Below are 66601 nucleotides of genomic sequence, written 5' to 3'. Positions count from 1 at the left end.
GACTGGGCATCCAGTGTATGGCCTTGAATATACTTGCTTTTAAAAGGAGAATTCCGGTGATTTTTCACATAGACCTCTCTGTTTCTCGAGGTCACTGAGTACTGTCGGTACAAAAACAAAATTAAACAATTGGTTCTACCTAGCTCAAGTTGCTGCAGCCAACAGCTAGAGCAGCTACAGTGCTACACTCTGGGGTGCATGTTCATGAGCCCCCATGTTTATGCCCCCAGAATGTAGCACTGTAGCTGCCTGCCTAGCTGTTGGGAATCCTCCTTTAACAATGTGTTCACGTATGCACTATGGCTGTCATGCGTATCCCACATCTGTTTGGTGCGTCGGCCGTTCGTCGGTTTTGAGGCATGTACTCAAAAATTAACACAGTGCGTACGCGAGATGCATGTAATGCAATTCACATGAACGTTAGGGGCGATAGTATAGGGGTAGTATGTGACTGCTCATGAGAATGCAAGATTGTTTTAAAGAATGTAAATAAAGAAACTTTATTTACAACAACGGGTCTGAATTTTGTGGTCTGACCTCTAGTGAAGACCTCCAGTAACACGCGTAGTGACCTTGTAATGAAGCAAGGTTTTCTTCACAATGCCGCCGGTTGCGTACGTGAAGGTGTGTGAACGCTTGGTCAAAAAGTAAGTATATCCCAGGCCAATCGCTGATGTACAAGCAGAGCTACAGGAAGACAGGAATGATCTCCTACTGATAAGCAGACCAGCAAACCAAGGATGGACATCTGGGCCAATCTCACTTCATCACTCAGGGAATCGGGGGACGTCAGGGGATCACTGTGGACCGCAACTGGATTGGAACCATGGGATTTCATGAATTACTCACATTACTGATGTGAATTTTTATTTTGCGAATGTGTGAGTGTATATTATATTACACTATATATATTATATTACACTATTACACTCATTATACAGTATATATATATGTGTGTGTGTGTGTGTGTGTTTACCTGTAGTACTGGAGTGGGGGTGGAGTGTGTAGACTTCTCTTAAGCCTCAGGCTCCCTCTCCTTACTTTCTCCTCCATCTCTTCCCTCCTCTCATTTCCTCTCCTCCTCTCCTCTACCCCACTCTCTCCTTTCCTGCTCTCATTCCTTCTATCCCATCCCCCTCTCTCCCGTTCCTTTCCTCCTCTTCTCTCATGACTGCTGCTGACTGATATGCCTGTGTTTATTTCACAGCCCAACAAAGCATTTTTCCCAGGGTTCCTTGCAGTCAAGCATGCACACATTGTGTCTGTGTGTGTGTGTGTGTGTGTGTGTGTGTGCGTGTGTGTGTGTGTCACAAGCGTCAATCAAGCATGCAGGACAGTGTGTACTTTATGGTGATATCCAAACCAAACTCTCCATCGGTGATGTGAGAAGTTTGTCTCCAGTCCATACACATTAAGGCTAATCTGGACTTTGTAAAGAGTAAAGACATATGAAAACACACGCACGCACACACACACACACACACACACACACAAACACTCTCACACACAAAGGTGAAGGTTCTTTCTCACGTTAGAATAAAGGGAAAACGGGTCTAGGGGAAGACTGCATGCAGAGACAAATCAGGTTTCTCTTTCCAAAACATACACCCACACACACACCTAATCACACAATCACAACTAGATATAAACTCAAATCAGTTTTCCCTGCAGTACTGGGGAGGAAAGTACATGTCCTGAAACAAACTCCAGTGTGTGTGTGTGTGTGTGTGTGTGTGTGTTATGTATGCTCTGTCTTGGGTGTGTGTGGGGAGAGAAGCCTCTGGAAGATGGAGTGTAAATGTAATAGAATGACACTTAGCCCTCCTCTTTACAGCTTCCTGAGCTGTTTTCCATCTTCCTCTCCCTGCTTTTTCTCTATCACTCTCTCTTTCTCCCCCTCTATCTATCTATCTATGTCTTTCTCCCCTCTATCTCATTTCTGCTGTCGTTCTCTCCATTTATTGTTCTGTCCTTCTTCTCATGTTCTTTCTATTCCTTGCACTTTCTCTCTCTTCACCTCTCTTCATCCCTCTTTCTCCACGAATCTCTTATATTTTTGTATGTTTCTCTCATTCCTTTTTCTGTTTTCTCTATCAATCTTTTTTCCTCCCTTCCTCTCCCTTTGTCTATCTTTCTTTCCTTCCTTCCCTTTGTATCCCTTTTCCAATATTACTGTAATTATCTAATTTCTTCATTTCTCTCTCTCTCTTTCACTCTGTCCCTCTTTTCTCTCCCTCTCCTTCACTTCTTTGCCTAAATGAAGAAATATGCATTACCCAGCCAGCCCCCTGCCTGTGGGCCTCTGCATCCCTGATAGACACTCTGAGCTCCCAAACAACCCAAGGGCACTCATTTCTGATTCTGCATAGCTGACTTTGTTGAATGGAAAATGGCCTTTACATGTTGCAATGTTGCACAATCTCAATTCCTTAACCGGATCCCACATTTCTTTCCCATGTGGAATTGTAAGACGCATGGCAATGGGTCTGTATTATGTATAGTGTGAGACTAAACTAATATGAGTCTAACAGAGGTCCGTATGCAAATCACAATAATTACATATCCTGGCAATATCTGCTGATATCAGCACGTGTAACGACTGTCCAGTTAAATAAAAGCAGCATTTCTATGGTTCATAAGTGAAGTGTGACAAATCATAAAATACAAGGCTACTCCAACATCAACACTGTCCACCATTTTGTAGTGTCGGTCGCTGTAGTAGTACTGCATCGGCCTAGAAACAACTTCTAAAAATTAAAACAAACCGTAGTGTAGAAGGCGTCTTTAAGATGTAGACTTGCCTCTCATATTGTGATGTTATAGTCAACTGAGCCTTTCAACTTCACATAATCACTTAATGGATTTTTGTCTCAGGCTGCCTTAAGTATACATTTCTGTTTCAGGTCAGCAGTGCTTGACCCCTCTCTTCCTCACACTGAGAGCATAAGGGAATCACATAGTGGTCAGTGTTATAGTCCTTTATTATACGGCTCTTCACAATGCAAGTAGAATGCTCCATTGACTTGAATGGGATTTCCGAAAGTTCTAGCGGTCATTATTTCTTGGGAAAGGACCTCTGAAAACAAGAATGACCGCTGTCAATGGCAACGGAGTTTGGCGCTTTGGAATTTCATTCAAAAGTGAAAGCAGGCGGTTGATCAGCTGTTCTAAAGAATGTTTGATTCAAGTTCAGCGTGTGTTCGCGAACTATTTGTTTCTCAGCAAAAGCCCGCGATTTAAACGGTAACAAATAAGTGTAAAGAGACATATCATGGAGTTTTTTTTCGTTTTGGCAAGTAGCCGTATAATAAAGCGGGATAATGTATAGAGAACGGTGGTCATTATGGGAAAATAAGTCCCTTCAAAGTGAAACAAGACCCCTCGGCTGGCGTGGGGTCGGTTTCGCTCTGTCGGGACTTATTTTCCCCATAATGACCGGGTTCTATACATTATCCCTACTTATTATACGGCTCTTCACAATGCTAGTAGAGCGCTCCATTGACTTGAATGGGATTTCCCAAAGTTCTAGCGGTAAATAAATTCATGTAATTACCGCTGCAAAAAGAATGTTTGATTCAAGTTCAGCAGCGTGTGTTGAACTATTTGTTTCTCAACAATTGCCAAGATGAACGGTAACAAATAGGCTAGGTTATGTAGGCTAAAGTCATATCGTGGGGAGTTTATTATTTCGTTTTGGCAAGTAGCCGTATAATAAGCGGGATAATGTAGAACGCCGGTCATTACTGGGCACTCCGCTGTGCGTCGGGGTCCGGTTCGCCCTGTTGGGACATTTTTTCCCAGTAATGACCGGCGTTCTATACATTATCCCATACATAGTCCTGGATTCATATAACCGACCCACAGAAGTGGGCAGGGGTCTTTCCATCAGATCAGTTTTTGCCAAAAATCAACAACAGCACTACTGTGATACTTCCCAGAAGCTCCAGAGAAAACAAGGGCTCTTCTTGCCAAGTCTGTCCATATTGCATAATTAATAATTGGTGGACTGTCAGTCTCCTCTCTTTCCATTGTTCGTGGTTTGAGAAACACACAGATTGCAATGATGGTGTACGGGGTGTTTTATGTAAGCTTGTGTTCTGGGGGTATGAGTGTATGTATTGTATGTAGGCAAGTGTGGGTGAAAATATTTGTTTGTTTGTCTGTTTGTAAATATGTGTGCAACTGTGCATGAGAACACACAACTGAGTGTGTATGCGTGTCTGCATGTTTTATGATGAGCAAACAGTATAGATAATTTATGTTTGAGCGAGAGAAAGTGTGCGTTTGGGGTGAGCACACTTTCTGAGTGCATACATGTTTGTGAGTAATGTACTTATTTGTGTGTGTGTGTGTGTGTGCGTGCATGCTTTCCTGTGTACTTGTTGTGAATGTGTGTGAACAACTAGTGCCTCATTATGGGTGGTTGGAACATGCTGTTTGTGCCCCTGACCCAGTTGGAGTTGGAATAGACCCCCAACAAAAACTCTCCCCTCCTCTACCCTCTCCTGCTCCCAGTCAGCGTTTCCATGGTAACGTGGACGAGGCGAGAGGAGCGATCGGTGGGCATTGATTGTGCCACAGTGGCGGCGATTTAACCCTCCTTGATCCTGCCAGTCATGGCCCCAGGGATGAGTGGAGCCAAGGCCAGATTAGGGCCAGATCGGGGCCAGCAGGATGACCGAGAGAGCTGGGATCTGCCCCAACGCTTCTCCTTTAATGTGTTTTCATCTTGGGGAATGTAATGTGAAATGCATGTGGACGCCTGGTGTGCTTTGCATTTTTAACACGCCTGGTCTCCATTGCTTCATCAGGATGCTCCCCCAGCGCTGCATTCTAAAGCACTGCTCTTTTTCATTCCCTTTTCACTTCTTCACAGTGTGTGTGTGTGTGTGTGTGTGTGTGTGTGTGTGTGTGTGTGTGTGAGCATGTCTTATTTGCAGTGTGTCATTATATCTTGTCTGCATGTACTGTGTGTGTGTGTGTGTGTGTGTGTGTGTGTGTGTGTGTGTGTGTGTGTGTGTGTGTATGTGTGTGTGTGTGTGTCCTCTTGTCTTGTTTGCAGTGTGTCATTTTATCTTGTGTGTGTGTGTGTGTGTGTGTGTGTGTGTGTGTGTGTGTGTGTGTGTGTGTGTGTGTGTTTGTCCTCTTGTCTTGTTTGCTTGCACTAAGTGTCTCATTATGTGATTATATAGCGATCTCTTCTGTGTGTGATTTACATTGTGGCTTTGAATCACATCTTGGGCTGTGGAGGTCTATTCAGCGATGCTGTCTGGATACCAGGCAGCAGTGAGAGAAAGATATCAGAAATACTTTTGGGAAAACAGTTAGTGCTAGACCTCTATCGGGACATGTATCAAGTTTACCTGGTGCATTGCAGAGACAACGGAGCCAGTGATGACTAATGCGGTATCCGAAACACACACACACAGACAAAAACACACATACACACACACACACACACACATAAAGATGCACACACACACACACACACACAGAGGGAGAAAAAATAGAGGGCAGGCAGTTCAAGTAGCTCATTCACAGAGACAGAAAGAGAGAGAAAAAACATGAATGAGTCAGTGGAAAAAGAAAGAAGGAAAGAAAAAAAAAGCAGAAAAAAGGCTGAGACCCAAAACCAGCTTGCGGAGGCACGCGGCAATGGCACTCACGGCTGAGCTGCCCTATTCTGTGCTGACATACTGCCACATGTGGGCCAGATGCAGGCCAGATCTGGGCCAGGGAGGGGTCTATGCGGTCTTACACTGCTGTCATGTCGCTTCTGTAGGTCGCTCAGCAAGTCCAGACGTCCACATGTGCAGGCATGCATTAACACAAACACATAGACATAAGACAAACGCTATGCACATGGATACAGACACACAAAGACACAACGACGCAGTCAAACACATGTACACAGATTCTACGAATGCATAAACACGCTCAAGACACACACATGGATAAGCACGCATGCATGCACGCACACATCACACACACACTAACACACAAACACTGACACACACACACACACACACACACATACACACACATAAACAAACACACACACAGACGCGCGCGTGCATGCACACGTATCCGCGAGGTGACTCACAGAAGTGACTGTCCTCTGGGTCTCCTTTGAGGGTGAGTCATCCTCATTAATTCCCCGACCCTCAAGGAACATCTGCGCAGCTGTGCACGCTCATGTATACACACACACACACACACACACACACACACACACACACACACACACACACACACACACACGCACACACACACACACACACAAATAGAGAGAGAGATATGGATACGCACAGACAGACACACAGTAGATGCAGGCACATATATTCACATAGATGCACAGATACATGTGATATGTGCACGCACACAATCACACTTGTATGCACCGATGCAACACAGAAAGAGACACACACTTTCACAAAAAACGCAAATTCAGTCATATACTCTCGCTCTGTCTCCAGCTCAAACACAAAACAGGAACATATCCTTACACATTCACATTCACACACACACACACACAGACGCACACGCACATTTACATTCACATGCACACACACACACACACACACACACACACACACACACACACACACAACAAAACAAACATCCATATGCATCCATGCACAGACACACATGCACAGACGCACGCAGAACACACAAACACACACACACACACACACACACAGACACACACACACACACAGACACACACACACACACACACACACACACACACACACACAGATGGGAATCCCCCCTCTGCATGCACGTGTGGCTCCACTCTGGCTGTCAAACTCATGCATCACAAAAGACGGGAGAGCCAGACGCCTCCGCATGACTCATACCTCCCTTCTACCGCTCTCTCTCTCTCTCTCTCTCTCACTTGCTCTTTTTCACTCCTTTGCTCTCTCCTTCTCCCTCATTCCCTCTCTCCCTTTCCTTCTTTTCTCCATCCTCTTTTCCCCCTCCATCTCTCTCTCTCTCTCTCTCTCTTGCATTCACTTTTACTCTCTCTAACTCCTCTCTCCCTCCATCTGCCTCTCTATGATTCTCATCCTCTTTTTTTCTTTCCTGCTCTTTCCATCCTCCATTCTGAGAGTCTCACTGTCAGACAATGTCCCTCCTTCCCTCCCTCCCTCTCTTCCTTGATGTCTTTTTTTCTCTCTATCTAATTCTCTCTCTCTCCATCTCCTCTCCTGTAAGGGACTGTCTATACCCTCTCTCTCCCCCCTCCTGTTTCTCTCTCTCGCTCTCTCTCTCACTCTGAATCTAATTCCCTCTCTCCCATCTCATTTGCTGCCAGGCAGTATCTCTCCCTTCCCCACTCTCTCTCTTTCTCTCTGTCTTTATGGTTTTACTCTAAATGCCTTTCTTGCCTGATGCAAATGCAGGTATATGCTTTGAAAATGACTGAAGGGGCCCAATCAAACTAGTACACACAGACACGCACACGCACACGCACACACACACACGCACACGCACACGACACACACACACACACACACACAAAGAGATATATGGTTGTGTTTTTTGCCAGTAAGTGAACATGTGGCTAATTTGGCTATGCTGTGTGGCGGATCCCCTGTGTGTATGTGTGAGTGTGTGTGTATATGTGTGTGTGTGTCTGTCTGTCTGTGTGTGTGTGTGTGTGTGTGTGTGTGTGTGTGTGTGTCTGTCTGTCTGTCTGTCTGTGTGTGTGTGTGTGTGTGTGTGCGCGCCGTAATGTACTGTACACAGGCAGTGGACCCCCTCTCCCACTGCAGTAGCATAGTCATTTATTTATCCAGCCTAGAGAGCTGCCATCTTTCATGCATTACCAGCATATGCATCAAGCCTTCAGTCAATAAAACACCCACCATACCACACACACACACACACACACCACAGTACACAGATAGAGAGTAATGGGCTGAATTCACTGCTTCTGCAAGAGAACAAAAAAACGAGTACAAAAGATAGTTCACTGAGAGCAAACCAGTAGCTGTGTATGTAAACCTAGCTACCAACGACTTAAGAGATGTGCTAGCACCACACGCTAACACCACTGGCGCAAAGCAGAATCTGTGTACGTAAACCTTGCTACCAACGCCTTAAGAGATGTGCTAGCGCCACATGCTAAACACCCCTGAAGCAAACCAGTAGCTGTGTATGTAAACCTCACTATCAACGCCTTAAGAAATGTGCTAGCACCACACACTAACGCCCCTGTGGTTTAGCGTCTTTTCCAGTACACCGAACTCCCAATCCAAGGTGCTACAGGTTGCATGTTGGAGACAGGGTAGGTGCAGGTGCAGGTCTGGACAGTGTGAGGTCAACACAGCACAGGTTAGCCTACATGTGTGCGCTTGCATGTGATTGTATATAATATATTATATTATCACCAATGACCAATACATTTTTTACAACCAGTTAGTGAAGAGAAAGTGTATGTGTGTTTGTGTGTGTGTGTAGTAGATAACGTGGTGTAGAGCAGCGAGTGTCCATGTATGTTTATGTGTGTGTGCGTAGATCCCATCCACAGCCAGAGGTTAAGCAGCCTTCCTGGTCACCAGTGGATATTTTGCTGGTAGCCTGCACTGCATCATGGGATACATGTGAGGATGTCGCTTGAAGCCTCGTTTGAATCTTGTGAAAAACATGAGTCATGACCGGCCAGCCAACCACTTTGTGTGTATGTGTGTGTCTGTGAATGCTCGAGTGATTGTGTGTGGTCCTGTCACCTTATACTTGTTGTGTATGTGTGTGTGGGGGGGGGTGGCCCTGTTACCTCCTTCCTGTGTGTGCGTGTGTATAGTAGTATAGTATAGTATATTCTTTTGATCCCTTAAAGGACCAGTGTGTAGGAAATAATGGAAAATAAGAAAACACGATGAATTGAAGTAATGGCTTATTTGACAACATTACTATAACCCGTAAAAAAAAGAGTTACGGGCCGGAATCTCTTGGAATTTTCGTTTATGTTTTGAACGATTAATTCTAGAATAGCGTATGGGGCTAGCGCGTCCTCCTATTTGGGTTGCCAAATTAGCAAAGGCCAACAAGTAGCATACGAGAGGCAGGCAAATTTCCAAAATTAAAACAAGAAACCAATTAAGTGGACATCGGAGGAGCTTCCTGTGACATCTTCGTCAAACCAGAGACGGTTCTAAAGGATCTTTGGTCAAACAAAAAATATCTGACGCAGAGCTGGCCATATTTCTCCACGACAGGAAGCCTAGGCTAAACTTCATCTGCATCGCTAACTGCGTCGCGGTCAGGGGGCCCTTTTTTGATATTGTGCACAGGGGGCCATAATTGTTTAATCCGTCCCTGGGAGCAGTGAGCGGTTAGGTGCCTTGCTCAAGGGCACTTCAGCCGCGGCCCACTGGTTGGGGCTCGAACCGGCAACCCTCCGGTTACAAGTCCAGAGTGCTAACCAGTGGGCCACGGCTGCCCCTCAAATTGGGAACGAGAGGGAGAGAGGGTGGAAGTTTCCAGCTGGCTTGTCATTGTTGGTAATTGATTTCACCTTTTTAATATGAGAAACTTTTAAAAGGAAATCATGAGAATAACAAAAACAACGCGAGGAGATTGCGGAGTTATCCGGTTCACACTAGGCTACTGACCATTTATAAAATGTGAGGGCACTTTGACATAGGCTGCAGGCACTGTGATTTGGACTGTGATACAATATGAAGAGTGGTCTTTGCCTTTGTGTAATGGAATTGGCATTTTTTGATTAGGCCCAGCCTTCTGAAACACCATTCCAATGGATCGGTTCCAGATGGATGAGTGGAGCTAGGTGGAACGAAATTCATCTGGCGAGAGTCAGGTTAACTGTTCATTTGCTCTTCAAGAAAGTGGAACGATACCCTGACATGTGGGGGGGTATGGGCATGGGCAGAGAAAGCGACATGACCACAGTCAGGTTCATGTGCCCCTGCGTTGACCCGTCTTCTGTTCCATCCAGGGGTCATTTTCCCATCTCATACCCTCTATGTCTCACACACACACACACACACACACACACACACACACACACACACACACGCAGACACACACACACTCAGACACACACACACACACACACACACACTCAGACACACACACACACACACACACACACACACACCCATGTACGGTTAGACAGCTTGGATGTGTGGAGATTTCATGAATTCACATTCACAGCTTGCAATGACTCAAGACTGCCATGCCAGATGGGGAGGTGACCGTCATCACACACACACACAGACACACACATACGAGAGGGAAGTGACAGTCTGGACTGAGCTGTCACATCTATCACACACACACACACACACACACACACACAAAGTTCTCACAGGTAAGTCCTGTCAATTTACACTCATGCACACCATCTTATCATTCTTGGTTTATAGAACTTTATTTATTCTTGGAGGTTAGTCTTCATTTTCAGTGAAGCCAAAGTAACAATGAAACAAAAAAAGATATAGTATAATGACTTTGGTAAAAAGTATAGGCCTAAAATAAAACAAAATAAAATAAACAATAAGATAACCTTCATAACTTTATAGAGGAGGAAGGGAAAAATAAAATACATAAAATATTAATAAAATAATAGCAATATACCATACCATCTAATTTGCAGGTAAAGACATACAGGCACACAGGTAAATACAGTACAAACACACACACACACACACACACACACACACACACACACACACACTTGCTTTCCATGTTAGGCAGATTTCACATAGACACTCTTTTTTTCACTAGCCTGGCCTCTGCCTCGCCTACGCATTTCCACTCGATTTCTTTTTCCCTACAGTACTCCGTCTGAATAGGTTGATTCGCCCTCGCTTACTTCGTAGTTGGGCAGCCGAACCAACCAGCAAACAGAGGGCGCCCCTGAGAGCGACATGCTTACACAGGCATGGTATTTCATTACTACGCCCCGGGCCCCGAAGCAGACCGCTTGGAATACATCAACGAGGGAGCTTAAAAGGGCTTATGAAATCTTTGAGCAAATGTGAATAAAAGGCGTAAATAAGGTTGGTGTGAGTTATTTTAGCTCTTTCTAGTTTAGCCTATTAACAGGAGTGTCACGAACAAAGTCACAGTCAAATAGGATGTTATATCGTCAGCTAAACTTAAGTCATTCCTTAATTTTGTCACTTGAAATACGAAAATACGAGGCTACATGGTCGCGTCAAAATCGTTATTTTCGACATAACATGAAACTTTGATCGAAGCATCATCAATGTCTCTACACATGAACTCAAGCATTGAGAACATTGTTCGTGTACACATAGTTTACTAAAAAGAAAGATTTTGGACAACTCACTCCTTGTAAGGCAGCGAGCAGAAAAAACAAGTGAGTTGTTCTTTTAGTAAACTCTGTGTAGCCTACACCAACCTTTCTTTTAGTAAACTCTGTGTACACCAACAATGTTCTCAATGCTCAAGTTCATGTGTAGAGACACTGATGATACTTCAATCAAAGTTTCATGTTGTGTCGAGCCTTCTTAGTGTTAGCAATTTTGACGCGATTGTATCAAAAAAGTAGTGGCCCTATAGGATTCCCATTCGAAAGGTCATTTCACCCGAAAACGACAACGCATACAAGCTTAAAAGTGGCGCTTTGGACGTACTTATGCATTTATATGAAAGTTTGACTTGGGTACATTCAAAAAACCCCATGTGATGCATTTTGGCGAGAGTTACGCAGATGAAACGTGTGATTGTTTGCTGATCAGATGCACGCTTGCTTGTTATGGGCGTGATGCAGAGAAACTTCTTTGTATGACGAAACGCCGGTTGTTATGATTGGTTCAAAGCGGTTCAAAGGAACTCCAATGATTTTAAACCTCAAACTGTGCCCTACCACCCGGAAATAAACGTACGCCTATGGATCTAGGCCAGACTCTCTGCGAAGTCAAAGAGTCTGGTTTCCAGGCTACTTTTTCACCTCAAGGCGTTCATTTTGTTGAGACACCTGTGTTTATATGAGTGAGGCACAAGCAAATATAAAAAAATAAAATAAAAAAATGTGAGGCTCCTCACAATGCAAGTTACTCATAGTGAAAAAAGAAGAAAAACAACTTTTGAAGTTATGCTTTTTTCAGCAATGGGACTTAGCTAAAACTTAGCAGCTTGGCTATTTAGCTATACTGTATAATGCCGTAACACAGTAAAATTTCCACCTTTCCTTGAAGTCATGCTTTGGAATAGAAGTGATGAGCCTCACATCTACTGTACAGCCTCACCTCACAAAAAAGCGCCTTCGCTGGTCATGGCCACAAAGACAGAACTGGTAATCAAATGAAATGACGCAGATGACAAGACATACTTACACACTTACACACACACAGAAATGACTTCAGCACAAACACACACACGCACACACACACACACACACACAGAAATGACTACAGCACAAAGAAACACACACACACACACACACACACACACACTGTGATGACTACAGCACAGCTAATTCAGCTCAGGCCACTTACACAAGCCGGCTGGAATTTGACGACGTTACGCAAGAGGCCCAAAAACAGACCAAGAGATCCCGCCCAAGCTACTGCAATACCACCTCCATCTGCAGCACCTCTGTCTGGGTGAATTTATGTATGTGTGTGTGTGTTTATATGAGGTTGTGTGTGTGGTTGTGTGTGTGTGTGTGTGTGTGTGTGTGTGTGTGTGTGTGTGTGTGTTTCATGTGAGCAGACTCCTGCTGTACTTAATTCAGTCTCTTCTGGGCACGTGGGGAAAAAATAGAAAAACTCATGACCACATAAGGAGATGTTTCCCAGAAAGCTCAAAAAGGGGGAGAGTGGGAGAGAGGAAGGAGAAAGAGTGTGAGAGAGAGAGAGAGAGAGAGAGAGAGAGAGAGAGAGAGAGAGGGGGAGAGAGAGAGAGAGAGAGAGAGAGAGAGAGAGAGAGAGAGAGAGAGAGAGTGGTGGGGGTGCAACACCTGCCAGTGTGTTTGTATTTGTGTGTGTGCAGGGGAGATATATCGAGAGACTGTGAGTGTGTGTGTGTGTTTGTGTGTGCATGAGATAGTATGTTTGTGACTATGTGTGAGAGGATTGCTTGACCTTGACATGTAGTACATTTGGATGGGAAAATCTCTCCTCTACGGCTCCCATCCATATTCCAGCAGGAGGCATCTACCTGCACTCACACATATGAAAGGCTACTTTCATTTTCCAACAGAATGCTATGAATGACAGAACAGAAGTTTTAAAATAAAAGCGATAGCTCATTTATTTTCTACCACGTTCGCCTGAAATGCATGTTTTTCCCTTTGGGATTTCAGGAAATCAGTTGACAGATATCTGTCGTAGCGACGTAGAACTTTTTTTTTTCCTGGGGGGAGGAGAGAGAGCCAGAGATGGAGAGAGTGAGAGTGATGGAAGTAATGGGAAGGGGAGTGAGAGAAGGAGAGAGGGATGGAGAGAGAAAGAGGGCTGGATGCTCATCTGGGGACTCCAATGGGATCTGGCTGGCCTCCAGTGCTTCCCTCCACAAACCAGGCATGAAATTCTTGTGGCCAACAGCAAAATTAGTGTGTGTGTGTGTGTGCACATGCGGTTGGGTGTGTGTATAACAGTATATGTTTTGTTTAATTTTTGTACTTATGTGTGTGTGCGTGCGTGCGTGCGTGCGTGCGTGCGTGTGTGTGTGTGTGTGTGTGTGTGTCAAAGTGCCAAGAGGAAGTTCCAACAAGTTGTTGGGAGGATTTGAAAAAGAAGTTTAGAAACTAATAAAAGGGATCCATAAATAATAGGACAAAATGGAGAGGAGAGAAGAAGGCGAGAGGGGGATAGGAAAGGAGAGGAGAGGGGGATAGGATAGGAGGAGAGGAGAGGGGGATAGGAGAGGAGAGAGGAGAGTGGGAGAGGAGAGGAGAGAGGAGAGGGGGAGAGGAGAGAGGAGAGGAGAAGAGAGGGGGAAAGGAAAGGGGGAGAGGAGAGGGGGATACTGTAGGAGAGAGAAGAGAGGAGAGGGGGAGAAGAGAGGAGAGGAAATGAGAGGGGGATAGGGGAGAGGAAAGGAGAGAGGAGAGGGGGAGAGGAGGATAAGGAGAAGGGGATAGGGAGAGAGGAGAGGAGATGGGGAGAGGAAAGGGGGAGAGAGGAGAGCAAGGCTGCCTGGGCTACAGAAAATTCAGGAGCCAAGACATTTGATTTGAAATAGATTTTTTTATGAACTTAATGAGAAACAAAGATGAGTATGAGGTGGGTCCAACTCAATTATTATCTGTTGTGCAAGAGTGAAATGTACTGAGCGCTGTTGTTAGAATCTCACGTGTGAAGAAGTGTGAATCTCACGGTCATCATCACAAGAGGAAACTGCATTCTTAGCTGATGAGACACCTGCAAACAGGTGCAGCTCTGAAGGTAAACCTGCAGCCAGAAACCAGTAACCAGACAGAACACCTAACAGTACGTGACCATTATTGTGGCGTGAATACTCTTGCAGACGCCTAGGTAAAATCATTTAAAAATAAAGAATAATTAATAAGCAAAAGAACAAAGGCAAAAGTAGTAAAAAAGTAATAAAAGACAAGGTAGAATAATTTTCAAGGCAGATTCAGAATTTGTAACTCAGGGCAGTTAGCAGAAAGCATCTGAGAACAGTTTGGTCTTAAGTCTAGATTTAAAACTGGCTACAATTGAGGCCTTTTTTATGTCAAAAAATGTCCGAAAGTTGGTTTCAGAGCTGAGCCGCATTGCAGCAAAAAGCTGCTTGACCATGTTTAGTTCTAACAGTAGGTTTTACTAAAGGATTTTCACCTGGGACCTGAGAGGACTAGAAGGTGTGTACTGCTGAAGCATGTCTGATAGGTATTTAGGTCCTGTTCCATTTACTGATTTATAATGGATCCAATTTATAATTGGAGTAATGTGGTCAGTTCTTTTAGTTTTTGTAAAAAGCTGATTTAGTTATCGCTTTCATGTGGCTGTTGAAATTTAGATCACTGTCAATTAATACACCAAGATTTTGAACAGTATCCTTTGCCTTCAACCCTTTTGTGTCAAGGAGAGTGGCAACCCTCTTTCCACTGTTTTATCAAATTTTATTACTTCAGTTTTTTCTTTGTTCAGCTGAAAACATTTTTGAGACATCTAGGTGTTTATTTGTTCGATACACTGACACATAGATTCAAGGGGACCATAGTCGTTTGGTGACAGAGCAAGTAAATTTGTGTGTCATCTGCATAGCTATGATATGAAATCAAATTATTTTGGATGATTTGTCCAAGTGGGAGCATTTAGAGGTTGAATAATAGTGGCCCTAAGATCGAACCCTAGGGAACACCACAGGTCAAGGACGTTGGTGTTGAGGCACAGTTTCCGATGGCAACAAAGAAGCTCCTTTCTTGTAGATATGATTTTAGCCAGTTGATAACTATGCCTGTAAATCCAACCCAGTGTTATAGTCTGTGTAGTAAAATATTGTAATCAACAGTGTCAAATGGTGCACTAATGTCCCGTAGCACTAGGACTGATGTTTTAGCTTAAACTGTGTTGAGGCGTATGTCATTGAAAACATTAATGAGAGCTGTTTCAGTGCTGTGATTTGCCCGAAAACCAGACTGATAGTAATCAAAATACCCATTTGATGTTAGGAAGGTGGTTAGTTGATTAAAGACAATAATTTTGCCAATAAAAGGTAGATTGGATATGGGCCTGTAATTGTTTAGCACGGAGGCATCCAGGTTATTTTTCTTGAGAAGTGGCTTTACAACAGCTGTTTTTTAGTGACTTTGGAAAAGTGCCAGACAACAGTGATACATTTACAATTTGAAGGACATCTGCCGCTATAAGGTGAAAAACAGTTTTGAAGAAATTGGTAGGCAGTGGTAGAGTGGTAGAGTGTCACAAGACACATGTGGAAGAGCTGAGATTCTGCAAACCGTTATTTCCAAGTGTTTCAGCCAGTCTACATGTATCAAGCTGAACTCTGACATCAAGTTAAGTTTCCCTCTGTTTATAGCTGGAAGTTCCGGTTGTTGAATTAGTAATTGAGCAGATATGTTGAGTCTGATTTTGTCAATTTTACCTTTGAAAAAAGATGATAACTCATTGGTCATTGCATTTATTAGTTGAGAGAGGTTCAGGCGCTAATTGTGAGGGGGAATTTGTTAACTTATCAACAGTTAAAATTAGAATATGAGTGTTATTTGAATTTCTACTGATAATGTTATAGAAAAGAAAGACTGTCTTGCTTTGCATATTTCAGAGTTATATGTGCGGAGCATCTCTTTATGGATTTCATAGTGGATCTGAAGTTTGTATTTACGCCATTTTCTTTCAGTCTTCCTACACTCTCTTTTTAGGAGTTTAACCGCTGGATTTTGCCTCCATGGTGCTTTCTGTTTGTCCTAAACGTATGGTGTAACATTTTATCTTGTCTAATTACACAATGCCTACGTGGAGGTAGCCTATACTTAAGACGTAAATTAATACTGTTAACCAATGTAAGGAATTGTAATATATTTTATTGAAACACCTACAAATATCACTGACATTTTCCTCCAAGCACCTTCTGTCTTGGTTCAAGTCGCTAACAAGGTCTTTTTGATAGGGTGCAGAGGTGAGCTTGTTCTAAACTTAATGGCTTCGCAACTATATAGCTTAATATATTTTCATTAAACCAAGACGATTATCAGGTGGAACAAATATTTCTGACAGGTTAATGTTCCGGACCGGTAGACTAGAGCAAAGGAGAGAACTTGTTTATCGAAGATGTATACTTTCATTGGCTAACCACCTCGCGTTAACCGCTCTCATTTGCATAAAGTTCAGCAGAGCCCAACTTCTCGACGCACCACTTCTGCTCGAATGGCCACACCACCAGGTGTGCAGGAGGTGCATTGCGGATGCGTTAACTACGCCTTGCTGCTCTCCATAGGAAATCAATGGGCTATGTACGGCGTGGTGGGTTTTGCCGTGATAATGGACACATACCGTAAGGCAGCAGCATTTTCCCACCTGACTTAGATTCTGTGTTTCTGTAGTTTGATGTGTTTCTGTGTTTCCGTGCTGTATGCTTGGACAACACAGCTTTGTGTTAAAAGGATCATATTCGGTCAGTTGCAAGTGACAGTGACATAGAACTGAACTGACCTGAGGAGAGGAGAGGAGAGAGGAGTGGGGGAGCTGGAAGGTATGAGAGGAGAAAAGAGAGGGATGACGTGTCTCATTTCAGAGGTAGCATCCTTCAAAGAACACAATCTACGGCACTCTGAAGGTATGACCTTCCGTGACTGTGAGAGCAGGATCGAGACAAACAACCTGTTGTTGAATGACATCGTTTAGTCCTCTTTAGAGTTGCTTGTTTCACCATTTTGGCTCGAAGATGAGTGAAGAGTGGAAAAGAGGAGCAAAGAGGGATGGGGAAGAGAGGAGAGGAGTGAGGGAAAGAAAGAGATGCAGAAAGAGAGGAAAAGGGGAAAAGAGATAAGAGTGAGGGGAGAAGAGGGGCAGTTGAAGAAAAGGAAAAGAGGGAAAGAGTGTGTGAGTGTGTGTGAAATCCACAATCAAAACAATGAAATCCACATTTGTCAAACTAAACACATGTAGACATCACAGTCCAGAGACCATATCTTAAAAATGACTTCCCATCCTGCCCTCCCTCACACAGCTGAAGGAGAAGGACAGAGACAATGAAGATAGAAAGAGGAGGAAGGAAAGAAGAAAGACAGAAAGAGAGAGTGGGAGAGAGAGAGTGGGAGAGAGAGAGAGAGAAAAAAATACAAGGAGGGAGGTAGGTGTGCTGTGTGGGCCCTCTGGTTTTCGGTCGGGCTCAGGAATGTGCTGACAGATATCCGTTGGGCTGCGCTCCTAAATGAGCCCTCCAGCATCCGGTCCCTCTAGAGACTCCAACAGCACCGCCACAGGTCCTGAGAGACCGCCTTAGGCGCCCTCTGCATCGGCCTGAGCTAAACTACAGCACTCTACTGAAACACTGTGTCCTCCCATCCTTACATACCATCAGGAGAGTAACAAGAAAGATTCTCTTGCGTGTTTTTAATATCTGAGTGTCTTTTGTGCTCCATCTTGTACTTCGCATGCATGAGAAACACAAAGGCACCTGTGAGATAAAACTAAAACTACAAATTATTTTTGTATCTACACCCTTCTCAAATTACACGGCCAAAATGTAGATTTTAGCCTTTAATAATTATAATAATTTCAGAAACAAGATATTTTTCACTGGAAACACTACTTGTAGGTCCTTGTCTGTTTGATTATATGTGTCAAAGACAGCGTTGAGATGAATCTTGTGTTGAATCATTGAATGTTGAACCTTCTGCCTCTAGAAGGAACTCAAGGACAACTCCTCTTCCTAAGCCTGGTGTTCTGTATAGGATCATGTTACGTAGAGCAGAGCAGAGGTAATGTCATGTTCGTTCAATTAAAACATTCACCACAGGAAGTGCTCTTGGGGAGGGAAAAAAAGGTTTTACTGGAAAATCACTCACTCTCTGTCTCCCCCTCTCTCTTACTCTCTCTCTTCTCTCTCTCTCTCTCTCTCTCTCTCTTCCTGCCTTTCTCTCCTTCACTCAAACACCTACCCACAGACTCTCCAACAGTGCTCTCTGTGAGAGGAAGAGCTGCAGTGCTGACTGTCTTATGGCTGAATGGGTAAAGTGCTTCGTGCCGACTTTCTGAACGACTCATCCCAAGTTGAAATAAAAAAAACAAATACATGCACAAACAAACAAACCAACACAAAGGCAAGGTGCACAGCAGTAGACTGTCACTGAACCCAGAGTGGTGGAGATATTCATACTGGATTTCAATTCAGCAGCATACCTATTACTCTGAAGTGGTTCCGGTCTTGTTCTGGTGTGACTGTGTAAATGTAAAATGTAAATCAGGTTTATAGGCCAAGTATACTTGCATATCCAAGGAATTTGGTCTCTGCATTTATCCCATCCGTGAATTAGTGAACACACAGAGCACACAGTGAACAAATGGTGAGGTGAAACAAACAATGAGCACACACTAACCCAGAGCAGTGATCTGCCTTGCTACAGTGGTGCTCGGGGAGCAGTGAGGGTTAGGTGCCTTGCTCAAGCGCACTTCAGCCGTGGATGTGGGCATGGGAAAGCAGTGCTCAACCATTTCCCCTGCCCACATTCTTCCTACTGGTCAGGAATTGAACCAGCAACCCTTCGGTTTCAAGCCCGAAGCCCTAACCAGTAGGCCACGGCTGCCCCAAAACACCACCTAAAACACGCCAAAACCAATCACGGAGTGAGCTAACTTTGTGGACTAGACCCTTGAGCTTTGCATGACTTGAGAAGAAACACATTATAAAAAGTGCTGCACCATGTGTGGATTAGCTCTAGTAGAAACTGCGAGATTTGAGAATGGATAAAGAGAGTCCACCAGTCATGGATTGTGAAGAAATGGTTAGACTTGAGAGAGAGAAAGAGAGAGAGAGAGAGAGAGAGAGAGAGAAAGAGATAGTTGTGCACGACTTGGATTGTGTTCAAATGGTTGAACTTGTCACGAGAGGGAGAGAGAGAGAGAGAGAATAAAATATTTATTTTCTTGATAGTTTTCATGTTGTATTATATACAGTTCATATCACTTTGGCTGTACAGACAAACCAATAAAGCTCATTGAATTGTTATTTGAGAGAGAGAGAGAAAGAGAGAGAGAGAGAGAGAGAGAGAGAAAGAGAGAGAGAGAGAGAGTTCTGCACAAGTCATGGGTTGTATGGCGACACTTGAGGAGAGAGAGACTAAAGGGCGTGGATCTACTCGTCTGGAACCGGCAAGGCCTGCGTCACTTTCTATTCATCCTTTCCATCGCATGTTCAGATGGTGTGGCCTTCGGGGACAAATGGCCTATTAATAACCATTATGATGGCCCACAGCCGACCTTGGGAGGGTCTTTACGGTGCCAAGAGCTTGTGTTTCACTACAGAAATACCTCAAGGTCGACTGAAGGGCGATGGCTGCACAGGTGGAAATAGATCCCTCTGTGTGTGTGTATGTGGTGTGTGTGTCTGTGTGTGTGTGTGTGTGTGTGTGTGTGTGTGTGTGTGTGTTTATCTACTTGTGTCCGTGTTTATGAATGCTATTTGGAAGAGAGAATGATTCAGTGTTTTTGATCCAGCTCATCGGCAACATTCAAACCCATTACTGTACGTACACACACACACACACATACGGACACAGCCTTCCCTGGATGGCTATTCTGAGCTGTTCTCAGAGGGACACTTAATAACATGTCTCAGTCAGGACGCTCTGCTCTTCTTTTCTCTCCTCTTCACGTCCTCTCCTCTCTTCACTTCCTCTCCTCTCTTCACTTCCTCTCCTCTCTTCACTTCCTCTCCTCTCTTCACTTCCTCTCCTCTCTTCACCTCCTCTCCTCTCTTCACTTCCTCTCCTCTCTTCACTTCCTCTCCTCTCCTCTTCACCTCCTCTCCCCTCTTTTCCTCTCCTCTCTTCACTTCCTTTCCTCTCTTCTCTTCACTTCCTCTCCTCTCTTCACTTCCTCTCCCCTCCTTTCCTCTCCTCACCTCCTCTCCTCTCTTTACCTTCTTTCCTCTCCTCTCTTCACCTCCTCTCCTCTCCTCACCTCCTCTCCCCTCCCTTTCTCTTCTCTTCTCATCTCGTCCATCGGAGCAAAAGATGAAACGGGCCAGACGAAGGGTCACCTGCCCCAGGGGCCATCTCTGTTGCTCTCTCCTCTTGTGTGTGTGTGTGTGTGTGTGTGTGTGTGTGTGTGTGTATGCATATGTGTGTGTGTATACATGTGCTATGTCCCCTAGCGCCACCAAAGCATTCTCTGGCCTTCATTTGTCTGTGTGTGTGTGTGTGTATGTCTGTGTGTGTGTGTGTATACATGTGCTATGTCCCCTAGCGCCACCAAAGCATTCTCTGGCCTTCATTTGTCTGTGTGTGTCTGTGTGTCTGTGTGTGTGTGTGTTTGTGTGTGTGTGCATGCACGCATGTGTAGGTGTCCCCAAGCTGCACCAAAGCACTCTCTTCTCCTCTCCTCATGTGTGTGTGTGCATGTGCATTTGGGTGTGTATTTGTGTGTGTGTGCATATGGGAGTGTGTGCATTTATTTCCACTAAGCGGCACCGGATCTTTCACTAAACACCATTTACTTGCACTTTGACGCAAGCCAACAGAGGCGTATTGTGGCTCTGCCTTTCACCCCTACTACCACCCCCTCCATCCCCCCTCGCCTCATCCCCTCTGGCTTGCCTTGCTTCTGAAACCCACCATGTCCATAGTTAATGTGCAGTGAAGCGTCCCAATGACAGTACAGCGCCCTGAGAGCAGAGAGGAGTGATAGGCTGCCTTTGTGCCCCAGCTATGTGTGTGTGTGTGTGTGTGTGTGTGTGTGTGTGTGTGTGTGTGTGTGTGTGTGTGTGTGTGTGTGTGTGTGTGTGTGTGTGGGTGAGTCATCACACTCTGTAACTGTACACGTCAGACACTGCTGCTGTTGCTGCTGCTACTGCAGTTTTCAAAGACAGGTTTTATGAGGAGCCCTGCAGTTTCTCTCTTCAAAGGAACCTGGGACAGCAAGAGCCAAAGTGAAACCAGTCACTGAGTTAATTTCCTATACGCAAGACACTTCAGCATTAATAGTTTACTTCAGACATAAATATGATATTCAAAGGGCTAAAAGAGAGGAGAGATACAGTAGAAGAGTTATGCAAGAAGGTGCATAAATATATACAGTATATGGAAGTGCTGAGTGTGAAATCTGTTTGTCAACTGTGTTTTTTTCTAAACAGGCCAACTCACTGTAGTCTCAGAGACAAGCTGTAAAAGCATGGCATCAGTGCAGCAAAGTGTGTATGTGTGTGTGTGTGTGTGCGTATGTGTGGTCCCACCTGAGAGCACATGAGTGACAGTGAGCTGCAGGATGAAGGAGTGTGGCTGCTCTGTGCAGGACTAAAGCTGCGTAGACACAGCCAGTGACTCACTCATTGCTGATGGTCCATCACTTGTCACCAGGGTTGTAGTGGAGGCTAAACACAAGTAAACACAGTTTATCCACCTCTACATTAACACTTAAGGAACCATTTAATACCACTGGTATTGTTATGAACATTGCCCAATAACCTCCACCATCATCAAACATGTTCTGAATGCCTTTTTTAAAAATCCGATAACACATGGCCCAGTCCACCCCACTGTGATCACAGAATTCATAGTTTACCCACCTCTTATTTTACTACTACACCACTGCTTGTCACCCTAAAATTTGAGATTTATAGTTTATCTTTGTCGTGTGACATATTTCTCCAACGTTTATTTAGCCTGTAATGGCCACCCTCTGCAGTGGCCAAAACATTGACTGCAGCATTTGCGCAATTCAGACTCCTTGCTCTCAGACTCTCATTCACACATCCATTCAGTTTGGATGAAAAAAAGCATCTGCCAAATACCATAAACACAAACATTAACATCCAGACACACACTCTGATTCTCGCATCCTCAGTCACTTGCACACACTCTTTCATGCACCTACATTATGTAAGGGATAATGTATAGAATGCCGGGACACATTTTCCTTGACATAACATACCTAGAGATTGGGATGGTTTTATTTCAGTTAGCCTAGCTGGTTTGATCTGCATTGAGAGATGATATTATGGAAAGTACCCCATGCCAATCGTGAGATGGTAAAGGGTATGTGATGATGTGGGGTTATTTTAATTCCAAAGGCCAAAGGAACTTATTTATAACTCAGGATTTATAGTACCCTGGATCCATGAAATAACTGGCCTTTAAAAATAAAAATCTGCCTGCCCCTATGGGAATTCAACATTGGTTTAACATAGGGGTATGAATACTTATGCACCCTGTATTTTAATGAAGAACATTTATTTATTTACGGTACAGTATTCATTTACAAAGAAAATTGGTGTCCTTAAAGGTTGGATATTTCCTCATTTTTTTAATTAATGCATTAAGATCCATTTCCAAAAGATATTTTTTTTATTCCTCTTTTTAGTCAACTTTAGCATGGGGCTGAAGACTTTTTAAAATAGTTAAAATAGTTAAATATATAGATATATAGACTTTACTTTATTTCTGCATTGTTGCACTGTTGGACTTACTCATTTGCACTATCACCATGACACTCATTCACACAGAGCACCTTACCTTACCTGACTATGCAGAGAGAATCACAGGCTCAGTCCCTGCCTCAGTCATTGCAAGCACCTCTGATTGATTAATCACTACTAGGCTATGTGGATACTGTTTTTAGAATTGATTTAGATTAAGTGTTAGTATAATTTGTATTTTAGTATATTTAGCATATTCTTTATCTTCTACTGTCCTTATTGCTTAGTTGTGTTTTTATATTATATACTTTAATTACTCTTTCTGCTGTTAAAGAATGTGTTTGTGTTGTCTGTATGCTGCTGAGACCTTGAATTTCCCCTGGGGATCAATAAAGTATCTATCTATCTATCTATCTATCTATCTATCTTTTTATAGGCATTGTAATTCAGCCAAACATATACTCAGTGCTGTCGCCATCTTTAAAAGTAGCATCAAAAATGTAGCCATTTCTTCCTGCATTTTCACAAACAAGCCAGATTCTGGGACTTTAGCTTCAAAGGCTACAGTAGGTCATTTTAATGGAATCTTATGAGAGAATTGACTACCGTGCCCTATTATACATGCATAAATTCATGTCGTCAGAGAACAAATCGCATTGTATGGATTGTGGATGGATTGTGGATGGATAAAGTGGACTGGTGATACATGTCACCCAAGCGAAACCTAGTTTGCTGTTATGTTTTTGCAGTTGGAAAACTGCTAAGATTGCTAAGATCTACCCCTTAAGAAAATCTCTGCTCTGAACTGTCAAACAAAGGCAAAAAGCAGAGTCATCTTGTTCTACCCAAGACATACAAGTCATTTCCTCCAACCAAGACATTTCAGCTTAGACGTCACGTCTGACACCGATCTGGCCTTCTTTTGGCATGAGCCAGGGCCGTATCCAAGCCATGTGCTGATATTTATAAGATCTCAGAGTCCAATCTTTCATATTTAGCCCAAGTGTTTCTCATTAGAAGGCAGTGGAATTGAAGCTCTTCAGCCAGTGAGCAGGAGTCCAGACAAAGCCCAGGGTCTAACTTTTCTAACACAATCTGCTTAGTGTGAGGTCACTGAAAGTGAACTCAACTGAAAAAACGAAACAGATTATTAGCTACGCGGACATAAACACTTTCACTGAGGCTGTTCAGACTGTTTTCATTTCATTGTGTGTGTATGTGTCTCTCTCTCTGTGTGTATGTGTGTGTGTGTGTGTATGTATGTGGGTGTGAGTGTGTCTGTCTGTGCGTGTGAGCATGGCATGCATTAATGGCTGAAATTAATCTCAGTCAAAGGGTTTGACCCAAAATGCATGCTTGTGTGTATGTCTGTGTTTATGCATTTTTGTGGCTATTGCGCATATGTGCACATGTATGTATTTTCTATACAGTAAGCTATGTGTGTATTTTTGTGTAGCAGGCATTCATGTGTGTGTGTATGTGTGAGTGTATTTTAGACTGGTTGAACTGTGGATGTTTAATGTGTGTGTGTGCATTTGGATTGCTTTAATTCAGTGTGGTTGTGTGTGTGTGTGTGTGTGTGTATGTTTGAGTTTGTGCATGCCCAACCATTTGAAATGTTTTATTTGTTTTTTTGCTCAGTGTGGTTGTGTGTGCTTGAATGTCCATATTTATGTGTGTATGTGTCTGTGTGTCAGTAAGTGTGTGTGTGTGTGCACTGTAGACTGTGACCTTTGACTGTATGCTATGTTGTGAAAAAGGGCTTGTGCATGGATACATGGGCGTGTGCATGTGTAAACCTATGTTTTTGCATGCATGAGCACATCTCTGTATGTGTGTGTGTGTCTGAATGAGTGTGTGTGTGTGTGTGTGTGTGAATGTGAATGTGTGTGTGTGTGTGTGTGTGTGTATGTATGTGTGCACTGGGGTCCACTGTGGTGCAGACATGCAGACACCATGGCACAGCTCCAGTGGTGAGCTGAAAACCACAGCCTCCGGTCCTCCAGTGCACCATGAGTCACAGGAAACACCACTCTCCCTCTCTCTCCCTCTGTTTCCCCCTCTTTTTCTCCTGCTCTCGCTCTCTCTCTTTCATTCTCCCTCTCCCTATGCATTTCTCTCATTCTCCCTCTCTCTCACTCATGCTTCCATTCTCCCCCCCTCTCTCAGTCTCCCCTTTGCTCTCAGTATCCCCCTCTCTCTCATTTTCTTTCTCTGTCCTTATTCCACATACACTCTCTCTAATGCACTCTCTCTCTCTCTCATTGTTGCTCTCACTCTCTCGCTTTCTCTCTCTCTTGTCCGCACTTGCAGAAGTCATTAAGGGAAACGCGAGGCGTATGGATTTCCTCCTGTCAATAAAACCAGAGACTTGGCAGACTAGTGTAGAAGCAGCAACAACAGCAGTGTTGCCCCGACTGTAGAGGTAGCCTCAGTTCAGACATGCATGCAAGCAGGGGAAGAGTCCAAATCAGCCCAAGGAGACCCATAGGAGCAGTCAGTTCACAAGCTGACTGCCCTTACAGTAGATGGATGAATGCTGCGTGGGAGACACCAACCTTATTCAGGTCACCGGAGGGAGAGTGAAAAATAATTTGCTAAATAATCAAAAAAAGAGAGAAATGTTTTTTTCTTAACTTATGTGGCCTGGTTCTCTAAAGCATCCTGGATTAGGAGAGTGAAAAACAATTCAATACTAAAAAATAGGCCAAGAAAGAGGGGGAAAGTTACTTTGGTGTTTTTTTACATATTTTTTTACATATATTTTTACAGGATAGATGTTGACAGGCTGCATACAGTGAAGTGGGCCTAGTCCTGAACCGACTCTTCAATGGTAAGGATAAGTTGGTCTGGATCTGGTGTGAGTTGGTCTGGATCTGGTTTGAGAGTGCCTGACTTGTAGCTGTTGGACATGTTTATGTTTACAGAAGAGTGATGAACCTGTGAACCACTGCCCTCCATCCTCCAAACTGTAATTTCCGGCAGTATGTGCATGCAAAAAAAAAACCCACAAACATCCGGTATACACATCAATATCAGCCTACACAAACCAAATATCCATCTCATGTGGTGTCACAAACAGGTCACAAAACCAGCTCCACACTCAGATGGAGATGAGCCTCTTTAAGCATGATCTGACACAGCAGATTTGACTGCAGACAAACACATTCCGAAATATGGAAGAATTTATTATAAATGCCGGGACTTGATTTACAGTTTTTCTCAATCGCTTTGGTGCATATCTCGAATCATACATTTGCGCAACAGTTAAATGCATTTCTCAAAGCAATTAGTGCAAACTGCACTGCATAGTGGATAACTTGCAAAAGCACATATCTTGTTCAAAATGCTTAGTTTATGCCACAAAAGCAAATATTTATGCCATTGAAACGGTCAGTGCAATCAAAATGGCAAGTCATGATGCCATTGGTTATGTCAAGAAAGTCAAACTGTTGTTGTCAATATGACAGTTTACTCATATGTATTTTCTAACGAACAATGCAGCACTGTTTTCTATTTCCAAACTACAAAGTTACACATTATTGTGTGAGGTGGGGGTTGATGGCAAAAACATGGATATGTTTCAAAGTGTTTCTGTTGACAGACATTGTGACTATATAAAGAAAAAAGATAATAATGCTTTTACAACATTGTGCTACTGAAAAATGACCAATATAACATAAAACACCCCTTGGTCAGAGCTGTGCACCACTAGTTTTATACATCTTGCTGTTCCTGTCTGTCAGGTCACATATTTATATGCTAAACAAACTATGACAACTAATTATAACAGCCATAGTCACAAGCGATAAAATAAGGCCAATTTGTTTTATGGGGTAGGTCTATTCAGCAGGGAACCAGTATAGTGCATTTTGACCAACATGCCATTAGCCATTGAAATGGCTATGCCACTGAAAAAAAACAGAATTTTTTACAAAATCAATTGCTTGGATGTGCTATTTGTTCAAGATGGGAAGAAACTGCTTCAGTAATGTGCACAAGTGATAAGATGATACGGAGTTTGAACAAACAATTTTGAGAATTGTCATTTTGATCTTAGAAATGAAAGTAACTGAGAAAACTGTAACAAGAATATCTTATTGTATGAGGGACAGACAATGCTATAGCCTATATCTGCTGTGCCATATCCTTGTGTTTGAAAGACAGACAAGAAGAATTTATGACAAGGTTGAAAATACAGATTATGTGCTGTGTCTTTTTTCAAACTACAGAGCAGAGAGAGAAAGGAGGCCCATGGGAGAGGCTTCTGTCTGTTTCTAGGTTCCTCTCTCCTGGCTTTCTTATGAATGAATGTCTGTGGGAGTGTCCCAGGAGGATTTGCATCATTTGTGTAAAGTACTGCCATCATGTGGTAGCTGAAGGTATGACAGAAAGATTTCCTGGAATTCTCAGGCTTATGTTCTAGGCAGGGGCGCTGCTAGAAAAATGTGGGCCCTCTGACAGACAATAATTCTGTAATATATAGTATTATCGGAGGGGCACTCTGGGGGCCCCCTGTCAGTGCTGGGCCCTTACAATAGTCCTAACCCCTAATCATCTAATTGCAACAGAATTTATTTTCATATTTCACATTTTTATATTTCAATTGGTGATCTAAACACCATAGTAAAAGTCCATGAAAATCCAGTTGGTGGAAATATGTTAAAATGAGAGTTGTTTTATGCATTTTCCTTGTGTGTGCGCGCACATGTGTCTTTGTGTGTGTGTGTGTGTGTGTGTGTGCACAATGTATGCATAGTATTCATGTATGTGTATGTGTATGTGTGTGTGTAGTATGTGTGTGTGTTTCTGGTCAACATAATAACTGGCAACTGCAGGTCTGGTAGGTCAAACACCATATTTACATACATACTTTGAATTTCCCCTTGGGGATCAAAAAGGATCTATCTATCTATCTTTACCATATGATCTAGTGTTGATGATCAACACAATCTGTAAAGACAACACAGGAATTATTCTAAAACAAATGGATGTTAAAAATAAGATTTTTGTTGATGCTATGTTTTTGTTGGTGCATGATTCACAATACAAAAAATAGCCTAATAGCCAATCAGAGTGACAGCTTAGATTTTTATGACTGTCTAACATATAGTAATACTAACTTATAGTCCAGGCAAAGTCTGACCCAAAACTAATTGCAACAGAGAATTTATTTTCACATTTTTATATTTCAATTGGTGATCTAAACACCAAAGTAAACGTCCATGAAAATCCAGTTGGTGGAAATATGTTAAAATGAGGGTTGTTTTATGCAAGCAAATACCAGCAAAACTGTCATTAGAATGTTGTAGAATAAAGCATTGTAGAATAATCTAGAGAATATCGGGACCCTATCCAGAGCCATAATGACTGGTGTTCTATACATTATCCCTTAGCCTACTTAACTTAATTTTAGAATATTGCATTGTTGAGGAACATTCTTTTATTTTCAAAGAGTTAGTGAATTATTACTCGCCATTTGCAAAAAAGCAAAGAGATATGTAGGCCTAAGATAATTTTAAATGATAAGCCAAACGTCTCTTTTTCTTATCAAAAAAAAAAACATTACTGCACTTGGCTATGGGCCTGAATGAATGAATCAAACTGTGCACAAACTGTTAAGTTGTAAGTCATTATTTGTCAAATGTGATAAGCCTACCGTGAACCCCGTTAACAACGCAACCGGCACAGTCTTAAATCCAATATGGATGCAAATTAGGAAGGGAAGGAACGCTGGGTGCAATTTTTACAGGAAATACTTTCGTCGCGGACTCCTGCATTTGTAAAGGGCTGCCATTTTACGGAACTTACGGTAAGAATATGACCTAACAGTGTTCTGCAAAGTTGATGCATCGTCTCACCTAGCCTGGTCGTTGTTTTGTTGAGATGAATCAAATAATTGGTGAAAGGAAAGATTTATAACATTTGTGTTAACCATCAAGCTAATGTTAACGTTATCCTTTGTCGTCTAGCTTACATGAGCTAGCTGGGTCGCTTTAGCAAATCCAAAACAATTACCGACAGAACAAATATTGTACAGAGGCTAGTACTGAAACTAGACATGCTGAATGTTGTATAGACGTCGATAATCATGCTAATTTGACAGTTACCTTCAATATGAACCAGATAACGATTCATTTATCTTTAGTAGATTGCTAAGTCAGATAACGACTAAGCATTCTGATATCATGGACTTGCAATGAACACTGTCGGTGATTCCACTTTCAAAATAGCTCAGGGCAACTCAGTAGTTCTAACGCAGAACGTTACCATTACAAAGGTTTCCACTAAACTCAACACAACATTCTACACTTGTCCATTCTCTGTGTTTTAAAGGACGATTAAACCCAATGGGATTAGTTTAGTTGACGTAGCTAAGTGTAATAAACATAATTTCTTAACCAATACGTTAGGACAACCTTCAATTCACATGCCTTCAGCGTACACTGCGGTGAGTAGTCTGTTGACATGCAGATTTGCAAGGAATTTGGTTCCAACTGTTGGTGTCACATAACATAACAATAACACAACAATAGACACACAAACAATATAACCGGCAATACAAGTATACTATATTATATTATATTCAGGCACAATTTAAACTTAACAGATTATAGTAGGCAGTAAGATACTTTACTAGTGTAACCCAATGTTGACAGTATCATGTAAATGGGTTTTGTGAGTAATACAGTGAGTGCCACAACACAACTGAGTGTCATGTCCTGTTTTGTTGTTCCCCAACAGGAGCGGCAGAACCATGAGCCATGAGAAGGTACAGATCATATCTCTGTCCCACCACCAGACTCTCCTGGAGGAGATGCATCAGCTGAGAAACTTGGGCCACCTGTGTGACATAACTGTGCAGGTGGACCACAAGGGTGATATGAGGGAGTTTGAGGCCCACCAAGTGGTGCTAGCCGCATCAAGTGGCTACTTTAAAAGCATCCTCGTGGCAGAGGAATCTGTCAAAAAAGCGCTGTTGTGTGACGTGCCCACTGCCGTTTTCGATGCTTTCCTGCAGTACGTGTACACAGGTCAAATCGAGGTGGAGAGGCCAATGATACACAACATTTTTAAAATGGCAGAGTTATTAGAGTGTGTTGACCTCGTTGATGCGTGCAAGGCAGTGAGTGGCCTTACAGTGGCTAATGATACAGAGAGACTGCACCCAGATGACTTGACTGAACCAAAATCTTATGAGACTACTTCTCCAACGACTCGAGGTAGAAAGTCAACCCAAAGCAAACAAGCAACGAGCAAATCGAGCAAAGATCCCCCGGTCTCCACAGGGCTGGAGAAGACGCACACAGAAGAGGAGAAAGAACGATGACGAGGACGCAGGAAAGAAGAGTAAGGATGCAGGGGAGAAGACTAAGGACACAAGGAAGAAGAGTAAGGATGCAGGGAAGGACACAAGGAAGAAGAGTAAGGATGCAGGGGAGAAGAGTAAGGATGCAGGGAAGGACACAAGGAAGAAGAGTAAGGAGAGTAAGGATGCAGGGAGAGTAAGGATGCAGGGAATAAGAGTAAGGGGCAGGGAAGGGGAGAGGGCAAGGGGGGGGCTTGGGGAGGAGACTGAGCAACAGGCTCACCAGCCTTGGGGGAGAGTCTGGCAAGGAGTCCAAGGCAGGAGAGTGTCCCAACAGGCTCACCCAAAGCCAACGAGGGGTCAAGTAGTCCACTGCCCAGGTCCCAGGAGAGAGCACCCAAAGCCAGCAGGGGTACTGGACACTGCCCAGGTTGGGTCCGAGAGCACAGAATTAACAGCAGCCCTACTGGACACTGCCCAGGTTGGGACTGAGAGCACAGAATTAACAGCAGCCATACTGGACACTGCCCAGGTTGGGACAGAGAGTACTGAATTAACAGTAGCCCTACTGGGCATTGAACAGAATGACACTGCCCAGGTTGGGGCCTGAGAGCACAGAATTAACATCAGCCCTACTGGACACTGCCCAGGTTGGGGATGAGAGCACAGAATTAACAGCAGCCCTACTGGGCATTGAACAGAACGACAAAAGGTTGGGTTGGTCAGACAGTAACAGCAGCCCTATTGGCCATTTTAGGGAACGACACTGCCCAGGTTGGGAATGAGAGCACAGAATTAACAGCAGCCCTACTGGACATTGAACAGAGTGAAAAAGGTAGGTTGGTAAGACAGTGACAGCGGCGACTCCTCCTCGTTATTGTCCTCATGGTCCTTCTCTCCTCCAAATGCTGCCCCCGAGACAACTCTCAGAAGGACAAGGCGGGTGTCTCCCGCGGAGAAATATATCTGCGAAGACGTGCAATCGGTCCTTCCTGTACGAGAAGAGCTACCTGAAGCACCTGTCGAAGACCCACGGCGAGCGGGCCGAGGTGACGTACCGCTGCGGCACGTGCCAGCACGTCTTTGCCAACCGCAGCAACCTCAAGATCCACGAGCAGCACGTGCACAGCGAGGAGCGTTGCTACCTGTGCGACGCCTGTGGCAAGGGGTTCAAGCGCAGGAAGGACGTGCGGCGGCACCAGAAGCAGGTGCACGAGGGCGGCAGCCAGCGCCACATGTGTCCCACGTGCGGCAAGGCGCTGAGCTCGCGCACGGCCCTCAAGCTGCACGAGCGCACGCACACCGGCTACAAGCCCTTCGAGTGCGGCGAGTGCAACGCCAAGTTCTCACAGAGCTCCGCACTCAAGACGCACAAGAGGTGTGTGCCCACGCACATACACACACACACACACACACACCAGCTGTGGACTGCACACAACCATTGGAGACAGAGTCTGCACAGTCTGGAATCATAGCTTGTATAGTAAACAGAAAATTGGCCAGGACCAACTTGGTTTGACCAGATTTGGTTAAATCTTAACCATTTTTTTCCTCCAGTGGCTTCCCGATTGACCGTGTATGGGCTGTCCATTGTTTCATGGTCATTGGTATGGACTGTGCTTCACACAGCTAAAGGTTATTTATTCACGTTGGTGTTTTTCTCTCATGCTGTGTCTGTGATGTGCCTGAACAGGATCCACACTGGAGAGAAGCCATTTGCCTGCGACGAATGTGACGCCAAATTCACCCAGAACCACATGTTGCTTTACCACAAGCGCTGCCACACAGGTACAAACAACATACACTGGCTTGCCACAAGCACTGCCACACAGGTACAAACAACATACACTGCCACACAGGCTTGCCACAAGTCATTATAGACATATTACACATGCAAGCTTTCCATATGCGGTATTATATGGGTGCAGTGCACATGTAATGCTTACTGGCATACCACAAGTTCTTCTACATAATGCATACTGTCTTGCCATAAGCGCTGCCACACAGTTATGCACATGGTGACACACACTGGCTTCACCACAGTTGAAGTCCATCCAGACAAGGGGTGGTGTGCTGTAAATCATGAGACTTGTCTTAAAACAATGCAAATAAAAAAAAAAATACTTCCACTTTTTTCAATTCAAGAAAAACATTCAATGGGCACGTTCTTTGTTCCCAATCTACCTCTATTAAGATAACATATGGAATGTTAAAACGGAAGCCTTGTTGGATCAACTATGATGCTGATAATGGAACTCTCTTGAAACAGACATCAGTGGTCAACTTTACATGATGATCAAATCAGAACACTCATCAGAACTGTGACTGCCTGACAAAATAGCTCTAAAAGTTGTATCATCACCTCCACACAGTTAACACATGCTGGCTTACCACAATAGATTAGATTAGATTCAACTTTTGTCATTGTGCAGAGTACAAGTACAAAGACAACAAAATGCAATTTGCGTCTAACCAGAAGTGCAAATAGCAGAGAAGTGCAATGTGATATACAAAGTATAGACAGGTGGAGCATAGACAGGAGAGGATATATAGTGCAGTGTAGACAGTAGTATACGTTGGTTTACAGTAATATAACTTAAATATAAATATGTGCAGTGTATTAACAGTAACCTTAAATATGGCTATGTAGTATAAGGCCAATCCCACACTGGGATTCGGTTGTTAAGTCCAACATTGCAGGCCCAACAGCTTTTGGTCAAAAATTTGTTTACTAGCACAGCCAGACGTTTTTGCAACTTGTAAACCTTGTCAGTCACCATCACCTCCGTTTTATTGTGGGTAAAACAAAATCAGTTAACTTTAACAGAGTAATTACTGTACCTGTGCAGCCAGATGATACAATCAAGGGTTATGTGCAGGCTTCTGCGAAAAATAGGATTTTATTAGGTTCAGGCAACAAGTGAGTTGTAGGATGACAATTTCCTTAAAGGCTGCACTGAATAGCCGAAAAAATAATTTATTTTACTGTCTATGGAGAAAACCGAGCCTTTCTGAAAAAAAAAATGTATTAGCCTATTATTGCATCATCACTCAATAACCGAATGTAGAGAGCACATACTGGCTAATGCTAAATGTTATTACTTGGGTATATCCACACACACACACACACACATTCACTTACCATAAGCACTATTAATATGCAGTTATAGTAAGCACATGCATAGTGGAGTCTGATCTGGCCAGTGACAGGGTAATGTGTTGGTTGAAACCATTTGGGCTTTGACAGGGTGTTGTGTGTTTGTGTGTACAGGTGAGAGGCCCTTTATGTGTGAGATCTGTGGGAAGAACTTTGCTTCTAAGAAGTACCTGAAGCACCACACCATGCTTCATTCAGGCTACAAACCGCACAAGTGCGAGATCTGTGAAAGACCCTTCGCCCAGATGAACTCCTTACACCAGCACATGAAAACACACACAGGTAATGCACAAAAAAAAACACACACACACACACACACACACACACATACCATGATGGTCTTTGCCCAGAGGAGCTCCCTATGGCAGTACACACTCACATTGCTCATAAACATCACTCATGGATGTTTGTATTGTTACACACACACACACACACACACAATCATGGGGTAAGATGTTCACACTTACACTCAACACATGTTGTGTGATCATATAAACTGACCTTCTGTGGTCACCTATTGTGTATGTATTTGTTGACCTTCTGGCTTCATATTAAAAGTGACAAACATGGGTAAGATACTATAGAACCTTACTGTTTGGTTAGCTCTCATGAATCATTGATATGTGTGTGTGTGTGTGTGTGTATATCCGGTCCTGTGTGTGTGTTTTCGTTTTCAGGAGAGCGTCCATACCAATGCACGGAATGCGATAAGAATTTCACGCAGCTGAAGCTACCAGAGACACCAGCGCATCCACACGGGAGAGAAGCCGTACATGTGCACACTCTGCAACCGCACCTTCACCGACAAGTCCACCATGCGTCGGCACGCCCTGGTGAGAGGCTCACGCACGCTTAGCCCACAAGGCAACTCCGTTATATCACAGTTGTGTCAAATGTAAACGAAAACTGAATGTGATCATCTGCAAATCGTGTAAACCCATATTTCATTGAACAATTGAACATAGACAATATATCAAATGTTGAACTGAGACTGACTGAGAATTATACTATTTAATGAAAAATATAAGCTCATTTTGAATTTTATACCAGCAACACATCTCAGAATAGTTTTCAGGAAAGGCCTTCAACTTTTTTTCTGACTCCCCTTTTTCTGACTGCTTTTCCTGAGACCTGACTCCTTTTCATCTGATGTCTGAGACATGACTGTATAATTCCGTAAACTTGACAGCGGTTTTCCTGAGACCTGATGCCTTTTCATCTGATGTCGGACACCTGAGTCTGACAGCTGAGGATGTCCTAAAATGTACACCGTACCTGGCGTCATTTTACGAACCAGAAGTTTTCCATTGACGTAGCGCATTTTAAAAGTAGCCTAGCCCTATACACAATCTGTGTACACAGAACTTCCTCTCCCCTTACTTCCCCCGAAATACATGAATTATATTCTATAGTGACACCCTATGACCGTCCCAGGTATTAACTAGGAGGCAGAAAAAGACACTCACTCGGTTGATGAAACTAGACATAGTCAGTCATCCGCTTCAAAGACACGCTACCGTAAGGCTAATAATAGCTGTGTCCTCACACTATTGCACATGACAATTTACTTAAAAAGGTGATTTTCTCCTTTTCTGGCGTATCGTGACAGGAGAACCATGCCAACTTTGGGTGCGGTTATCTTAGCGATACTTTTTGCAATACCCTCGATATACATATCGTTGGAAATCTTAGTTAATGGTCGTTCATGTGAGCACAATAACTTAATTTTGTACATTTTATTAAAGCGACTCGTTTTGCCTTGCAGGGTCACAAATAAAAGTGAGCCAGTTAAAATGTAAAATGTAAGAACTATCATGTAGTCTGCAGAAATCTGTAGAATGCATTAATCTGTACGATGTTAAATGTATGGTCGAGTTTAACACATGGCCTTTTTTGCCTGTCCTCCTCAGACTCACGACAAGGAGACGCCATGGAGGAACTTCCTGAAGGTGCTGAAGGACAACGTGGAAGACCCAAGCGTCAAGAAGCCCCGGGTGCCTGTCGTGAAGAGGATGAAGAGCACCCCCACAGAGGAGCCCCCCACCACGCCAGGTCGCCGCAAGACCAGGTCCCAGAACACCGTGATGGCGGAGACCGTGACGGTGCCCGCACTGGACCGTCCGGGGACAGTCACGGTCGCGTCGCCGACCCTGGAGGCGGCGTTGTTAGCCGGGGAGATCCAGTGTGTGACGGTGGGGGAGACGGACCTGACGGAGGAGGCTGCGGGCGACGGCTCGGGCTCTAGCATCCAATTGGACGTGACGGGGGACATCAGGGAGGGTGAGACCACGGGAAACATGGAGGCCATGGAGGTGACAACGTGCGTCATCTCTGAGTAGCCATGGAGACAGACAGACAGGAGACAGTTCTGCATCACTGCACCAAACCATCAAGGGAACTCTCCTCTCTCTCTCTGGCAATCCATGTTGAACTAAATCTCTTGAACTACTGCTTGTGTCGAATAACAGTTTCAATCAAATTACATAGACAGCATACACAGTTGTTCTGAAATAGATCACATTCTGTTTGCAGCCTTAATAACATACACACAAAGTGACATGTTGCCAAGGAAACAGTATAATGGGATTTGCCTTGACCAGACAAGACCAAACTGAACTTCATGTTCTTTTCCCAGCCTTAACCATACATTTACCACAGTATATGATCCTTACAAAGTAACATCATATCAGTATAATACTATTATTTTTACACACACACACACATATATATATATATATATATATATATATATATATATATATGTTTGTCTTTGTAAAAACATGTTTTGCTTCACAAAGGTTTGCACTTATGACCTGATGTACAGTTATATATATTCAATCTTTTTACCTCCATGGAAACTAAAATATGACAAATGATATGAAATTTGTGTTTTTTTCTTCCATACACATTAGCAATCACAAAAGAAGCGCTTTATGATGCATAGACAGGTGGTTCTCAACTAGTATGCCATGAGGCAAGGTGAGGTGTGTCGTAGAATTTTGAGAAACCCAATGCATTTTTATATAGGCTCACGAAATATATATTTTAAATATGATAAATAATCCCGTTTCTTAATTAAAACGGTTTTAGGTGGCCATAAAGAGCCATTACGCAGCTCAGTCAACATCATGTGAGCATTATGCCTATTGCTGTGGTCTCAGCTTTTCAACACTGTATAGAAAACATATGAGCATCCAGTGTTTCCCACAGAATTGAATTCTATTTGTGGTCTTAGGTTTGCAGAATTAACTTGAATGCAACAGTTTTTAACAAATAAGCGCAGCTAACCAGCTTTAAGCACAATTTAGTACAACCTGGAATATCATTGTGTGGTGGTCAATGTTTATATTGTGGTAGGCCGCCACAAATAAGTCAATGTATGGGAAACACTGAGCATCTAAGTGAACATCAGAGTTATAGCCTATAATGATGTGTGTGCCATTCTTCATGATCAGTAACCATAAGTCGGTGTTTGATATTTGGTGAGCCTTGAGAACCTCTGAGAGTAGTCACAGATTTGAGACTAATGACTTTTCAGACTTATGCAGCTAACTAGTCGTCAGAGGTTAGGGGTTATGTGTATGGACACAAAAGCAACCTGTTTTTTAAACACTACTGTTCAGTTGTTTAGGTAACTACCACTATTCTACTAGATTTATCTATAACAGCCTTTGATACTGTTAACCATGACATTCTCCTTTCTACACTATCTGAACTTAGAATATCTGGGAAAGCTCTTGACTGGTTTGAATCTTACCTTAAAGGGTCTTCTTTTAGCGTGTCTTGGCAGGGACAGGTATCAAAGTCTCATGACCTCACCACAGGTGTGCCTCAGGGATCAGTATTAGGGCCCCTGCTTTTCTCTATTTGCACCACTTCCTTTGGTGAGACCATTCGTTCCCATGGATTTGACTATCATTGCGATGTGGATGACCCTCAACTTTACCTATCTTTCTCACCTGGGGACTCTAGCGTTTCCCATCGGATTTCTGCATGCCTTAAGGATATTTCAATCTGGATGAAAGATCGCCACCTTCAGGTTAATCTCACAAAAACTGATCTTTTGGTGTTTCCAGCTAAAACAGCTATTCCCAAAAGATTAACATCCAGTTTGACTCATCTTCACTGACCCCAACTAGATCGACCCCGTTATTGATGACCGACTTAACTTCCCTGAGCATGTATTCTCAATTGCAAAATCATGTCGGTTTATCCTTTATAACATTAGGAAGATCAGACCTAATGGACACATGTAACTCATCTCCTAGTTACTCTCCACTGGCTACTGGCCAGAATTACATTTAAATCTCTCACTTTGGCCTATAGGACACTGGATCTGCTCTCTGCTATATTAATTCAATGATCCAAGATATATATCCCCAACTGCCCACTGCGGTCTTTTGATGAGCGTCTGTTGATGAGTGTGCTGCTGCCATCTGGCTTGCGTTTTAAAACTCCTTTTAAAACTCTATTGCTTTTAAACAGAGGTACAAAAAATCCTTCATCCCCTTTTCTATCCAAGTACTGAATGCACACAACAGGAAAAGATAGATTTGTCCATTTAGTGACCCCCATATTCACTTCCTCCTCTTATATCTAACTTACTTAATTAAGTTTTATCTTGGTTTTACTGACTTTTTAGGCATTGTCAGACCTATTTATCACAACTAAATTATTATTTTGTGCATATCTGTCTGTTGTGTTGTGTCTTGTTGTGTGGTATGTGATCCTGTCAGCAATCAAATTGCCCATTTGGGACAAAAAAAAAAACAAAAACTTGAATTTGAACTTATGTTGACCAGCCATAAATGCTAGGTCGAATTCAAGACTCTTTTCCTCAGAGGTTCCTTGGTGGGATGAGTTGCCCAGTGCTCTCAGTTCCTGTGATAGTTTTGGGTCTTTCAAGAAGGGTCTAAAGGCATATCTGTTCAACATGCACTTAGTTTATTAAGCATTTCTTATGCGTTATGGTTTGTATATTATAGTATTTATTTTCATTAGGCTATTGATTGCAATGACGTTGTTTATTATTGCTAATTTCCTTAATATACTCTTACCAACATTTTAAATTGTTTACTGTTAAATTTAACTTCGTATTGTTGCTATTTGTATGTCGCTTTGGACAAAAGCATCTGCTAAATGCCATAACCATGACTGTTTTTGGGGCCCAGAGGTGTGTCAGTTGTGACCTCTTAAGTTGGCATGCGAGTTCTCAATAGTGTTTTAAGCCCCCACCATTGACTTCAAGGCAGCGCTGCGAGCGTCGACTTCAAGGCACCTAACCCTTGCCTATCCCTAGTGCCTTCCATGCAGTGCTGCCTGGAAGACGACGTTGGGGGCTTAAAACACCAAGTCACCATGTGCTCGTAGAGGGACGGATAAATCAATATCTGCTTTGCAATGACCTTAAAGTGACAGTGGTGTGTGCAGTTAAAAGACACATTCAATCAAACGTAGTTAAGTTTCAGATATGTATTTATTTCTGTACATTAGTACATAACACATGACTATGACTAATAAAGAGGCGTACTACTTTTCAACAGAAACCTTGATAAGCATGTAGCTGGTCTCCAGTGATGAGGACACAATGAACAGAAAAATAAAAACCTCTGGTATGTCTCACAATATGTAAACCACACAAGACTGGACACAAAACGACATGCTCTGACTGGAAATGAGCAGAGGGAGAGGGGACTACGCTATCAGAGACCTGGGGGGTATTCCAAGTACGTGGTTTAAAGGCAAACCTGGGTAAGTTAACTCAGAGTAAGTGGTAAACCACCTACAACAAGAGCCCTATGGCATTGTTTTGTAAGGAGAATGAAGCCATACAGCATATCTATAAGGAGGTTTACCCCTTACTCTGAGTTAACTTAACTGAGTTTGCCTCCAAACCATATACTTGGAATACCCCCCTGAAGTGTGCATATATAACAACAATACACTAATACACAAGAGCACACTGACACAGGAAGCACATACACATAAACATCTCAGTCTTTAACCATGGGGACTTCTGTCAGATTCAAGAAAAAGTATTTTTTTTTTTTTTTTTTTATATAACCCTTATAAGATATAGAAACATTTTTAGAAGGTGAAACAAATCATGTCATGTAATGTAATACTGAGATCTGTACAAAAGATGATATTAGCATCAATAACCGAAATATTTTAAAATTACTTCTTTTTTGCTCTGTTTTATGACCACTAAACCAAGTCTGAGGGATTCACTCTTTCTTTGGTGGGCTTTAGTGAGTGGTATAAACGACCATGTTGGTGGCAGAGTGTGATGTGTAGACGTGTGTGCAGAAATCTCGCTTGGCTTCCGAAATAAGAAATTACAGGTTTGTCATTGTTTGTCCCTTTTTCATTCCTTTCTTATTAAATAATTTCAGATTTTCTTTTTCACAGACTATGGAAAACACACTTTAGATGAGATGACATGGCTAAGGTGCAATATGTAGTTTTTTGTTGTCAATTTCAAAAAACGATTCTAGATCTAAAATGGAATATCCAAATGAAAACCTTGGTGGGTAAGTGACTTAATCTGAGCTAGTTCACCCAAGTTGGCCACTAAACCACGCAAGCATCAAGCCAAATGAGAAAGCATGACAATATTGCAACTAATTTTTAGTGTTTGCTTAAAACTATATACAAAGCCAGATTTTGTATTTTAAGAACTAAAACAATGCACATTACACCTTTAAAACAAAAAAATAAAAACAAACTACGGGGTAAATGAGATGAGCGTGAAGTGTATAAACCCTGTCGTCATGCTCTGGAGAGAAACACTGTACAGAAAAGTAAAGTCATGCAGCGTTCATCATCCCTGAACGAGTATCCATCAGTGGCCGGTAAGGAGCCACAGAGCCCACTCCAGTCATGACCCGACCCCGAATCAGATCTGGACCAATTCCATATTGAAATACACACTGACTGGGACCTGAAAGGGAGAGGAATATAGAGATGGTGCTTGGAAGTAACTGAGAGAATGGAAGTAAATGGCATTTAGGAATTATAATCTGGATAATATGGATGTTTAGCGTGGCTTTGACTACCGGCCCGGCTGTGGCGCTCGACTCAAGGGATGCTGAGCACGGACAGATTACAATCATAATCTACGTTGCCATTTCTATTTGGTAAAACGGAATAAATGTATCGCTTCAAAGCTCAAGTAAGTTCTACATCATTCTCTTCATGAGTTGCAGCATTCATAACTGGCTTATACTGAATATGGGACTGAACCAAGACTGGCATTGCACAAAAATAATAATAGGTCATAAAAAATAAAAAATGGCAGGGAGTGTGTTAAAGGAAGTTGGGTGTGGGGGGCGGGGGAGTGGTGGTTGAGGGTTGGGGTGATTGCTGATGGAAGTAGGGAGGTGGTGTGTGTGTGTGTGTGTGTGGTCATGCTGTGAGTTGTTCTCCCAGTGCTGTGTCTTAACGGAGATCGCCCTCGTCTCCCTGGATGGTCTTCTTGATGCGGAGCAGCATGGTGGTCTGCCACTGGTCCAGACGGGAGATTGAGTCAAACTCTTTCACCTGCACACACACACAGAAGCAGACTCAAGTCAACAACAGATTTGCAGGTAATTCTCACACACTCTACTGCCACCATGACACACACACACACAGGTAGAATCTGCATTAAATAAATGCAAAACAGTCTAAGAGCATACAGACACATCGACACATTGTATAATTGTGTATTAAAAATCTCTCTGAAGCTAATGATGGCGTTTGACTGGGCATTTAGGCTATTATTGCTAAAGATATTTGAGAGACAAAGAGACTCACGGCTTCTGTGAAGGCTTCACTGTTCTGCTCCTCATGAGCGTCCAAAAGTTTCTATGGGAGACATTAGATTACAGTTAGCAACAGGCCTTCACACCATTCAGACAAGAGGTCTTCAAGATCTTCATTCAGACAAACACACATACACATCAAGAAAATAGCACTGATCACTTAACATGCGTGCTTACAATTACATTCTCTCACACACACACACACACACACAGCTCATAAGCCCTCAACAATTGGTACCGACCTTGAGAAGTTTGCACTCTCTTGAGTCTGAGAAAGCGGGAAACATCTCCTCATACTTCTCCACGGCCAACTATCGAGGACAAAACAAATCAAAACGCATTCTAAAGCTCAAGCATCTCAGTCAGACTAACTCAGCAAATAAACACAGCTGTGCTGTTTCTGGCTACTATGCCATGATCTATGGACCCTTTCAACAATCAAAACAAAAACAATGCTTGAACGTTCTATTTGGGCCCCAATCTACTTCCTCTGCATTAAGATAACATATGGAATGTTAAAAAGGAAGTCTTGTGGGGCCAACTATGATGCTGATAATGGAACTCTCTTGAAAGGGTCCATATTCCCAGGAAATCTGTGCCAGTCTGGCTGCTCAACTATACAGTAGCTGTTAATAGAAAGTCCTCTGAATAGGTTAAATTCTTGGATGTAACTAATCGAGGTGTTACGGGCAGTTCACACCAAGAACGATACCTATAACGATAACAGCAAAAAAGGATGGCTGGAGCTAATATGAATGTCAACGACCACACAAAAAAACAATATCCGATCAATAACGATATCCTCTGGGATCACTTTCAGAGTGATTTTGAGAACAATAAAAAGCTGACGGCCAATCAGAATCCACCAAACTTTAGACATCACATTCATCAACACGAGGAGACACTTTCCTTATCGTAGGTCAGTGTGGACGCTCGTGTCCTTATATCCTTGATAGTTACAGTTATCTTTAGAGTTATCCTTCCTGCTGTGAACGGCCCTTAAAACTTTCACAAGGTATCCATGAAATGTAGCTACTCAACTGTTCAACCCACTGAATAAGGCCAATCCCATAAAAAAAAACGTGACTTTCATGATAAGCTGCTGCTGACCTTTGCGTTGAGCTCATCCACGATGAAATGGCACAGGGAGGCCTTGAAGAAGTACTCTTTGGCGCTGTATTTCAATAAGGGGTTGTCCATAGTGTTGGACCCCACCTATAACACATGCCATAACACAAACCAATCACATCAAAACAAATCACATCACATCAGGGAGGAGGATGAAAGCTACAGAGACTGAGAGGATTAAGACTGAGAAGGTCAAAGGTCACAGACAGATAAACACAATACACTATTGTACACTTCTGATCCCTATGGATCTATAATATCTATTCAGAGATGTACACATCACGTATTGAAAGTCCATGTATTACAACATTCCTCGTTGATTTATAATGAGTAGCGAAACCACGACTGTGGCCATTTCTCAAAAATAACACAAAATCAATGTTATGGAAATGCAGTGCCTCTTCATAGATATGGTATAGTGTTAATTTCGTCAGACGAGACAAGAGGAAATATGTTCGTCAACGACCTTTTTTTTCATGACTAAGACGAGACGATGACGAGACGGTAGTAATGTCCTGAAACACTGACTAAGACTATCTTAAGATGAATTATTGTTGACGAAAAAAGACGAGACTAAAATGTTTTGCATGAAATAAGAACTAAGATAAAATCTCTCTTCATTTTCGTCTACAAAATGAGAAGACAGAATATCTAGCTGTTATGTTTTCAAAATATTCGAATGAGTTCATACGCTAACAGCTTTCCTGTAGGCTAGTCACGTGCTGTTGCGGCAACCCTGTGGCTGCAAACACGAAACTACATGGAACAAGAACACTGGAGATTTCTGCCAGAGTTACCAACTAACTACCTAAGCTTTATGCCACAATGCTACATACCCAGAAGTTGAAGCTTCTCTCATACAAATTAACATCCACCAGAATGTCCATCCCGAAAATGTTCATCATGTAATGTCAACTATTTAACTAGTTAGACTGATGATGCAAAGTTTGCTAGCAAGTAAGCTAATATGGAAAGTTAAGCTAGCAAGTTAGCTATGGCTAAGATGGAGAGTCTGTTTGGGGAATGTGTTGTTTGAAGCATACCGCCATCTAGCGGTATGGAGTGAAACATTAATACTTTGGTCCCGCGACAGTGTTTCTCAAACTTTTTTCAGTTTCAGGACCACTTAACTAACCCTAGCTAAAAAAAAAAAAAAAAAAGATTAGACCTACTTCAACAGTAGCCTATAATTAGTCTACACAATAGGCCTACTCACTGAACCACCTTGCTTATTGTCTTTGCACTTTGCTTATTGTGTGGATTCATACTGTATGATTTAAACTGGCATATCTTACATAGACAGTGTTGCAGAACTGTTTTTTTACATACAAGTTGGTTCAATATTGCAAACAACTCATCTATATTATATTTTACCACGTCTGCTCACGGACCACTTGAGATAGCTTGCGGACCACCAGTGATTCCCGGACCACACTTTGAGAAACACTGGTCTACGAATATGACAGTGATCCAGTCAAATCTTTTACTGTCTATGGTCAAATCCCAGCCGAGCTATAACTGTAGCTCGACTTACCTGTGCATGTAAACATACTGACTGACAAAAAATCAGAATGAGTAATTATAACAGACGAGTAGCCCTGTGGACACACAATATTGTTGGAAAATTGAGATGTGTGAAACACTATTTGACTCAAATGGTAATCAGAAATAATTTGTTATAAAAAAAGACTAAAATGTGTTGACTAAAACTGACTAAGACTAAGATACCTTTAGTTTTCTTATGGCTAAAACTAGACTAAAATGACGAGACTTTTAGTTGACTAAAACTTGACTAACAAAAATGATATTTGAATGACTAAATATGACAAAGACTAAAAAGGACATTTCGTCACAAGACTAAGACTAAGACTAAATTAAAAATAGGTGACAAAATTAACACTAATATGGTAGTATACCTGAAGATTATCCTCATAATAAGCATCACAGCATCCATAACGGAGTTATACTGAACAAGGGAATGAGGACTTTGTCCATAATAATAATAATAATAATAATAATAATAATAATTAGAGATGCACCGATATGGAATTTTAGGGCCGATAACGATAACCGATATTTATTGGTTTGTTGTGGCCGATACCGATACGATAACCGATAACAATTCACTGATACTATCGGCCAGAATTCTGTTATCGGACCGATAATAATATTTTCATTTTTTCTATTATCGGCTAATAATATATCGGCCGCCGATATATCGTGCATCCCTAATAATAATAATAATAATAATAATAATAATAATAATAATAAACAATTCACACATCCCACCAAAGTAGTAGAGCACAGTCATGTACTGTACCTGTTCATAGATCTCAATGGCCTTGGGGTACTGCTCCAGTTGGGCACTGTACGCAGCCACCTTCAGCAAACACTTATTGGCTGAGCTGTAAAGGCACAGAGAGAGAGACAGAGAGAGAGAGAGAGAGAGAGAGAGAAAGAGAGAGCGTGAGAGAGAGAAAGAGAGAGAGAGTCAGCACTTCTGTCACATCTGTTCTCTGGTTTTACCTGATTCTAACTTATTGAGTGGGGTATGGGTCGGGGATTTGCAGCAAGGATTATGTCAATCTGTACAGACCCTATATCCTACTGTTACCTTTTACAGAGTAGTCAACCTAGGACAGATACAAATGTGATGTTCCTCTGTCTCGAGGAACTTTCTACTTTTCTATGAACCTTGATGCTATCGTATGGATACAAGCTCACAAACACAATTATATGCTGATAACATATGTAATGGTTCTGAAAGAGTTGGATGTGAACAAAACCTGCTACTGAAGCCCACTTGCACAAATCACATCTTTTTCCATGTTTTGACATGGATCAAGGGAATAGAAATATTCATATGCCAATGTGTTTGAGAAGCTAAATCCCTGGCTTTCCACCCGAGCTTCATCCCACTATGTAGAACCTGACCTGAGAGTTCTTCTGAAATTCTGAATGTTCCAACACGTCTATCTTACCTGTTTGACTCCTCGCCCTTGTAGTAGTCTGCTGCCTGTTCAAAATGTGCGATAGACTGAGGAGACATCCCCACCATGACAGAAAGATCAGTTAGTGGAACACTCCCAGATCAATAGAACAATACAGAAACAAAAACGAGAAAAGGAATGTTTACCCAAAGGATGGAGGTGCAAGACATAATCATGTAATCATCAGTAATCAACCAATTACTATGAAATGTAAACAACACAGGTGTTTAGGCTATTTGCCCTCTTTTAGGTGTGAAGGGTATATGAGGGTAAGCCTCCCAGATCAGACATGGCCCATGCTCAGAGGAGCCAAGCACCACAGACTAACTCTGACACACACACACACCTTCTCAATGTCCACCAGCTCCGACTCGTACACCTCTGCGATGGTGATGTGGTGTTTTGCGGCGATGGTGAATCTGCCCTGGTGGAGACAAGAGCGACAGCATCATCAGCTGCCCCAAACAGCACGTTTACCGAGGTCGGATTACAGAGCTCAGACTGAAAGATACGGGTGCAGTACAGTCACTTATATATTCACTCCTGCCTTTACAATAATGATGTGAATGTGGTGAAATGAATTAGAAGAATATGTGGGATTGGGGCGTGGGATTCCAGTGCATTACATGCATAATGTTTGCTTGTTTCAGTACTTTAGTACACATTTCTAAATCAGATATCAGAGATACATTCTCTCCATAGTGCCTTTCAAATTTCATGATTGCGGTAGATGTGTTGTTTTCAAAGATCTAAATGTTATGGTTGGTCCTTAAACAGCAATGGTTTGCTGTCTATGAGCCAATTTGTGTCAGTCAACAGGACACAAAGACACACACACACAGACACGAGCACAGAGAGATGGCATGTGCCAACGTGAACAGGGGTGAGGGCTATTTCCACTGGACGTCTTACCATGTCTGTGTATATGTCGATCGCTGCGTTTAAACAGTTGATTGCCTCTATTGTTGGCATTAAGAGAACAGAGGAGGAGGGTGTTAGAACAGACGCTAACAAAGCTGTTAGGGATAGGGGCTTCACAAAGGATAGGAAAGGAAACACACACACACACACACACAGAATTTGGGACTACATAAAAGTAAGTATCTCAAATACACACACAATGACACGAGCACTCCCTGTCGTTCATAAACACACACACTCGCATTCATGTCTGCTTGATCACAAACACACACACTATATACGCAAAAGGGGATGACAGACACAGAAAACAAAGCCGTTTGTAGCTTCTCTCTCTCTCTCACACACACACACACACAAAGGTAACTCAATACTCTCATAAGGCACATGCAGACAGACACACATATAAAAAGGGTTTGCAGCCTGTTTGCGTGCATGTGTGTATGTGCCTGTGTACAGAACACAGTCCTTGTCCCCTAGTCTTACCTTGTGGATCAACCTTTTTGAAAGCATTGCCAGCATCTATAAAGCTAGTTGCAGAGTCGTGTTTGTTCTGAAGCTGCATGTGAAGTCTGGCTGCCTTGCAGAAAGCCTTGCCTGCAGCTGAAACACACACACACACACAAATAAACATATCATACACACATATTTAAACAAGAATTCTCTCACACTCACACACTCTCGCTCTCTCACTCACTCACACACACACACACACACAGCAATTGATCGAAAAGTTGTTTTTTTTTAATGTCAATGAATTAATTCGGTTTAATATTCCACACAAGTTGTGCCACTTCTGATTGGTGAGCATGCCTAGTGCATGAGAAGCACAGCACTCCTGATTGACTGTGAAGCTCACCAATCAGAAGTGCTGTGCTTCTCACACGCTAGGCATGCTCACCAATCAGAAGTGCTGTGCTTCTCAGACGCTAGGCATGCTAACCAATCAGAAGTGGTGCAGTCAAGGAGTATGACATAAATATAAAAATCATAAATGTGACAACATTAACTGCTCAAATGATTATTTTTCACCTTTGTGATTAGATAGTTGCATTAGTTCATACTGCGATTGTGATAATTGTGCAACCCTAGTACCACATAATCAACCACAGACCTAATCGAACGTACCACATCAACAAACAAACACACACACACAAGCTTGATTATGTATTTATACATGGTGTGGTGTGGAAATGAACGCACCACTCCAGTTCTTGGCCATCTTGAACATGTTGGCAGCCCGGCAGTACATTTCACATGCCTCCTCTACCTTATGGTTTTGGCCACCGCTGAGGGGAGCAGGAGAGAGAGAGAGAGAGTGTTACCATAGTGACAAACCCATCCAGATGGATTCTACCACAGGGACAGATCTGTGCTGGATTTGGCCCAGGTCAGGAACCTGCTGCTCTGTGGGGTTAGGACCACTACTGCTACTGCTGACCACTCATAGCTGAGCTACATCAATAACATTGATTGCTACAATCAAACAACAAACACTGTGCAATTACACATTCCTATTAATGACCAATCATGTTGATCATGTTGTATTATATGATTTGTGAGTCTGAGTCTGCACAGCTAACATCTTGGTCAGGTCTCTCTTGTGAAAGATATTCTTGATCTCAATGAGACTTCACAGCAAAATAAAAGGTTTTAAAAAAATACCGATGTCATTCCAAAACAGAACAATTAGGTTGCATATATGCTATGGAACATAAGATGCCAATAAAGAATGGGGAACATTACCCGATCATGCTTACCAAATTAGCCTACATCATGGTTGTAACCCCATAACTTTTACCCTATAACTTTTTTTTATCTACAGGTCTACAATTTATTTCATTGAACCAACACAGATTAACAGGCTGACTGACTATCCTTCTCCGTGACTAACCCCAGCAGTCTGTGAATAAATGATTGTGATCGACACATAGCAAATTAAATCCAGTGCTTCTGTCAGTCTACATTAGTTACTGATTTGGCCTATACGCAATATCAGTTATTGATTTGGCCTGTACAAAATTTGGAACCCTTCACCCTCATCAGTGCACAACCAAGGGGGTGAATGGGCTCAAAAGATTAATTTTTAGCTCAGGTTTTGCTTCTGATCTGGTCTGGGTTTTGGCAGGGGCATATCGCTATTTTCACCTTTAAAAAAACCCTCCCAGTGTCATCAGGCTGTTTCTGCTTGAAGTCGCTGACAGGATATAGGAAATTCACCCAATTCATCTACCCAAACCCTAAAGCCAAGGGTAGACACTGGAGTAAAATTACTTCAATCCACAGGTTTTAGGAAACACACTTGAAATAATAAATATATCAAAGTAGGTCAAGCAAGCCACAATGTCTTTGTTCCTGTCTGTAAATATTTTAAAAATAAGACACTGATCCTAACAGCGGATACCTTAGGACAGAGTGGTTTGGTGGTCCCACTATCAGTTACTTGGGGGGGGCTACTTTAATGGTTGTCCAGGAATTGCCTTGTTAAAACATTAGAACTAGCTGGAAGCAACACTTTGGAGTGGAGTGACAACATTTTGGATGAATAACCATGAATTAACATGTCAGGGTACTTTGCGGTGTTTCTGCTCTTAGTAAGTAAGTAAATCTAAGTAATACTTACGTTAGAGGGACGCATCCTAGCCAGAAAATGTAACCTGCTTGACCTGCAATGCACTTCCCCTCTATCCGTGCCAAGCTCCCATCAAAACCCATACTACACAAGTGTGCAATATTTCAGCAGACAGCAAGCCACCCCACACACTCATGGCCTAACGTTAGCAATTGCCGAGGGATGGGTAAACAACTGGCCGACAATATGAGATTGCCCTTTACAAGCAATCGATTTGACTTAAAACCACTGAGTGTTGGTTCAGGTTGGGGACCTCCAGTGTCACACAAAGGCCTGATTTGATGATATGGCTTTATCCATGGTGTACATACGAAGTGAGGGAAGTACGTTAAAGTGAACTATATGACATTAGGCTACTGGCTGGTGTTGATATATTTCGAGTGTGTACATAAACTAAATAGAAAGTCCACATTCAAGACGGCAGGAAATCATTGTATCGCGCTTGCTAGCGTCAGCTATACTTGATGGATGGAACAATGTTAGAACAAGCTAGTTGCTTAAAACGGACATCAGTGAGCAAGCCAGACACTGCTAGATTGAGGAGTGTCTAGGTGTTACTCATTGTGGTAAAGGCATATGGGCTTTTGCGATAACTAACGACGTATTCGTCCTCCAATGTTAGCGGTCGTCATAAATGTTCTTGTTTATAAAACTGGGTTAGATCTGATCAACCTGACAATGTTGGGTCATTATCTTTGACAAGGTTAGCAAGCTAACAGGTAACGTTAAAGCGGATTCATTAGCAAGCCAGTGTGCACATAATCACAGAACATCCGCAGACCCATTTTCCCATGAAGGCGTAATGTTATGTTGACAACCATGATATCTTACACAACCACAATATCAGTACTTTGACAGCTAACTTTAGCATTACACGTCGCAGTGCTAACTACGAGAGACAAGGTAGGTTCGCAAAACGTTACTAATTACACTTCTAGACTAACATCTTTAAAAGTTATTCACAGCAAAATCCACATACGCGTTCACCGCCTATCTGCATTTTGTCATACAAAATAGTATCCGTGTGACGGACAGCTAGCTAGCTGATAGCTATTTCAATATCCCAGTTAAATTAGTTCTCTCACCCAAACATCCCTCCAAGGAATGAGCCGGATTTGGTTATTTTTTTGTCAGCTTCGGCCATTAACTGAATGGCCTCCTTCTCTTTGCCTGAGTTATCCATTTTCTTGGATGAAAGTGTCTACAAATGCAGCTTTAGTTTAGAGAAGGATCGTAAGGATCTGCATCAGCTCTGGCTCCACAACGAAGGATTAGTCTACAGTCGATGGTTTATTTTAGTGTGGGAGTACCCTCTCGTAATGATTCATGGGAATCGTAGTTTCCGTTGCTTTTGGTCTATACAAATCCATTATGTCTGGTGCAAAATAAACTACAACTCCCGTATTCGAGGAATGTCATACACAAACCCTTGTTACGTAACATTTCCAACTGGTTTGGCTTCCCCCACTGCATCGAATGAAAACGAGCATATTCGCAGGCGCAGCACAGCAAATAATTGATAAAGCGTAACTTTTTTTAAAGTAACATAATATGGTAGCCTAACATGTTAACCTCAAGTCTCGCAGATTTAACCGTTATGACCGTCAGATTAACTTTGTTTACTGCAGTGTTGACACGCATGTTGACAACAGGTGGCAGTAAAGGCTCGCGTGTGAATGGCTGGTTTTCGAGAGAGGTTTTCACCAACAATTTTAGATGTTGAATACCTCCATGGTTGAGTTCATTCTGATTGATCTATTTTTCCTGCCGGCTCTGTTATCTCTGGCAATGTTAATTTCTCTGTACTCTCTTTCCACTCGAATGGTAGGGTAATTTATGGATGTCCTGGCACGCCCGGAGTGGGTAATCGGGAGAATCGGGAGAATTCCCGGTGGGCCGCTTCACTTTTGGGCCGGTCGAGGGATTGGAGAAAAATATTGGCATTTGTCACATTAATCTATCTTCTCTTAAAGTTGGCTACACACGTTCGCATTCTATGCCTAACACCGCAGCCTCTGCATGGGTTGTTCTCCCCTCCCAAGAAGAGTAAATTGGTTGGGTCCATATAGCCCGTCTTTCCTAAAAAGTTTTCTCAGATACCAGCCGGGTCGGCCCACCGTATAAGCGTCAGGGAGGATGGATGGTAGAAAGATGCCATGAGGGACTGAAAAGGCCAGGTAAAAAAGACGAAAAGTATTGGAGGGAAATTCGAAGAGGACAGACATAAGTGGCAACTGGTAAAGAGAGATAGCCATGATTATACGGCGTAATTGGGCTAATAACCTACTGGACGTTGTAGCGTTGTCAACCTATTCGCAAGTAACATATTAAATGAATTAAAATATTAGCATTTTGGTATCATCCAATATGGCTATTCATAGACTTTGCAAATATTATGCAAATATTAATAACAAAACTCAAGCTTGATCTGTGTATGCAGTAGCCTATAGGCCTAAAAACAAAAGTAGCCTCCCAGATAGCAGACGGGCATTGAAACTATGTAGAATCAACATTACATTGTCAACCATAAATCATTGAATCAATGTCGGATTTCGATATTGATTTAACATCAGTTTGCACCCTCAGTTAATATTGAAACAATGTTGATTTATTAACTATAGACCAGCGGAATTTCAATTGTATTTCAATTAAAATAAATATTGAAACAATGTTGAAATTACAACCAAACTAAAGATGCGATCAATACGATTTCAATGGTATTTCAATTCATATTAAACCGCAGTAAACCACTATAAATCTGGCAAAATATTGGGAAATTCATACCCTGCTTTATCTACAGCCAGGATACATTTGGCTAGGCCTAGGTATGTCTGGTTTAGGCTACACAAGCTTGCATAAATAACCATTGACAACTTGTTATCAGTTTGAAAAGCAAGTGCATTTATTCACTCTTCTTCATTTATAAATTCCAGTGTGCTGTGCTTCCCTGCCATCTATTCAGTAGGCCTACGGTTGCAGTCAGCCTGACCATCCAGTTGAGTGAAGCGGCACCTAACAGAAATAGAAGAAAGATATACAGTGTTAGATAAATATGTTAATATTGATAGATATGATAGAATAATCATATTCCGTCTATGTACATCGTAGCCTAACTTACAAACTCATTCATGCTTGAGCAGGGTCGGACTGGGAACAAAATTCGGCCCTGGCAATTTTCTCCTGGACTGGCCCACTACTAGACCGACGACACCCCCCCCCCCCACACACACACACAAGCCCACCGATACCAAAATCATTCCCCCCCATAAATAACAAACACACAGTATCATGCTGTAGCAACACTTCATAAACTGAACCCAAACATTTAGATTTGGACCTATAGGTTATTATATAATCAGTATCGTAATTTCTGTCAACTATGACGATCTCCATGCATGTTCAGTAGCCTATATTTTTCATTTAGTCAAGCAGTGACATGTGGTTTAATCAGTGTTGGGCAAGTTACTTCAAAATCGTAATATATTATGTATTACTTATTCAAAGTAATTCATTACATTATAATATTACTGTCTCTGAATTGTAAGGCATTACACTACTATTGTATTACTTTTAAGTTACTTTTACCAAAATATCTGGAAATATGGATTTGGAATTCTAAATGCAGTTTATTATGCTCAATGCAGCTCATTGCACTTCTAATGGAGGGTGATGTGGTACATAATGACTGAGCTAGGCTTAAGGCTACAGTAGAATGCAATAGGTGCAGTGATGGCTCATGATGCAATACAAGGAACAATCATAGCCAGAATTTTGTTAAAAGAAGACAAAAGGTCAAAGTCTGGTCAATTGTGATAGAAATGCTGTAACTTTAGGCTTAGGCCTACTCATTAAAATCAACAGAGAGCCCACTACCTGTATATTGTAACCCAAAACTTAAAGACATGTCAAGATAGGCTACACAGTGCAGCTACTGGCCATTTTTGTGCCCTAACTGGTGAAATACAGTATTAACCTAAGTATGTCATTATATGGCCAACTATAAAGATGTAATCTGCCTGTTCCCAGGGATGGGTAGTATTTCTGAAACATGTAATATGTGTTTCAAATGCAAAATAGTATTTTGTCATTTGTATTTTATTGGGTTGAAGGAAATGGCTCTGTATTTTGTATCAAAATACTACAACTCGCGAACGCAAGATTTCGTCCACAGCCACGTGGTTCAGTGGTTAACACACTTGCATTCGGCCGGAGCGACCGGTGTTCGACTCCCTGCTGGTGCTTAGAAATTTCAGACTAGTATATGCGTTCAGTAACTAGAACATTTTTATATCTGCCAGTTAGATGTTTTGTTATTTCAGTTTCATAGTACATTATCCTTTGGAATATGCTGGAGAGGAAAATGCTACAATGGTTTTAAAATGTAGGCTATGCTTATGGCCCAGGGTTTTTTTTTGGAACATGTTGTAGGGAAATAAAGGATACATGTGAAGCAGGTTAGACTAATCAGGTACAACATGGGAAAAAAATGTGTCAACATACATTTTTATTATAACAGTTGTTCTGCCGTCTTGGCATTTGATCTGTTTCTTGTTTTTGAATAAACCTCCCCAGCCTTGGAAAAAATTCTTTCACAAGGCACACTTGTTGCTGGCATGCACAAATATTTTTTTGCCATCACAGTTAGGTTTGGATAAACCACTCTCCTCTCCTGCCAGTATTTCAAAGGGTCAGCTGTTCTTGAAATAAAGGCATCAGTCATATATTTTTTTTACTTCTGCTACTATCTAAATATTAACGTCACTAGACTATATCTATCTAAACTATCGCTCACTGTCTGTCTAGCCTGTCAATTAATCTATATCACTAACCTATCAATCACAAGTGCACTATAAATCGCTATATCTTTATATGTCTCTATGTCGCTATATCTCTCAAAATCTCTCTCCTCACAAAAAACCCACAAAGATAGGATGTGTTTGAATGACTTTTAAGCATTCTGGGACTTTGTAATTTAGGTCAAACAGGTGTTTACTCGGGTAATTGGCTCGCGCAGCAAGTGTGCCACCTGTCCAAACCAAATTGAAACACCGCGAAGCCTCACTAAGCCATGGTCACGTGACATGGGCGTTTTGAACCACACTTCGAAACACTGTTCGAAACACTTGCGTTTCGGAAGCTCGACACTGTTTCGAAACGTCAGCTTCGAGCGTCACATCCATACCCGGAGGTCACCGGCCCACATATGGACCGGCCCACATGCCCGGTTGTACAGATTACCAGTCCGAGCCTGTGCTCAGGGTTGCCAGATTGGGCGGTTTTGCAATCTATTTTGCGGGCAAAAATGGGTTTGGGCGGGTGTATAAAAATTGGTCTGGTTTCGGATCAGTTCGGCGGGTTTTTGTAGCCGAAACAAAGGCACTTCAGACCCTTCTTCCAGCGACCGTCTCTGGTCAGCAGGCAGCAGTCTCTCACTCACTCACTCACACACCCTCTGGCTGACGTGCCCCCCTAAACTCACAACAGACACTCTCAGCTCACGTCACCTTATGTATCGAAACATGCATTCTAGCCATATAAATGGCATAGTGCATGGTATTTCCATAACCGCGAGATATGCGCTTCACAATGACCGCAATTAGTTGTTAGATATTCACGGCAGACAGTAAAGCCCAGCAGTAATTTATCCAAATTAACACATATTTCAAGTACCATTCATGATGTTGTCAAATATTGAACTTGTGGGAAGTTTAAGCTGTAGCCTATGTTTCTTTCGTCCCCCATGTCGTTTCATTTATCCCGGTCTGGAGGGACGAATGAAACAAAACGCATGTTCGATTTTCTCCTTAAATAAATCCTGAATGGTTTTGTTCAGAGCTGAAAATGCAACTGTATTTGACAGAGGACCGATGTAGTTTGCTTGTGACAAAATATTAGCTTTCAGTGTTTTACGATGTCTTAGTAAATTACGTTTAATTAAAAAGTGTTTCAGTCCGGTTCTCCCATACTCTGGCGCAGACCGCCATTCAAACACACAGCTCGCGGGGTTTTCAAACTTAGCTGACTGACAATGTCAATATGCCAAAGTGGGCAAAGCATTTTGTCATTACAGTCAATCTCTTCATGAGTGTGCACACTGCTGAAAGATTACCTACGAGACAGGATGGACTTACCCCTTCTTTCAGGGTTGATGGATGTGCGCAGGTCTTGCGCGAATGGCTTGACATAGGACTACGGCCCACGCCCGGTCCAGCCCGACAGTTGTTGAGGAAGTTTGACAAAGCCTAGGCCTACTAGAACTTTTTAATTATTTTTAGGCCTAATAATAATTGCTCAAAGCGATTTTCACGAAGGGCCTAGGGCCATAGGCCTATGTTTTTTGTGTAGAGATGGCCCATGCATGAACGTTCTGCTTCTGCAAAGAGCGCACTGACACCCCTGTTCGTTCAACGCGACTTTCATTAAAAAACTAGGATTAACTGCCTGTCAGGTAGGCCTACTAATTGTTCTAAATTACAGGTGTCAAACTCAAGTTTGCCTTTAGCCTATATCTGGCGTATGAAAATATTTTTTGCGTGTAGTTGCCATGCATGGACGCACTGCTTCTGCAAAGAGCGCACTGACACTGTCCTAAATAGCCTATTCAGCGCGATTTTCATGAAAACTCTAGGCCTAACTGCCTGTCTCAGGGAATATATAGCGCCTAGGTAGGCTATTAATTAATTGTTCTAAATCACAGGTGTCAGACTCAAGTTTAACTCAAGCCTTTAGCCTACATTTGGGGTAGGCCTATGAAAATATTTTTTGTGTAGCCAGTTGGCCCACCAGTTATGAACGCACTGCCTCTGCAAAGAGTCGACACCCCTGTTCTATAATCAATGCGATTTTCATCTAATGTTATACATGAATATGCATGTGTCATGTTGCTATTATAAATAATTGAAATGTTGTGCATTAGGCTATTTTGTATGTTCATATATCCACTCAATGTGTTTATGTTAGGCTAGCCTACTGAATGCTTTTGTTCCAAGCGTCTATTGACACAAAACAGACAGATTAATAGTCTATGTTTAGCCTATTGCATTATTTTCCGTAACATAAGCTTATAGAATAATAGTCTGACGTCCGTGTAGCCTACTTTTGCGTTCATTTGATTGAATATTGTTTCTGAAATTGGATAGGCTAAGTCAAAAAATGGGTTTTTTTTGTTAATGATTTCAATGTGTTTAAATGAGAAACAAGCAAAAGCAAATTTGGGCGTTTTTTTGTGCATTCTCGCGGTTTTTTACGAGGTTTTGGGCTGGAAAACCTTGCTGGCATCTGGCAACACTGCCTGTGCTTGAGTCAACTTAGGCTAGACTGGTAAGTAATGGTTCACGTTAGCCAGCAGCACATCATCTTCAGCCTATCATTTTGACAGTAAAAGTTTAAACTCAACAAACATTTTATGTAAATCATATGAATATAATAAACTCTAACTTACTGACAACTAACGTTAAGGAAGGCCTAATTATAAATCAGACTGTCGAGTAACGTTAACGTTAACATAACATTATGATGAACTGCTAACGTTAACGTAAAACATTAATTTGACCAGCAACAATAACGTAGCTAGCCTAAGTTGACTCAAGCATGAATGAGTTTGTATGTTAGACAGTAGGCTACGATGTACATAGACTGTAAACATGCCCAAATTTAATGTAGTACAATTTCACATTGAAACATTATCGTTAGATTAATAAATGCTTGCTTACCATTAAGGTGGAGCGGCGAACTTGACAGAGAGCTGAACACGGTTGGTCTGACTGAACCGTTGCTCAAAATGATCTCCCGCCTGACAGTTCAAACGTCGTCGCGCGGTCAACTAAAAATCCACTACTTTTCAATCACCACGTCAAAATTTCCCAGTAAACCATACATCCATGACTTTTCAATATCTTTTACTGAACTATGTATCGATGCTCTATCGATTATGGCAATATAAACTATAAACCAATGTTGTTTCGATGTCTCTCGATGTATCTATGCTCATGCACTGTCGGGGTTTTGTCAGGATTGTAATGCTGATTCAATGTCTATTTACCATTGAGATTTCAATCTCAATCAAAATGATGATTTGGATGGAAAATCAACATCATATCAATGTCACCTTGCTATCTGGGCTGAGCAGTAGATCAGCCAGTTCCCCGCTGGAAATGATGAGCCCGAAATTAACTATGACTATAGGGACAAGTAGAAAGGATAATAGAGTTAACCATATGAATTAAAGTTATTTAATGGAAGAACAGTAGGCTATGACAGCAGTAGGCTACATGATCATATGGCTTGTTTGCTCAGAAGTGGGTGTAGTAAAGGAGCAAATCATTAAACAACAACATGATAGCTGACCCATGCAGAAAAAAACATGTAAACAATACAGTAGTTCAATATGCCTCTTAGTGGAATTGTGGGATACATTTCAAATGCTTTATTTCTTCCTTCCTATTTTTGTTAACTTATCAACCTATCCTTGTGGAATAGTGGAATATTAGCCTATAATAAAAACTACAGGATAGTAAGAGCTGAAATGTTGCCTTATTTATCCAATTTCCACCGCCACTAAAAAAGTAGGCCGGTCTTGGGCCAGAAACTCCCGGGCTGAAAAGTGGCCCCACTCCGGCCCTGTGTCCTGGTGAATTACTATTTCCATAAAGAAGATTGTCATATAAACTCGTATGGGTTGCTATATAATAGCCTACTGACGGGCTTGGAGTGGAAACACTTCACCTCTGCATCTACGTGACCTGGCATGAACCAGGGCCACTCCTTTGAATGTGACTTCGTTCAGTGCCAGGACCAGGCATATTGACAGTTGCATAGCCAAAGAAGATCTGCCACTTGGCACTAAGGGACTGTGCTGTCTCCTTTTCTTTTCACACTGTACACCTCAGGCTATCAGTACAACTCTGAGTTATGTCACCTGCAGTAGTTCTCAGACGATTCTGCAGTTGTGGGGTGTCAGTGATGGTGAGGAGATGGTGGTGCATCCACAAGCAACAAGCTGTAGAACTGTTTTGGGTGCAATGTCAGTGTTGCCATGAACAGGCACAGGAGGTGTTTTTTGTTGTCAGCTGCTCTCCACAGAAAGACTTGCAGCCATGCTCTCTTGTTGGAGGAAGACTCTTTATTTTGGGAGGGTCTCTTTTCTTGGTGAATAGCATGTATCTCAAGTTACTGAGGCTTTCAACAGTCTTTCCATATAGAGGCAAGAAAGGAAATCCATTCCTGCCTTCATGCTCATCAGCTTCTACAGTACATCTGTAACATGTAAAAAATTCACCTCATGTGTGCTCATTGTGTGCTTCACCTCACTGTGTGTTCACTAATTCATGGATAGGATAAATGCAGAAACCAAATTCCTTGTATATGCAAGTATACTTGGGCTATAAACCTGATTTACATTTGTTATTATATTTGTTGTTGTAATTCCAAATGATGCGTCTCATTCCTTGCAATACTGGAAGAAATAATTTTCTTGATTCTGTCCTCTCCTCTAATCAACTTTGCAGTTTACTCTGTAATTAAGGGGGCAAATTCAAGGACTATTATAGTTATGTAATGTGCACTGCTGACTAACTGGCAAGTACCTCATAACTCACACTAGTTTGTATCAATCCTGGGCTGGTGTCTGTTTTTAAAGCATTAAAAAATGTTAGGATGAAAAATATTGTTTGATTGTTTGATTCAAGGGAAATTAAAGCTAACGTGCTAACTAACCCGCAAGTTGGTGAACTAGGGTACATCAGACTTCACTTGCTATAATATTCATATTAAAATGAATTACTATTGAATGATTGTATTTCTGTATGTATTAAGCTACATGGCAGTTCCATAATTTGTTTAATTTAATACCAAACATGACACGATTTAGAGGTATAAGCTATTATGCAACAAAAAGGAACCTAATTTGACCTTAAAGGTCACTTTGCAAAATGTATTTTGTTCTCTGGAGGGACCTAAACTATTTATTTCTACTTTTTTATGGTCAAATGTGATTTCTGTATGAAAAGAGCTTTAATTTGATATCATACATGATGGGTTTATATGTTAATGTCTATTTAGATAATTGTATATGATTCAAAAAGGGGTGTGGCAGCTGATGCCATTTTAAAGAATATGCTCAAGGGTGCCATAGCGGCACCCGTCAGATTCTGAAAGGACACCCCCTTACCTATCAATTTATGCAAAAAAATTGCATTAGTTCCTTATGTCACACTTACAGTATGCCCAAATTCCACAAAGTTCTACCTGACTAGTGTGAATGAGTGTCATGGTGATGGTGCAAATGAGTAAGTCAAACAGTGCAACAGTGCAAGAATAAAGTCTATATATCTATATATATATAACTATATTAAGGAAGGTATAAGTGTGGTCACAGTTCGGCTGTGGCATGGAGGGAGGGGTTGTGCATATGTGCTAATACAGCACGCAAACAGTGAGGCAGAAGACAGTGGTAAAAAGTGGCTAGTGGACAGACAGTTCAAGACATGGAGGTGGTGAAGAGGCAGACAGACTATGCGGAGAAGTCTATTTCTCCTCTTCCCTTAAGTGAAGCATTGAACAGTTCAATGGCCCTGGGGACGAATGACCTTGGTTTGTCTGTTGTACAAGGCAGTGAGCGAGTCTCCAGCTGATCAGGCTCTTCTGCTTAACAATAGTGTTGTGGAGTGGATAACACTCATTGTCCAAGATGTTGATCAGTTTGTTCAGGGTCCTTTTGTCAGATATTGAAGTGATGCACTTCAGTTCAGCTCCCACTACAGAGCCAGCTTTCCTTACCAGCCTGTCAAGTCACCCAGCATCCTTCTTCTTTGTGCTTCCTCCCCAACATACCACTGCATAGAAGAGGATGCTGGCAACAACATACTAGAACATCTTGAGGAGCTTGCTGCACACATTGAAGGAGAGCAGCCTCCTCAGGAAGTACAGCCTGCTCTGCCCTTTCTTGTAGAGTGTGTCAGTGTTGACTGACCAGTCCAGTTTATTGTCCAGGTGTAGACCCAGGTACTTGTAGGTGCTTACCACCTCGACATTGACCCCATCAATGGAGACTGGTAGCAGAGTGGGCTTAGACCTGCGGACCACCACCATCTCTTTGGTCTTTGAAGTGTTGAGTTAAAGATGATTGAGTTTGCACCATTGCACAAAGTCCTCCACCAGGCTCCTGTACTCCTCCTCCTGCCCGTTCCTGATACACCCCACAATTGCAGTATCGTCAGAAAACTTCTGCATGTGGCATGACTCAGTGTTGTAGCAGAAGTCAGATGTGTACAGGGTGAACAGGACTGGAGAGAGCACAGTTCCCTGTGGCACTCCGGTGCTGCTGATCACAGTGTCAGAGAGACAGTTCTTTAATGTGGCTAAGACAAGGGAAATGGTGGTGGAGGGCCAGGTCTGAGCTAAATACCATTTCAATAATGGGTGAAGAAGTAGAAGTTGTTGAAAAATACAAATTTTTGGGGGTTCTTATAGACAATAAACTGGATTGGAGGTATAACACTAAGGCTGTGGCAGCCGTGGCCTACTGGTTAGTGCTTTGGACTTGTAACCGGAGGGTTGCCGGTTTGAACCCCGACCAGTAGGAACGGCTGAAGTGCCCTTGAGCAAGGCACCTAACCCCTCTCTTGTAGCAGGCAGCTCACTGTGCCGGGATTAGTGTGTGCTTCACCTCACTGTGTGTCCACTGTGTGCTGAGTGTGTTTCACTAATTCAGGGATTGGGATAAATGCAGAGACCAAATTTCCCTCACGGGATCAAAAGAGTATACTTACTTACTTACAAGAAGGGTCGTCAGAGCAGATTCTATTTCTTGAGAAAGCTTAGGTCATTTAATATGTGCAGCAAAATGTTGCAGATGTTTTATCAATGTTGTTGCAACTAAGTGCAATTTTATTTTCTGTCATCTGTTGGGGCAGTAGCATAAAATCATAAGGAAGGCTGGCTTTGTGTTTGGGACAGCTCTAGAGCTCCTGGAGTTGGTGGTGGAGAGAAGGATGCTGCACAAACTGACAAATATATTGGACAATACATCCACTACACAACTTACTGGTCAAACAAAAAGTGTTTTCAGTTGGAGGCTACGACAACTAAGCTGTAAGGACAGACACAGAAAGACTTTTTTACCCACTGCAATAGCACTTTGTAATGACTCCCCCCTGAGCAGAGAGAGAAATATTATTTTTTTGAACAATTTATGTATATGTATGAATGTATCTGTGAATGCTGTGTTTGCCTGTGCTGCTGGAACACTGTAATTTCCCTTTAGGGATGAATAAAGTATATCTATCTATCTATCTATCTATACAGAACTCTCCATGCAAAATAGCGAAAGAAGGCAGGCAGGCCCCAAATGAACGACTTCACATGTTCAGTATCATCAGAAGTTCCAAGCTATTTTAGAAAGGAAACATAAACACCCCAGATTTAGCCGAATGATTTTATTTGATCTTTGAGTGTCTGCTCTGAGGCAGGAGTTTAAAAGGTTCATTGCAGTAATTCTCGCAGTGTCGATGCATACATCCTGCTGAAGGGTCGAACATCTTGCTCTCTTCACAAACAGGCACACATACTATATCAATTGCAACCATATACTGTACATATGCACATGCAGTGCATGGCAAGAGCAAAGCATAGCAGCAACTATTCACCGCAGAAAAACAAACATAGCCTACATATGGTATACACCCAAACCTGTTATCTGACACATACCCACTGTCCAGTAAGATGTGTTTCTTTAAATGCAATCCATTAATTATTTTATGGAAGAGTGGGCAGAATGCAAGGACTAAGACTGCCAACGCAGAGCAAAGCGAGATTTGGGATTTCATCTGTGAAAATACTGAATGTAAAAACCTGACTTATTGTTTATTGCAGTCAACACATGGCTATAGGCCAAGTCCAATTTGACCTGCTCCACATAAACTTTAATTTAGAAGTTCTTATATTGTACCTGTCGGTGTAACAACATAATCCATTTTCTATATTATATGTAGATCCAGTCTCAATTTTCCCAGATGTTCAAATTCACATTCAGCTTTTACAATGCACTACTGGTAAGTTACCAAGGCTCGTGAAACAAAACGTGTGCAAATTAAATTGCACACGGTATGTTTCTCATTCATGCTCAGGAAATTCTAGCATGCAAAATCCATGGATATTATTTTGCCATGCTGAAGCAAGTGGGTCATCCGGTGGTATTTTAGCACAGGTACAGCCGGATTGGAATCAACATAAAAAAAAGTTTTAAATAAAATAAAGTTTATCTACATGATTTTAAGCTTATCAACTAGCTGCAACTTAGCTAATATGGTACAAATTATATGGTAAAGTTACAATCACTTATTTTTAAATACTTATCCTAGTCTCTTCATTTGCTTTTTTACATAAATAAAAAATAATAATATGTGGTACAGAATGAATACCAGCATTAATAACAAAAAAAAAAAAAAAAAAAAAAAATAGTGAATAAAGAACCGAGTCAGACCAAACTCTGTTTTGGCAAAGCACCAGAATCCTCTCCGGTCCTAATAAACAGCAGATGAGTGTCTGTAGAGGCGAAAACTGCATTTGGTTGGCTGCGGAGTGATGACCTGTGGGTGACCAGCTGGCCTCAGCAGGTGAAACAGTGTTGAACTGACCCAACCTGGACTGGACCTATGTGGGCCAGGAAGGGATGAAGGCTTAAGTGAGCTAAAGTGGACTAAGGACAGGTTTTCATAAAGTGGCCTAGGCAGGTTAGACTGGGCTGAACCGAATCAAACCAAACCAGGTCGGGCTGAAGTGACCTGAAGAAGACCAGGGGCGAGTTTTAGAAAAGTGGGTAATGCCGCTGAGGAAAAGGCTAATGATTGATAAGTCAGGTACAGGGTCTTTGTGGAAGGCCCGTGAGGACCTGTGCGTGTGGGGGGGCGTCTGTCTTTGGATAGACTGTGAGGTTGCGTGTGTGTCTGGGGGTGAGAGACCGAGAGAAAGTCGGTACGATAAGTGTCTGTGTGGACACTGGACAGTCTGTGAGGTTTTGTGTGTTTGTGTGTGTGAGAGACCGAGAGAAAGTCGTTATACATTCTATGAGGTTGTGCCATGGTTGAGTCTCAATGGACGGTCCACGTGTGTGTGCGTGTGTGTGTGTGTGTGTGTGTGGGGGGCTCTAAAGATATCTGGAGAAGTGTATGTGTAGGTCTCTGAAGACGTTATGCCATGGTTTAGTCTCAATGGACGGTCCGTGTGTGTGTGTGTGTGTGTGTGGCGGGGGCTCTAAAGATATCTGGTGAAGAGTGTGTGTAGGTCTCTGAAGACGTTTGGTGAGTTTTGTGTCAGTGTGTCTCTGAAGGTGTAGCGTGGTGGCGGTCTGGTCAGGAGGAGCTGAGGCCGGAGTCAGACTCTCCGCTGCCAGCCTGGGCCCTCGTGGGGCAGGGCACGCTGTCACAGGGCAGGCTGTAGGTGGAGCAGGCGCAGCTCTGCAGCGTCTCTTTGGGGATCACCTCCTGCAGAGACACCTGCTCCTCTACCTGGAAGATGTTGGGCTGCTCCATCTGGTCGTCGCAGATTCTGCAGGGGAGAGAGAGAGAGAGAGAGACAAAAACACAACAGCAGTGATTTAGAAAGAATTTACACCAGGCTGCAGAAGTGGGAGTGAAAGGCTTTTGTACAATTACTTCAAAGCGGCAGGTGTTGGGGGGGGGGGTGCTGCTAAGAGGTACCACTCAAAGGTTGTTAATTTTTCTAAGCTGCAATTCTTGATCTCTCTAAAGCTGTCCATATTGGAGAATCATGGATCTTTATGATCACTGTCAAAACAAGACAGCCACTAAGTTCACTTCCCACGGAGTCCATTCAGTTTGCATGCCTAGTCATGTTGTGTAGTACAACAACAAACTCAAGGGCAAACAAGAGCACCATTTGCACACTTTGACACACACTTGCATGGATCTACACACCCAGAAGCCTTTGTGAGTACCACAGAGCAACATGGAACGATGTCCTCTCCAATCTGGTCCATGCAGCTGTTTGGTTCGGATCAAAAACAAAACCTCCTACGGACCATTGTACACACAATCTACCCGTGACACTAAGGTGGGGATCACATTGGCCAGTGGCAAGCGGCAGCGGCAAGTCTAACACAACGCTCAGGCCATAATAAGTTCTCTCGTTCCTAAGTAACACAAACGGTTTGCCTAAACGGACAATTGAATACGCTCGCATTGTGCTTTGAAAGTTGAACCAAGTTCAACGCTCAGCTTGTTCAACGCTGCCACCGTTTCGCTGCCGAACCATAGAGAACAATAGGAAACCTGCCGTTTGCCACTGGCCAGTGTGATCCCCGCCTAAGGGTCCTGATTTAACTGATGGGCAATGAGCAAAACAACGAGCACCAAGCAGAGCTCTTCATACACATGAGCCAAAGCCATGATGTGGCGTACGGGAGCACAGTGTTGCGGACCTAGCCAATGTTTGTGCGTAGGTTCTTGCTCAAAGTTTTAAATTAGCAAAATAATTTTGCCAAGTTATCCATTAAGCTTTATTGAGGCACAGCTGACTTTGCTCATTGCTTTGGTTGTTGTCAATTAAATTTGGGCCAACTCTCTCCATATCCATTTCTCAGTGTTGGTACATATTTAAAACCACACACACGAGAGCACTGTGCGGTCACTCAGAGAGTGGTCAGTCACGCAGTATGGACAATCTCCACACGGACGCAGTGCACTCCTCATCTGAGCATTCTTGACATTCGAAAACTGGCAAATCTGATCAGAGAGAGGGGAAAAGATCAAAGGTCATCATTTCTGCACACAAAAGGAGCACAACACAAAGCGCACAGCACAGCACAACATCGGCCTGGCTTTTGCACATCAGTGTAGTAGGGGATGTTAGAAGACTGGAGGACAGCATTCACCACAAAGCAGAAAAATGGTAATGTTGCAAACGAGACGGATAAAACAGCAGCTGACTGAAATGGATACACTCATCGGATCTGGGCCGAATACGGCACAGAGGTAGATATTGTAGTAGTAAAGGCTTCAAGGCTATGTGTGTGTGTGTGTTTGTGTGTGTATGTGTGTGAGTGAGAGAGTGAGTGGGTGTGTGTGTGTGTGTGATCAGTGAGTTCTTGAGAGTATGACTGGTCATTGGTCAGCTCTTCAGAGAAACCTTCTGCAAAACAGGAAGTTCATCCACCGCTTCCCCTGTACTTAGAGAACTCCTGAGCTCAGCAGCCGATGGCCGCAAGTCACACACGTGAATGCAACCAGCGAGAACACAAACCAGAGCAGGTCTGGAGCCAGTTGTCCAGCAGGCAGCCTTTCCAATTGCTCAATATGAAACATGCCAGTGAGTGAGTAAGTTTTCAGACAAGTCAACCCTGGGTGCCAAAAACAATCCAAAAGCAGGAACTAAAACCAAAAAGAACAACGGGAAACCAGGAGAACTTTACTGGTGTCTGCTGGGCTCAATGGACTGCCGAGCCGCATCAAGCTTCACATATTCTGGAAGAAGAAAGGCAGTTAAGAATGACAGAGGGCAGAGAGAACGCCTAAGGGTCCTGATTTAACTGATGGGCAATGAGCAAAACAACGAGCACCAAGCAGAGCCCTTCATACACATGAGCCAAAGCCATGATGTGGCGTACGGGAGCACAGTGTTGCGGACCTAGCCAATGTTTGTGCGTAGGTTCTTGCTCAAAGTTTTAAATTAGCAAAATAATTTTGCCAAGTTATCCATTAAGCTTTATTGAGGCACACTGTTCCATGACTCCAGGAAAAACTGAACTTCTCACCTCTGTTGATCCACCACTGTGTGTGTGGTGTGTGTGTGTTGGTTTATGAGCATGGGCTTCCAGAAAAAACAGTGACCTTATGTAGACAGTAGTTCGCCTCAAATAACCCAGTTGATTAAAGTGCAGTCTGTGACCACAACCCGTCCACAGAGACTGCTTCTGAGGCAGGAGCAAAACTAACTGAACCAGCAGAAACAGACGAGCACTACATCTACCCAGAGCAAGATGAATTCTGGGAAATCCCATGTGGCAATACTCCACATGGTGTTCATCGTTTTGTTTTGTTTTTCCATGTGAACACTGAGCCATTGGTAAGAAACAATGGAATAAATACATTTGATGTTTGCCACTCAGAGAATGAACTAGCAGTATTGTGCGGCACTTGTTCTCTATGTGCCTATAGCTTCCTGCTGATACAAAGGCCTTTTATCAGACAGCTGCGCAGTGCTGTAAAAGAGTTTTGCTGGAGTCTGTCCACAACTCATTGCCTCGCGCTGCTGTGACTGGCTCTATTGACAGTCTTCCTGCTGTCGATGGCTTATGGCCTTCACAGCACAGCAAGGTGATAACGCCAATGATGGCACGTTATTACATAATGAGGGGAATTAAAAGAAAAAAATAACAACGTCACTGAACAAACCCAGACATGAGGCAGGGCGCGCGTGCGCACGCACGCACGCACGCACGCACGCGTCAGTGAGTTCTGAGGACACAGGGATGTCAGCAGTGTCTCCTCCCAGAGCAGGTGTGGACATGCTGACACAGAGGTCAAAAGTAACTTATTATTACCTCAGGTTTTCATTAGCAAACACTTTACCTTCCAGCGCATTTTATCAGAATGTGGACTCCCT

General features: G+C 42.5%; 3 protein-coding genes across 5 annotated transcripts in view; 1 reads left to right on the top strand and 2 right to left on the bottom strand.

Annotated features, from left to right (window-relative positions):
• The first annotated feature begins 29800 nt into the window (after positions 1 to 29800).
• gzf1 (GDNF-inducible zinc finger protein 1) lies at positions 29801 to 36392 on the top strand. Its single transcript, XM_048250579.1, is given in 9 exon segments — positions 29801 to 30088; positions 30333 to 30548; positions 31003 to 31064; positions 31272 to 31730; positions 32046 to 32140; positions 33624 to 33791; positions 34187 to 34235; positions 34237 to 34342; positions 35420 to 36392. Coding segments are annotated over 9 exon segments (1872 nt in total). The 3' UTR covers positions 35849 to 36392.
• Positions 36393 to 38966: 2574 nt separating this feature from the next.
• Positions 38967 to 50286, bottom strand: napbb (N-ethylmaleimide-sensitive factor attachment protein, beta b). Its single transcript, XM_048251104.1, has 11 exons — positions 50068 to 50286; positions 47554 to 47639; positions 46837 to 46953; positions 46345 to 46391; positions 45779 to 45856; positions 45424 to 45479; positions 44763 to 44847; positions 42425 to 42529; positions 41557 to 41625; positions 41307 to 41357; positions 38967 to 41051 (listed from the first exon to the last, which is right to left on the bottom strand). The coding sequence occupies exons 1-11, from the start codon at positions 50163 to 50165 to the stop codon at positions 40950 to 40952; spliced, it is 894 nt and encodes a 297-aa protein (XP_048107061.1). The 5' UTR covers positions 50166 to 50286; the 3' UTR covers positions 38967 to 40949.
• Positions 50287 to 61401: 11115 nt separating this feature from the next.
• gpcpd1 (glycerophosphocholine phosphodiesterase 1) overlaps positions 61402 to 66601 on the bottom strand; it is a 22636-nt gene continuing 17436 nt past the window's right edge. For 2 of the 3 annotated variants that reach the window (XM_048250105.1, XM_048250106.1), the window contains one exon: positions 61402 to 63526. In XM_048250105.1, the coding sequence (XP_048106062.1) occupies positions 63331 to 63526 (196 nt within the window). In that variant the 3' untranslated portion in view covers positions 61402 to 63330. Of the gene's footprint in view, positions 63527 to 65408; positions 65461 to 66601 lie in introns of all 3 variants that reach the window. The other variant, XM_048250108.1, reaches the window with a different exon arrangement.

Source organism: Alosa alosa, chromosome 8 (genome assembly GCF_017589495.1).
Source record: "Alosa alosa isolate M-15738 ecotype Scorff River chromosome 8, AALO_Geno_1.1, whole genome shotgun sequence".
Classification (NCBI taxonomy): Eukaryota; Metazoa; Chordata; class Actinopteri; order Clupeiformes; family Clupeidae; genus Alosa; species Alosa alosa.
Note: the sequence above shows the minus strand (reverse complement) of the source record. Positions and strands in the feature narration are given on the sequence as shown.

Bases quoted from the DNA above. Each gene is read 5' to 3' on its own strand.
- napbb (XM_048251104.1), bottom strand. From the start codon at position 50,165: ATGGATAACTCAGGCAAAGAGAAGGAGGCCATTCAGTTAATGGCCGAA. The intron at 44,848-45,423 runs GTAAGATAGACG...GTGCCTTTACAG, and splicing joins AAGGGCGAGGAGTCAAACAG to CTCAGCCAATAAGTGTTTGC. The intron at 41,358-41,556 runs GTCGGTACCAAT...TGTCTCCCATAG, and splicing joins GAGAGTGCAAACTTCTCAAG to AAACTTTTGGACGCTCATGA.